The sequence below is a fragment of the Acipenser ruthenus genome, chromosome 6 (assembly GCF_902713425.1).
Source record: "Acipenser ruthenus chromosome 6, fAciRut3.2 maternal haplotype, whole genome shotgun sequence".
In the NCBI taxonomy this organism is placed as follows: Eukaryota; Metazoa; Chordata; class Actinopteri; order Acipenseriformes; family Acipenseridae; genus Acipenser; species Acipenser ruthenus.
The window spans coordinates 3141809-3213897 of NC_081194.1; the positions used below are offsets into that span (position 1 = coordinate 3141809).

The 72089-nt window shown below is 39.9% G+C and overlaps 2 protein-coding genes across 3 annotated transcripts in view; both read left to right on the forward strand.

Moving 5' to 3' along the window:
• The first annotated feature begins 32072 nt into the window (after window positions 1-32072).
• Window positions 32073-56626, forward strand: LOC117411461 (forkhead box protein N2-like). Its single transcript, XM_034019027.3, has 6 exons — window positions 32073-32269; window positions 45187-45737; window positions 48619-48743; window positions 49988-50043; window positions 50999-51067; window positions 52163-56626. The coding sequence occupies exons 2-6, from the start codon at window positions 45201-45203 to the stop codon at window positions 52711-52713; spliced, it is 1338 nt and encodes a 445-aa protein (XP_033874918.2). The 5' UTR covers window positions 32073-32269; window positions 45187-45200; the 3' UTR covers window positions 52714-56626.
• A 12795-nt stretch (window positions 56627-69421) lies between these two features.
• The window catches only part of ppp1r21 (protein phosphatase 1, regulatory subunit 21), a 35994-nt gene continuing 33326 nt past the window's right edge, over window positions 69422-72089 (forward strand). Inside the window, exon 1 of one of the 2 annotated variants that reach the window (XM_034018862.3) lies at window positions 69422-70004. In XM_034018862.3, the coding sequence (XP_033874753.2) occupies window positions 69951-70004 (54 nt within the window). In that variant the 5' untranslated portion in view covers window positions 69422-69950. The remainder of the gene's footprint in view (window positions 70005-72089) is intronic. The other variant, XM_034018861.3, reaches the window with a different exon arrangement.

Below are 72089 nucleotides of genomic sequence, written 5' to 3' on the forward strand. Positions count from 1 at the left end.
AATAAGAGAAGTGTGGGAACGAGAAGAGGCCATTCGGCTCTCAAGGCTCGTTCCTTCATAGCATGCCATTTGCCCCTACAAAGAAGATCTTGTATATTAGGACATCATAAGAATACTTTTCAGCGATTTGCTCCAGAAAACAGTGAGGATAACCCTTTTAAATTAACAAAACATTTTAGAAACCTTTCTTACATTATCATTCGACATATGTATGTGTAAGCCATTCAGATTTGACAGCAGCATTTCTGAAACTTCCGATACAATGTGCAGTGAAAAACTACAGGTTTGTAATATCCTGTCTGAAATCTATATCTCATCACTGCACCAAACTGTTTTCTCTAAGACATTTTAAATGATAAATGAATTATATCGAGTTGTAACATGCTTAAACAAAGATTTTAATAGGTTAGGTTTTGTTTAGGGGGCACAGAAGGGTTTTCAAATTACCTAGTAAGCAAGTCCTTGAACAAACAGTTTTGTGTTCTTGTGTGCCTGTGTACAGCGGCAGACCTTTCTGGGATGCTGCCTGAGACAGTTCTGTGATCATTGTCATAGATTAATTTTATTTGTATGTCACAATGGGCCCTTTTCACTTCACTGAAGTAATTAAAAAAAAGAGTTTGCTATTTTTAACTCCTTCTTGACTGGTTCTAAAGATGTTTTGCTGTTTTGCTCTCTAACCTCAAAGAGTGTGCAAATTAAGTTTTACAGTACAATACAATAGAGATTTATAAAGTGCCTTCTGTAAAAAACCTCAAAGCGCTGTACATATAATAAACAAAATAAATACATAAAATTTCTTGTCAAACTGATAGATTTTTTATCTAGATCTGGAAATTGGCACAGAGGCTGAGCCCGATATGCTTCGGCAGAGAATTCCATAAATAGGGAGCATGGTAGCTGAATGCCCTTGTTGCCTCCCGCAGTTTTGAGCTGAGCCTTTCTGAACAGGGATCAATGTTTCAACCCTCCAGTATTAGCAGTGCCTTAATTGATATATTTCATTAGCATTGTGGGTTCTAAATGTAGTAAAGTTGCCTTTGTAGTGTTACCCACTTCATTGTGCTGTCCACCCTCAAGCACAAAAAATGAAAAGGTCTTTCAAATACTCAAAACAAATGTAACGCGATATTTATTACATTAGCACATTAACAATGCTGTGACAGTTAGAACACCCAATCATCCGGGTGAATGGAACAGATTGTATGTATTAGCTGGCACTCAATGGCTTGCCCAGTAAAAACACCACTGCTTAGACTGCAGGGGGAGTGTGACAGAAAGACAATGATTCTTGGTGGTAAATCTCCCTCCCGACCAGTGAGGGCGTTAAGTAACAGGAACAGAGTACTCTGGACTACTTGGCCTGACATTTAGTTCCTAGGGTTAAAAAGAAGTCGGTCATGTAGAAAAGAGACGGAACTTCAGTACACTAACTCATTGTCCCGGAAGGGAAATGATGTGGCAGCCGCGGATTGGAGGAGCAGCTGCAATTGTTTACCAAGGGGTCATGAGTGACGGTATAAATAGGGGTCAAAGCGATGTTATCTGTTCCTTCGTTTTGGTTATTATAAAGTGACCCGGAAGGACTTGTGTTTGTTGTGGAGATAACCGTGAGTGTTTTGTTTTGTACTGTCTATTTGTTACATGTATCACTAGAGAGCTAACACATTCCGGAGCTGTTGCCAGAGGCCAGCACAAACCCGGAACAGCACTTCACTTGTCTCACAGTAACTTGTATTGTACCACATCACTAATTCATGCACTAAAGGGACTTGTGTATGTGTTTTGTGTTTAATGTGGGGATACAGTAATGGGACTATTATTTTGGGACCAGCTTGGGGATTATAAACGTAAGTAATACACGAGCGGAGGGGGCGAGTGGGGGTATAGGTAGAAATTATAGTCTGGAGATATGAAGGAGCAGAAAGGTCAAGACAGCAATAGGTGAGTACAGGAGTTTTGAATTAGATGTGAGCAGTGATAGGGAGCCAGTACAGAGAGCGGAGCAGCGGTGTAGTGTGGGAAAAACGAGGAAGAGAAAAGATAAGGCGAGCAGCTGAGTTTTGGATGAGCTCAACTGAGAGAGCAGAGGCAGGGAGGCCAGCCAGGAGGGAGTTGTAGTAGTCAAGGCGGGACAGTACCAGGGTCTGAACTAGGAGCTGAGAGGAGTAGTCGGTGAGGAAGGGGAGAATTCCGCAATGTTGCTGAGGAAGAAGTGACAGAAGCGTGCCAGAGTAGAGATGTGCTGAGAGTAGGAGAGGGAGGGATTGAGGGTGACACCAAGGTTCTTGGTGGATGAGGAGGGAGAGGGTGGTGGATTCAAGAGGAATAGAGATAGAAAGATCAACGGTGGATGAAGAGGGGAGAAGAAAAGGAGGTTTGATTTGGAGAGGTTCAGTTTAAGATGATGTGAGTGTATCCAGGAGGAGATGGCCGAGAGGCAGGTAGAGATACGGGAGGAGATGTGGGAGTCAGAGGGGGGAAAGGAGAGGAAGATCTGGGCATCCAAGAAACCAAGAAAGATTTCTGCAAAATCTGGAAGAAGAATCGTTCGAGCAACCTGGTAAAATCCTCAGATTACTGCAAAAGATTTGAGACAAGAATTGAGAGAAGGTGGTCAAGAAATTCACGAGTGAACAATTCAACAATACCTTAACAAGATAAATGTCCATCAGCAAAAACCAAGATGCAAACCTTTGTTAAAAACAATACACAAAAGAAAGAGATTGGAGTTTTCCATTGAATACTTGAAGAAGCCTGATGATTTCTTCAACCAAATTTTATGATCAGACAAATCCAAAATATAACTTTTTTTCACCAAGAAAGCAACAATATGTTTGGAGAAAGAGAGGAGAAGAATTTAAAGAAATGTTCATCATGCCCAGTGTTAAACATGGTGGAGGTTGTATGATGGTATGGGATTGTTTTTCTTCCTCAGGCACTGGCGACCTGAGTATTGTAAAGGATCAATGAATGATCAAATATATCAAGAAATTTTGCACTCATTTGTTACCCAGTGCTAGAAGGCATATTGGTCTACAAAGGAATTTCTGAAAAAAGGAAGATTATAGTTATGGATTGGCCATCTCTGCCCCCAGACTTGAATCCCTTCGAGATGTTGTGGATTGACTTGAAGGCTGCTGTTGCAAAAAGGAAACTAAAGTCGATTGCAGAACAAAGCTGTATGTTATGAAGAATGGGCAAAAATATCTTTCAAAAGATGCCAGGAGCTGGTTTCAAAATACAAGCAAAGGGTGGGCACACAAAATACTAATGTAAGGGTGCCCAAATACATTTGGCAAATTATGAAATTAGTTTTAGCATGTTATTTTTATTTTATGCATGTTATGCAATAATTTGTTGTTTTATTTTAAAGCTGAATCTTTACTTTAATCTATATCTTTCAATAGAACTATTAGAAAATTATAGAAATCACTTTCTTTGTGTTTTTTCTCATTTTTTTAACTGTCCAAATACTTTTGTCTGCGACTGTATATCCTTTATATACCTAACCGCATGAAAACCTCTGGATATATAAACAATAGGCACTTGTGTGTGAAAATATTAGACCACTTTGTGCTTTAATTAGGCATCTTAAACAAAAAAAGTCTCATTCATTTTATTGTTGACTTCCTGGGCTGGAACCTCGCCTGCAGGGTCCAGCAGCTTGGTAAGAGCTCACGCTGGTTCGGTGGCTTGACAGCAGGAGAGGAGGTTTCCTGTTCCTCTTCAGTCCTCCTGAGAGGTCAGTGGGTTGCACTTTGGAACAGGGCATTTTGAATTGAGTGTAAAATATGAAGACAGTTCTGGATTTGACCACGATGTGAAATGATTTGTTTCGGTTGCACCCGAAGAACAAAACGCAGCTGGATAAAGAAGCAGACACATGCTGTCACCTGGCTATCTGCCACCCATCTGTAAAGCGGTGAATGTGCAAAGCCCCACTAAGCCAGCCTGTCTGCACAGCGAGTCACAGTCATGCAGGCTGCCAAGGGGCAGTGCTGGAGATCAGTGGTCTCTGGTTAGAATAACCAGGCCAGGAGCAGCAGGTGAGAGCTGTCAAGAGAAAGCCAGTGAAGGAAGATAAAGATGTACAATTTCACTGCACATGGACGGTCATTGCTTCTAATGTAACTGTGGCTATATATGATTAAAATGACCTGCAGTCAGATCTTTGCTGGGTCTTTCTTATGACAATTATACCTAATCTGGTAAGAAACAACAACAGTATGATACTGGACTCTTAATTAGGGTGCTGTACGTGCTCAACCCATGTAGTTTATACTGGAAGATAAGCCATTTCTCTTGACTGCTGAGTCAGTTTGAATCAACACGTTATCTTTATTTGTCCAAGTAAAAAAAAACAACCCATCTGAAAAAAATGATCAATTAACAAACACAATATGCCTTAAAATGACAGCTTGTAAAATTGTTACATAGCATTTTGTCCCCTTATTCATTCAGTCCAGGTGGGCCAGTTACAGTCAGAATAGAGGTAGTATTGACCACCTGTGGGAATTCTCCATGTTACACAGGAAAGTTCTGATATTAACATGACCTCTATGAGAAATTATTGTCATCGCCTGCTTCCCCTATTACACTGAATCAGCTGCCAACCCTGGAACTGCTGATGGCAAGAATCTGAATTCCGCCCTCCTTTTGTTTTTCCTGCACTCTTATTGGCTGGACTTGGAACCATGGGAATTGTAGTTGAATCAGCTGTCTACTGTGGGTGCGTTAAGTAAGTGAGCCGCTCAGAGCAGCTCAGTGAAAGAACTCACTTAACTGCATGCTCAGTTCCGCTCCGAGTGAGCAGCTCAGAGTGCTACAGAGCCGATTTAATCGGTGATCCGAGTGAGCGGAAAAAATCCCACTCTGAGCCGGAGTTACTTAACGCACCCTCTGCCACTCAGTGATGTCAGAAACAAACTGAGCCTTGCAGTTGTTGAGACTTGAATGACCTTGGATGGCAGCGCACCAACACTATGGAAATTCAACTAAGAGGTAACAGCAGGAATGGTTTAAGTCACTAGCAGGATGGTACCACAGTGGTAACATTTTTATATTTTTATGGAATTAGATTGAACGAATGAACACTGGTAATCCATACCATGGCCCAATACCAGTACCAGAAAATGTGCTAGTCATATCAGGGCCATTGCTTTAAACTGCTGTGGCCTGTTAATTATTCTGCTAAGGTTTGCACAGGGTGATGGTTTCACTCATATTCTTTTACGATACAGACCTGATTCTCCCGGCGTCTGGCAGAAACACTTAATTAGCTTTTCTCTCCTGACGGGGTGGAAACAGACCTGAGAGAATCAAATCAAACGCACATTACAGTCATGATCTTCATAGACACACAGCAGCCAGGGTGGGTGCTCTGTCATTTTATTATTAGAAAATGGAAAACAAAATGATTATTATTTCAGCTTGGTAATGATGTCCAAGGATAAGTACATTATATATCTTTGAACAGTTTTTTTTTTTTTAATTTGCACAGGGCTATATATATTATATATGGTTGGCCAAGTCATATTTGATTTAAAAAGCAACTTGGACCGAGTTTGAAAAAACACAGTTACTTCAGCTAAAGTATTGTTCTTGTTCTTTAGAATCACCTTTTTATTTCAGGAATCACATGGTAACTTTAAATGACTTTCAGTTACTTCAAGTTTCAGTATGTTAACATATGCCGTCAGAAATCATGCTGGAACCTCATGGGACTCCTAGGTCCCAGTCTGAGGTAGTTTATGTATGTAAAAAAAAATATATATATATATATATATATATATATATATATATATATATATATATATATACAGTGCCTTGCAAAAGTATTCAGAACCCTGACCAATTCTCTCATATTACTGAATTACAAATGGTACATTGAAATTTCGTTCTGTTTGATATTTTATTTTAAAACATTGAAACTCAAAATCAATTATTGTAAGGTGACATTGGTTTTATGTTGGGAAATATTTTTAAGAAAAATAAAAAACTGAAATATCTTGCTTGCATAAGTATTCAACCCCGACACATTAATATTTGGTAGAGCCACCTTTCGCTGCAATAACAGCTTTAAGTCTTTTGAGGTAAGTATGTACCAGCTTTGCACACAGTGTCGGAGTGATTTTGGCCCATTCATCTTGGCAGATTTGCTCCAGGTTGATCAGGTTGGTTGGACGACGCTTGTGGACCGCAATTTTCAAATAGTGCCACAGATTCTCAATGGGATTGAGATCAGGACTTTGACTGGGCCACTGTAGGACATTCACCTTTTTGTTCTTGAGCCACTCCAGTGTTGCTTTGGCCTTGTGCTTGGGATCATTGTCCTGCTGAAAGGTGAATTTCCTCCCAAGCTTCAGTTTTTTAGCGGACTGAAGCAGGTTCTCTTGCAGTATTTCCCTGTATTTTGCTCAATCCATTCTTCCTTCAATTTTAACAAGATGCCCAGTCCCTGCTGATGAGAAGCATCCCCACAGCATGATGCTGCCACCACCATACTTCACTGTAGGGATGGTGTGTCTTGAGGCATGGGCAGTGTTAGGTTTGCGCCACACATAGCGCTTTGAGTTTTGGCCAAAAAGCTCTATCTTGGTCTCATCTGACCACAAAACCTTTTCCCAAATCGCAGCTGGGTCACTCTCATGCTTTCTGGCAAACTCCAGACGTGCTTTCAGATGGTACTTTTTGAGTAACAGCTTCTTTCTTGCCACCCTCCCATACAGGCCAGTGTTATGCAGAGCTCTTGATATGGTTGACTGGTGCACCATTACTCCACTCCCAGCCACTGAACTCTGTAGCTCCTTCAAAGTGATTGTTGGCCTCTCTGTGGCTTCTCTCACAAGTCTCCTTCTTGTTTGAGCGCTGAGTTTTGAGGGACAGCCTTTTCTTGGCAGTGCCTGGGTGGTGTGATGCTGCTTCCACTTCCTGATTATTGATCCAACTGTGCTCACTGGGATATCCAAACACTTGGATATTATTTTGTACCCTTTCCCTAATCTATGCATTTGTATTACTTTATCTCTAACTTCTGTAGAATGCTCTTTGGTCTTCAGTTTACTTCAGATTCACAGCCTGACCAATGATCCTTCAACAGTGGGGTTTTTATCCAGAAAATGTGACAGCAACTTTAATGGTTCACAGGTGGAGGCCAATTGTAAGGTAATTGTGTCCTTGTTAGGGCAATTTCTTTCATCGGTGTAAACTGAGAGCTTCCACAGCACAGGGGTTGAATACTTATGCAAGCAAGATATTTCAGTTTTTTATTTTTCTTAAAAATATTTCCCAACATAAAACCAATGTCATCTTACAATAATTGATTTTGAGTTTCAGTGTTTTAAAATAAAATATCAAACAGAACAAAATTTCAATGTACCATTTGTAATTCAGTAATATGAGAGAATTGGTCAGGGGTCTGAATACTTTTGCAAGGCACTGTATATATATATATATATATATATATATATATATATATATATATATATATATATTGTGTCCTCTTCTCGTGTACTCAGTAAAGGAGTTCCTTTTTTAATTATATAACTTCAGCCCGACAAAAAATATTCAGGACTGAACGGGTTTAAACGGTATCATTGGTAGTCACATACCAGGATGCTTCCTTGAAAGCGGAATGCTTCAGTGCATAATGCATTGTGTACATGCAAACTACAAGAACATTCAGGGTACTGATAACCATCCTGCCAGGTGCTTCCACTCTTTGTATACCTACCAGGTGTGAGCAGTTTAGCTAGCTAATTCATCTGGCTGGCTAACATCAGGCAGTGACCTGACCCTCGGGGCTGTGATAGTTTACATAAGCAGTAGCGGGGGGATCATCATTAAACTCCCAGGCTTTTGTTCCCCTCCTGGGTCTGGCAGCGTGGCTTGGCTAAGCTTGACTCTCGCACCGTCCCCAGCAGATGGCTAATTACCATAAACAGGATGAAGTCTGCTAGAGTAGCTGTGCGGAGGCTCTGGCGTAACCAAGGAGAGCGCAACTGTAGCTAGGCAAGAGAAACGCTGCCCTGGGTCTCTTAGCATTGCACTGGTTCAACAAAGTGCCAGAGTCACTGTGAACAGATGGACTACAGCCTTGCTGAGAAACAGCTGGAGCATTGGAGGAGAGTCTGTCCAGGCTCTCTGCAGACCTTTTTGTTATTATTATTATTTTAGCACCTCTCTGATGAAAATAAATAAATAAATAAATACATAAATAAATAAATAAATACTTTTCAAGGGAAATTCAGGAAGCCCAGTCTTTTAATTTCACTTCAATAGAAACTTTGTATGTGTCAAGGCCTTCTGATACATACTTTATATAATACAGTACAGAGTCAATTATCCAATCTTTGATCAACCATACTGTCTAATGAACTGAACTCACCTGTAATCACGTGATGAATTATGTGTGGTGTGTTATGCACACAGCTTCTGCTGCTAAAACGGTTAGGATCATGACATGTGGTTCTTATAAAGAAAAACTCAGTTATTTGAGAACAGTAGGCCTAAACAGCGCAGTTCACTCGTGTCAAACAAATACAGCGAAACAAGTTTGAATCACATTTACCCATCATTAATGTCTCCTTTATTGTAAAATAATAATACAAATAAATTATTACTATCTCTCAGTATTGGAGGAATAAATTATTTGATTCCATAAAGGCGGGGGACTGCATAAAAAAAAAAAAACATTAAGCACCCAATGTTATTATTTTTGTTTACCTTTTCGTTTGGAAGCAATGCACTGTCCGCAACCTTTTCATTTTTGATTGCTGTCTGAGTCTAATGCCGCTGGATCGTAGCTCAACGTATGTGATCCAATAAAACATTGCAGGTTATACAAAATAGTTTGTCACCAGTATAATGTAAAATTACACCGTGTAACAATTTTTTTTTTTTTTTTTTTTGGTTCCTGGGTAGTAAGTGTTATTTCCTAATTGCTTATGCCTCAAAAGTATAGAAAATGGCTATTATTCCCCACAAACTTTGCTTTTGTGACCAGGACAGTGATATTTTGAAATGTACCTATTTTCCAGAACATTCCATATAGATTCAGTGCTGAGTAAACTTGGAGTAACTTCTAGAACTTTCTAGAACTTTCCAGTAATATAAATAGTAGTATAAATACAGTGGCCTTAAGCCCACCAGTTCAGTTTAGTTCCAGCTGCCTAAGTGGATAGATATCTGCATTTTTCTGAGATGGCATCAAGGTCATAGGAGACTTCAAAATGGTGGCATTCCTGATGGGTCTCCAAGGCGGTTTTACCAAGTTTCCCTGCTATCTTTGCCTTTGGGACAGCAGGGACACCAAGGCGCACTACCACAGGCAGGACTGGCCACAGCGGACCGAGTTCTCTGTGGGGAGGAACAACGTCAAGTGGGAGCCACTGGTGGACCCCCGGAAGGTGCTGATGCCACCACTGCACATCAAATTGGGCCTTATGAAACAATTTGTCAGAGCTCTAGATAAGGAGTCGGCAGCCTTCAAGTACCTTCAAGACTTCTTCCCTAAGCTGTCTGAGGCAAAGGTCAAAGCCGGTGTCTTCGTCGGACCACAGATAAAGAAGATCCTGGAGTGCAATGAATTCCCCAAGAAGCTCACTAGTAAGGAGAAAGCGGCTTGGAACAGCTTTGTCGCAGTGGTTCGGGGCTTCCTGGGCAATCACAAAGCCGAAAACTATGTGGAGCTGGTTGAGACTCTGGTGAAGAACTACGGCACAATGGGCTGTAGGATGTCCCTCAAAGTCCATATCCTTGATGCTCATCTTGATAAATTCAAGGAGAACATAGGCACGTACTCGGAGGAGCAAGGCGAGCGCTTCCACCAGGATATACTGGACTTTGAACGCCGCTACCAAGGACAGTATAACGAGAACATGATGGGAGACTACATTTGGGGGCTGATTCGTGAAAGTGATTTACAGTATAATCGTAAATCTCGAAAAACTACTCACTTCTAAATCTTTTGTAGTCATTTTTGTATTACTTTAGTATAAATACATGTTAATTTGGATTCATATGTTGTTTTTTTCTGACTTTATGTGAACGAAAAGACACAAATTCGCCCGTTTTCTCATTGGAAATAGGTACATTTCAAAATATCACTGTCCTGGTCACAAAAGCAAAGTTTGTGGGGAATAATAGCCATTTTCTGTACTTTTGAGGCATAAGCAATTAGGAAATAACACTTACTACCCAGGGACAAAAATTGTGTTACATAGTGTTATTGTACACAATCGGTTGCAGTAATTATTGTAGGTTTTTTAATATTATTATTATTATTGTATTCATTTTGGACACTCGCAAAATGTTCACTCGCTTAACAATATCAGTTGAGATCTCCTAGGATACTAAACCCGCCCCAGATGTCCATATCTACCAATCAGTGAGGAGAGCCCAGAGTGGTTATTGGCTGCTGTTAACCGTCCAGTTTTCTTTTTGAAATTGAAACAAGCTTATAATCAGGAACGTGGACTGATACACATAACTTAATTGGATTTAAGTGCAGGGTGAAAGTATACAAAATAGATAGTTTCCTTTGCAGTAAAGGGTAGACTACCTCTAATGTACTGTTTGGAAAAATGACTACATAGTTGTATTCACTGAAGATAATGCAAATGTAAGTGGCTATGCAAAGTCATGTAAAGTTTTGATTAAAATATGACAGCAAAAAGTGAAATGCATCTCTGCAGCCGTGGCACACTGAAGGGACTGCTGCTTTCGCTGGCAGAAGCTGGGCCACGTAATGCATATAAGTTGTAACCAATAGCAAGTTAAAAAAAATTGAGAGATCGAATTATTATTATATGTGAAAAGGCCATAATGTTAATGTCGTTTTCAAACCTTGTTTTTTTTTCTCCTTTGGACAGTGGGGTTGATTTTGTTTTCTTAATTTACCGTTATATTAACACTGGAAATTTGTCAGATTTTACACAAAACAAGGCAAAGGCTAGTAACGGCAGGAATATGAAAATTGGAGAGTGCTATATTTAAATGCCAATGTATTTATCAAACGTGTCTTAAAACATCGGTATTTGTTTGAATGAGTTTTTTTTTTTATACCAAACTGTTTAAGCATTTTAACTCGATAATCATTATTAATTACAATTTGCACGATAATCGATGTCAACGTCAGGGTTTGATTTACAACACTACTCTTTAGCATATCATTTGTCTACCATTTGTGTAGATTAGCATTAAGTGCAGCTTAGTTCAGTTCACCGCTGGAGCTCCTTATGAAACCAAGGTGCACCAGAGCCACTTGTCAAAAGAGCATCGAGGCGAACTTAATTGTTTCAGGCGGTGCTCTACTCAGGTACTTGGACTTAGTCAAACTGTTGTGCTTGCATTGAGTTTGGCACGCCTCTAGAGCACCCGTCTGAAACTGGCCTTAGCTGCCAAAAAAAAAGGACTAACAGACTGAGGCAAATGAAAATTAAAAAATTATTCAGACAACCAAAACCTTAGCTGGAGCATTATGTGCTTTAAATTGTTGCAGTTAAGCAAATTAAAACAGACACCTCGTTCTTGAGTTTTCTTCTATTTCGTCAGCAAGGGCTGGAGATCCTGACTATGTTATTGAGTAGCTAAGAACTTTTATTTTATTCGTTTCAATTGCACGCTATTACAATGCCTTAACAGCAAGTATTATAGAAACATTTTGCTGCATTTTTGAAGTTTAATGATTTCTGAAGTTTTGTAATGTGTCATAGTTGTTCTGAATTGTATTATTTGATGATTTTCAAAGTTTGGTATATGATATGTTTAATTACAGTATTTCATTACCTTAACTGTAGGTGTTAAAGTTTTACTGAATTGCATTAACATAATGATTTGTAAAGCATTGTAATTTTGTATGCTTAATGTGATAGAATAGGTTACTAGCTATATATCATCAGTAGGTAGTTGTGTATGTTAACTTTATTCTATAGATTATTAAAGGTACAGTAATTGTTATTAATACCTGTTGGATTATTCATACAAATCCATTATGCAAACTACATCTAGTATCGGTCCCAATTAGTTCAGATAACTGGCTCTCTACTGTGTTTGTGTGTGTGTGTGTGTGTGTGTGTCTATATATATATATAACAGACCACTCAGGGATGCTACATATATATTTGACATTATTTTTTTTTTCCAACATAAGACGGCCAAATAAATGAAGTTTAACATAGCACTAGCTTGTACTTTAAAACATGTTATGTCTATTTAAGCAAATTAGAAAAACAGTAAGGATAACAAGCTGCACTGTTTTTTAAAACCGTTAAATCTGTTAACCTGTTCTGAACTCCTACAGTACCTACACCAATTTCGAACACCATTTCCATCACTTCACACTAATTTAAATCAATTATTAACACTGACCTACTATCATACTTATAATCAAGGGGCATTCAACGTATTTCATAAGGTATATTTGCAAAAAAGAATAACTGCACTCTTACCATAAACTTTACAATATCTATATGGGGCTCAGATCGTCGGAAAGAATAGATGTTAAACCAGCCAAGCATTGTCTCCTCGAATGACACTGAAATGCAACTAAATCCTGTATTTTGGACCTTGGTGATACTGCAAAAGGACTGTCATAGCCTTGTTTACCTGTGTATCCGAAAACTGTCTTTGGTAAGCAAAACTGTTCATTTTCATCAGAATATTAAAATATGTTTTCATATTTAGAGTACAGTAAGCAGGCAGATGCGGTTTTCTGCTTTCTTTGCAGGCACTTTTTCAGAAGTTGAAAAGATCCAACTTTCACTGAAAATGGAGTGAAGGAATCTAAAGAAGAAACTTCAGAAACATTCATAATCTGGCACCACAAGCAGTGTTCTGAAAGGAGGCATTTGTTCAAACAGTTCAAGGAAGTAGGTTCTGACTGTAGCATCACAGTTATCAAATTCTCACAAAACAATGGTGCGTGAAAACAGACAGTATGCTACGAAAATATTTTTCAAGTTCTGTAAAATCAGATTCAGATCAAGCTATTTGTATAGATAACAGCAATTCGAATAAATGCAGAAATTGTGAAGATGGGGGGCTCAGATCGGAAGGAAGAATTGAAGTGAAACCAGCCAAGCATACAGAATGTATTCCACAATATTATTATTATAATAGTAGTGGTCAGGGCTCTGGACTCTTGACCGAAGGGTCGTGGGTTCAATCCCAGGTGGGGGACACTGCTGCTGTACCCTTGAGCAAGGTACTTTACCTAGATTGCTCCAGTGAAAACCCAACTGTAATTGTATGTAAAAAAAATAATGTAATTGTATGTAAAAATAACGTGATATCTTGTAACAATTGTAAGTCGCCCTGGATAAGGGCATCTGCTAAATAATAATATTTCATGTATAGCAGGACCCAAAAATACATTCCAGGGATATCTCACGTGTAGGACCATATTCTCAAAATGTTCAGGACTGTTTTAAGGAATGTTGAATACTTTTCTAACCCTCTCTAAAACAGTTTAAAATGATTTCATTAATAAAAAAAGCCCTTAAAAATCCTTAAAGCATCAGTTAAAACAGGACCATATTTGTTTTAACATTATTTGATGAACCAGTAGCCAGTGCATCTCGCGGGCCAAAGGTAACACATTCCAACAGGTCAATGTCATGTTCTCAAATGTTCTCACACACTGCAAATAGCTGCTGACCCACTTCAAGTCAGCATTAATCTCCTCCTCCAGACAGAGAAAGCGAGATGTTCATTTCCCCCTCTATGCCCTTGACTCCTGCTTGCTTCTTAGTGGATCTTTTTTTGCTTGTACAATCTGGTTATTATGCGGGGAATCCATCCAAGGAAGATTCACTACATGCCTGATTACACATGTGCCCCAAGAACAGTCACATTAAACCCCAAGTGCCTCTTCCAACTGCCCTGGGTCCTCAGCTAACAGCATGCAGGGGCAACAATGAAATGCTGCTCCAGAGAGGCCCTTGTGAAAATGTGCACTGGTGTACCATAGCAAAATCTACGAAAGCTTAGCAAGAGCATTTAAAGCATAGGCAAGAATGGGGAAGCACGTTGAAGTATAAAAAATCATGACTCTCTATGGTTAATGGTAAAACACCACTTATCCTGCTGTGGAACTGCTCAGTATTGCAATAGCACGATCATCCATACACTAACTAACCTGCCCTCAGCTTCTGAAATCTCAGGGGATCAGAACACAGGTGCAACTTACAACTGTTAAATTCTGCTCATATCTAAATAACTATAAGACACGTCTTCAGGCTAATTTACAAATGGGAGCTAAAACAGTTCCCATAGGGGCTCAGTATGAATTTCTTGAAAAGAAATAATAATAAAAACCAAATCCTGCACAGCAAGCACTCATTTCATTTGCTCCCGATAAGTCCCCTTCCCTGCCGCTGGAATGCTAACTGTAACCGTGTTGATTATATATCACCTTGTATAGTTCGACATACTGCTGTTCAAGAGCTGACGCTGACTTTTCTGAAGGAAAAAAAAACAATTGAAAAAAGGGGTCAACTGTATTCAACAAATGTTCAGTTAAAAGTTGGCCATGACAAACATATTTCATTGACAAATTTGAGTTTTATTACTAATATTATTGCTCTCTCAATGATCTGGTGGCCAAAGAAAGCTATTTTGTCTGTTAATGTTTATCTGTTAATGTTTATGAATTGAGCGTTTTGATTGTCTGAGAATGAGGTTAGATTTATTTATAATATTTTCAGTGAATTTCCACCTACGGCACAAATCTGCCACTGGTACCGCTGACTTCGCAGCCATATCTGTTGCGCATGTCGAGCCACTAGAAAAAAGAAAAATCTAATCACAATACTGAAAATAGACTCAATTGGATCATGCGCGCAGTCAGTAGACTCATTGATGTTCTGCTAGTTACTATCCGACTAGTCCACATGGAGTGTTTTTACCTCATATACAAATTGAGTCAAGGCAATAAAATGTCATTTTCTTGAATGTGGAAAGGGAATAAAGCTATTATTTTCCCTCCGGGTAAACTCAAATTAAATTTATGCGCAGTTTCCCTCTGAAAAAAACTGATTTGGTATTTCTCCTAGGGTTTCCATCACCGTTTTAAATATATTTCCTTAATATCTTTTCCTGTACAGTACTAAGAAAGGCATGTATTCAAGGACGTTTTCTTTTAATGAAATCACGCTAAATTGAAAGCAATTGAAGGAGATTTCAGTGTCTCTAGGCCTCAGTGCTGAGAGAAGCACAGCCGTTGTACTTTAGTTCAGCAAATGAGAAACAGAAATAGAAACTCACAGTTCATGTCCTTTAAAGTGCATCTAGATAAACAGAGAGTTTGTGATCAAGAACAAAGAGCAGATTCTTCTGTAACCCGTTCGGTGTTCAAATTCAAAAGGACTGCACCTTTTAAGAAGGGCCTAGAAGGACTTTAACCCTCATGAGGTAACCTGGGGTCCATTCAGACTCCACGGTGCTTTAGTATCAGTTATTATGTTGATCTAGTGACTTGATTTTTGTTTCCTTTTAGGTAGTTGTCAGGCACCCATCCTGTTACACTATGCAAAGGATCATTCTAGTCCAGGTAGCCTGGTTGAATTTCCAAATTGTTTTAGGTTTGTGGTCCATATGGACCCCAGGCGGAGTGTATTGGGGGGCCCAACCTTCTCGTGTGAATATCTCACGCACCGTAATAGTTTGTTGCCTAGTACTCGTTCGCTTCAACAGGTAGCATTCCGGTTTCAACGTCATTTAAAAGCGCAGGCTTTGCGCTTTCCATGGATGTCAGGCATCCCTTCATTAGGTACTCCAGTGCCTGTAACTCAAAAAGAGCTAGGAACACAGACCACATATATCAAATGAAAGAGGAGGCTTGGGGCTTTCCAATGATATCTCACGTGCCCGGATGACATGTTCCTAGAATAAACTACTGCGTCCAGAATACAGTGGTGCCTTTACTTGCTGTGCACATTGGACATCTTATCCACTTTGCATAGCATCAACAACATAAGATGGCTAGAAGTAAAGGAAAATCTAAATAAAGTGTTCATATACACATTATCATTCATTCATTTACTCCACTTGTTAGTTATATGTTGTTTTATTACTGGGGGAAAGTCAGTTTTCTGACATGTCCTTATGAGGGTTAAATAGTACAAAACAGTTAAGAAGATCTGATGTGGAGAACTTGGAGATCCACGTATTGGACTCTTGTAAATCAACTGTAAACACATATGCTGTATTTCCTTGTTGAATATGTCTAAAAATAAATAAATAAATAAACAAGGCCCACAGACTGCCTAAACAAAAACAGGCTGGACAAACAACTTCATACAGTCGTTTAACCGGACGGAGGGAGAGGCGACCTACATTGTACATTTCACTTCAATACAGTAAGTGCATTCTGCACCGTACACACAGCCACTGTGTTCTGCTAAACAATACTCAATGCACATGCATGCCACCATAGAAATCAGCAACAAAGGAAAATAAACAATCCTATGTTTGTATGCATGCAATTATATTTGCTACCTCATTCCTTTTAAATGATTGTCCATTCCCCTTAGGGTATGACGAACTGCTGTTTAGGAACAGGGGTCATCAATCACCCATCCTTACAACCTTAATCACTTAATCCGTCATTGAGGTATCAAAGGTAATACCCCTTGCTTTCATGTTTTACAAGGTCAACAACAGGCTTGACTCAGAGTGCACCCGCACACTGGTCAGGCGAGAGTTACCTTTCTGAATGATTCGTTTCTGCGCTTGCTTTGAAATGAACAAACCCTGCCATGCTTCATGTATGACCGTGCTTTCCAAACAGCAGCCCCAGTTTGTATTCTTTGTAAAGCACAATAGGTGGGTTGGTGCCAGACTGCATGGCTGGCTACTACACACTAATTGTCTATTAAACAAAGCTTCATTTATACTCCTAAAGAATGAAAACAGCATTGGAAGTCTGTCCTCACAAAGTACTAACTGTTGGCTGCAGAGTTTTATGCATTACAAATTCATAACGCATTACCATTGCATTTGTGAGAACTGCATACATTATTCCATCCTTTTTTAGTGAAACACTAAATGTAACACTAAAACTATATTTTTTATTCATAACTAGCACAAGATCGGTTTATTGAAGGTTGCACTGAAAGGTACCTAATTTACAGAAAACCGACTTCTTGCATTCAAGGCTTTTCTTTGAAAAGCACAAACAGATTAAATTGAATATGTCATCTGATATTGGCATGTTCATTTTCTAAATGGATACAAGTCTCCATATAGATTGCCAGCTTGTGGTTTGTTCTTTTTTTTTTTTTTTTTTGCTGCTCATTTACTTTGCATGGTCTAGTTTGTTCTTACCTCCTTGTGGGTCATTAAAGATTATTACATTATTCATTTATGTTTTCCAGATAAAGTGTTGGAATTAGAAATAGGTTTATATATGTATGGCCGACCCATAGATGGAAGAGAAACGGGTCTTAGAACAGCCAAATAAAACCATTAAAGGCACCTTTTCAGGATTTTGTGATTGTTTCTGTTTGGCTTGTTGGCGGTAGACAAAGCTATAGTCTGTTTCATTAGTGCTGGTCTCCAGGGAGTGATGGGAGTCTATTCTTCTGTTGGTGCAGACTGAATATGCCCATTGATATATACCCATTGTCACTCAGCTCTGCTGTCTAATGCACTACCACCTCTACAGCTCACGATTTGATGTACTCAAATTATTATGATTTTTTTTTTTAATTTCATTTTATTTACAGGTTACTGACAAAAAGAGAAAATCAAAAACAGAAAATACTACATTTTTACATTTAACATTTATATTCAACGCAGTACTTTTTTTTTTTTTTACAAAAGGTCGGTGACAAAAAAGAGTAGCCCCTGTTTGTAAATCTCCAACAGGCTCATAAAAACACACTGCAGTCGAAGTCAACTCTCGTGTGTTTTTCTGCTCTGCTCTGTTTTTCGGTTCTTTGCCTAAAGAGCACTGCGACCTTGAACTGCATCCCAGTGACACAGTGAGAACAAATCTGCCTCATACCACTGAAACAACAGCATGCAACTGGAGATATTGCAGAGCATTCCTGGTCCTTCAGAGTCTGATACGTATTTAGATTTCACAGCTAATGGCCGGGTCTTGCAATCTTTTCAAAGCTCTCCATTTTGCTCCATAGTCATACTTTCTTAATTATGCCACTTGTGTACCTACCACAACCAACACAAATCAGAAAGGCAACTGCCCATTGACCTGCAGCAAAGTCCAATAGGAATGCTCTTGTCACATGTAACCGCCTGGCTAAGTATGTGTAAGCAATGCTAATGTGGGACAGAAAATAAGTCATTTGTATTAGTTACACTAGGTTGAAAATGTGTGTCTATGCCTTTAAATTGCAGGTTTGAATTAATGCATGCTTGCATTTGAACTATTGGGTTATTGTATGTTGATGGGGGGGGGGGGGGGGACTTTATGTAGGGGTTACAGGAAGTGAGAAGGAGAAAAACATGGACAAAACGTGGAAGACTAAAGACGACGTTATCCCTTTTTGCTCTGTAACCCATTTAATGTGCCTCGACAATTATTCCACAATCTTTATGTTTCAGAAATGCTGTTCAACTGGCCAGTTCTGGTCAACTCATTACAAAAGTACTGCATCGGTGGGTATTTTGCACCTAATTGATGCTGGGAATAGTTTAACAAATCATTTAGACACTGCCCCGGGGCGAATGCTGTGGGAGCAAGGGATGCCTCTGCTTGTTCCCAACATTGCTGATCTTCCCAGAAGAACTGAACAATCAGTTGGCTGTTAAAACCCCTTTGGAAGGTGCTAGTGGGATATTACAGGTGGGTGTTTCTTTGTAGCCCTACTCTGGTTACATTTTATTGGGCTTCAATTTTGTCTTCCTGCTTCACTAATTACCTAGGAAGGTAATTCTGAACCAAATCTTGTGCATAACTATTATCAAATCCAAATTAGGCTCCAAAAAGATTAAACTGAATAGCTCCAAAGAGCAATGAAATAAGGCAGGTCAAAAAGCACTGCTGTGATTTTTTGACTAAATCGCTTTTGGCTTATTTGTAAAAAGGGTTCTTACCTCAAGCACCATGTCATTGATTTGTTTTTACAAATATGGAAAATGTGAAAATATATGAAAATAACAAAGAAATAATACTTAATTTGGTTGAAGTGCATACAATGTAATGCGTACCCTCCTGGGACCCAACCAATTGACTTTGTCCTCTGTATGGGACATGTTTCTAATTAAAAAAAAACGTATGTATATAGACACCCAGAGCTTTCTAATGACATCACGGTTTTGAATTTCCCATGAGCATGAGTGATATACACAAGATGGCCTCTATTGCTGCATGTTATGGCAGAAAAAAGGTAAGCTTTTTGTAATGCATTTTAAGACTATTTAATGTTTAAATTCCAATCGAGTCTAATAAACTACCTCAAGAGTATTTGGGGGAAGATGTACTAAGATGGGCCAGTCGCAATGCAAACATACCGCAGTTTGCATTTTCATTATGAAAATTTGCAAAGTGCACATTTTGTCGTATGTACTAAGAAAAAAAATATGTTAATGAAGACAGCCGCAATATACTAATTTAAATATTATTTGCATCATCTTAGCGAGATCTCTAGCGAGATTTGTGCGACATTTTTTCAAATAGTGGCAGCTGAGTTGTGGTTTGGGTAGGCTACACATTACATTATGTAAAATATAAATCTATACAGTAGGCCTATAAAGTATACAGTATAGTAGTAAAATCAAATGAATACACAGTGCACTTTTTTGTGCTTTAGCCTATTTGTAACACAAAATAAATCATACTGCTGCATTGTACACATTGGCATACAATGCAAATAAAAGATTATTTTAAATTGAAACTAAATGATTTTAGGGTTTTTTTTTTAAATTTAATTTGAATTATTATTATTTTTAACTTGATCTACTTAGTAGCCTAGACAATTAACACACAATAGATCATGGTCCTATACAGATGCTCAGAATCAGCTGGAGGTGTTAGACGCACATGTGTGCAGTCTATTGCTCCAAACACGCTGGGAAAACCAGAAATGTCATAGAAATTTGTTTTCAAGGCTTGTAAGTACACCCTGCCTTTAGTGAAAATGAGGTACTTGTGTGTTCGTCTCAAAAATACATTGATCACAACGGCAACACAGGAGAAAAAGCGGACTGGAAAATGCCAGCAACAATTGCGACTGTTTAAAACATGCTTTCAAAAGTTCTTAACAAATTGATGCAATTGTAAGTGTCGCAATTGCCCGCAGCTTTAGTAAATCTCATTACAATATGTTTGATCCCTCATTTGCATCTCCACCTTGTTTTTGCGAATTTCTGCAGCAACGCCCAGAATTACATATTCATTTAAGGCTAAAGCGCAAATAAGAACTGCGGATGCAAAGCATTCGTTAAAATGATGCGAACAGCGTTGTGTTTGTTTAGTACATTGCACGCTACACTTACGACTGGTTTGCATGTGGTTTACAACGACTGCGACAGACACAACACTTTAGTACATTTACCCCTTAATGTTTTTTCAGTGAAGTTTCAGCTACATTAAAAAATGTTTTCATGCTAACTAATGAAGCTCCTCTGTAGTAAATATGGGGACACAGACGTGTATTTTTTATTTTGTAGATATTTTTTTCACTTTGAGAAATTTTTTTAATATACTGTTAATATTACAACGGATTTCTTCCAGTGCTACCACAGCCACCACACATGGACTACTCACTGCCAAGAGAAGATTGGTTCATGCACAGTGTTTCAAACAGTACATTGATTCCAAAGTATATAAAGATATTACAAGATACTCCAACCAACGTGCAGTCCACATTTCTGGACCGTCTCTGAAAACACACCTGGAGAAATGAAGCTATTCTTTGATATTTCAATGTACACGGCATGGAAAGAAACAAGAGTGCCAGTCATACACAGTGCTCAGATACTTTAAACTGAGAAGCTCAATAAAAGTTGAAAATGATCTTGAAAGTACCTGATGATGTAAAGAAGTCAGATCACTTGTGGAGAGGGTGTGACAGGGATGTCTACAACAGCAAGTTGACACCAAGCTTTCAATTGACGAACAGATGATTTCTTTCACAGGTTGTAACTTCAAATAGTATGTACCAAACAAGCCTAACCCGATGGGTCTAAAAGTAATCGTGCTAGCCTCAACAGTTGGACTTGTCTTGGATTTTGAGGTGCATCAGGAAAATGCACCTTCCTAGGAAATAAATCCAAATTAGGTGTTGGTGCATTAGCAGTATTGCATCTGCTTGAACATGTTCCTAGAGGTGTTTGCCTATTTTTTGTCCGATGCTTTATGTCCATCAAGTTGCTAGATGCTTTACTGGAGAAAGGCATACCAGCAACAGGAACAATCATGGAATCCAGGGTCCCAAGAGAATGTAAAGTGGTCAATGACAAAAGCCGGCAACAATTAGGAAGAGGTGCAGCAGAAATGGCAGTGAGAAGAAATTCTGAAATTGCTGTTACCAAGTGGCATGACAATAAATGTGTACTGATGGCTTCATCTGCGCATGGGATAGTGCCTCAAGGTGTGAGCAGGTCCAAAAAAGAAAAGCAATATATACAAGTGTCCTGCAGCAGTTCAAGAGTACAACTTGAACATGAGTGGGGTGGATATGTGTGATGATTAGCTTCTACAGAATAGCAGCTAGAACCAAGAAATAGACAATAGAGTAATATTCCACTACACTGACCTGTGCGTTACAAACTCGTGGATACAGTACAAAACTGATTCTGGAATTCTGCAGTTCAAGCTCCTGTTTCAACAGCAGCTCATTGAAGAGGCACAAGCACCTTCAGGCAGCACTGAGAACACAGATACGAGTGATGAGGAGTGTGAACCACCACAGCAGAAATGCGTTCCACTGCCACATCCATCTGTAAGAAAGTCTGGGGCACTTCACTTGGCTGACATGTGGACGACACGCATGCATCCAGATGCTGCAGGAAGGGATGTACAAGGAAGACATACATCCGGTGCACAAAATGCAAAATGTTTCTCTGTGTCTCTAAGAAGGGGAATTGTTTCAAGGCGTACCACATGCAGCAAGACAGATTCATCTTCTGTGAATTTGTAATACTGTAAGGAAAGCAATGGAATTCAAATTTTGCCTATAAAGATGTACAAGTTTTATTTGAATTTGTTAAGGAAATTTTATTTTGATCCCAATTATATATATTTTCAGTTATTATTTTTCATAACAAATTATTGATATAGTAGTTAAAAATATGATGGATAGAAGGTATGCTGATTGACTCAATTGTTGAGCACTTTGTTTTCCGCATCTAAATTAATTAAACTTAATAAAAAAGTCTGTCTTTTTATTCTTAAAAATGCTTTTTATACACCACCAAAGTGTCAAATGACACAAGAAATGTGATTTTTTTGTTTTTTTTCAGGCGTCAGGAGGTAACAATCTGTCTGCGCTTGCTGTATCATTTAACCAGGTTCAGAGCTATTGAAAAGAGCTGACTGTCTGTACTGTGTCTTGTGGTTAATCTTTATTTATTTTTATCGTTATCTTTATTTCACTAACAATCATTTCCCATTTTATCGCATTGAATTCATGAGGGTTTTATCATAACTAGATAAGCGTAAGTTAAACTGTGATCTATTGACTCAATTCATAGGGTATATAGGCCTTCTCAAAGATCTTGTAAATAAAGCTATTCGGTATGCAAACAAACTCCAACAGTTGTTCAATATCCACTGGAGACAGTTGACTTCACAAACATCCACTCGGTTTCCTATTGAGGGTTTTCATCTTCCCAGATACACTGTCAGATCCCTCCCCTACTGGCAGTTCCCATTCATCTGCATGCTTCTCTTCACCAAATATGTAAAGAGGCGAGAGCCGGCATTCATTAACGCACCTTCCTGTTTTCTGTACCAACACTTTTTAAAATGTCGGTAAAAAACTGTCTTGAACGTTCCAAAAATATTTAACTTTTTTTTTTTTTGTATTTTAATCCTTCAATCAGTCATAAAAAAACACATTGCACTAAATTACAGTAGGTGTCAACCATTCCCACAACCAACCTGCTCGCCCTCAAATAAAATACAGACCGCAGTCATTGCAAGAGGACCATCAAATCAAAATGTCAATTTGCTGTAGTCTTCAAAGACAATTCAATTTGTCTTCCTCACCAATCAAGGGCTTCACATATTGTGCTGTGCCTCGCTCCATGCACTGCATTGTTTCCTTCCTCAGATTATTTTAAAGCCCTGTGTATCTGAATTCATTAGATCACAAGAGTTGGCTGGCCGTTTGAATCAGGGATGTATTCCACTGACACTTGGCCCAGGAGAGGGTGTCGAAGGGGGGCTGTATAAATTGTAATGTTTAACCAACAGGTGTCAGATTTCTCAAGAGGAATAAAACATGTGAAAAAAACAAACAAAACAACAACAAAGACTGTAAAGAAAAATCAGATTCTTAATAAAATGTGTGAGGCAATATTGTGTGGAATATCACAGCTTCCAATTACTCCAACGACACAGCCAGTGTAGAGCAACAGAAACGCCTTCCACACTTCCACAAAGACAATATAAAGCTGATTGCCCATTGTTCCAGGTAGACCAATGAAGGCTGAATGTTAGACTCCCTGACTGCTTCTAACTGTTGATTCCAGAAAGCCTATCTCTCTCCTTTCTGTCTGACGAGCTCTACCTGCTCATGTGTGTGTCTGACTGCTCCACATCTTGGCACCCTGCCTAGTTAGCCATCACTTGCTCCATTAGAATAATTACAGGGTTGCACACTTAATGCTATGAGCATGCAGTTGTCCTGTCGGAAGCCAGGATGCTTGACACTTTACACTAGTAGGCAGTGAGTGAGATGCCAGAATTGCTGGTGTTGCAAGACACTAGTAATTGATTTAACCTCCTCTGTGAAGGACGCAGTTAGCAAACGGGTGAATGATCATTTTAAGAACTGGCCGTCTTTGGGCTGTACATATTCTTCAACTGAAATCTCCACCTAACCGTCGGATTATTTTAACCAGAAATAGTTTGTGATCGCTTGGACCACAGCAAGGGGAGGTGGCCAAAACCACATTCTTAGCAAATCAGGAATGGGGATGTGCTTTAATAAAGTTTCAGAGCAGGGATAGCCACATCAAGTATCTGCAAACATTGAATCAGAAGGTTGTCTCACAAGTGCACAGGTTGTACCACCATTGTAGAAACCCATTTTTGGGTAGGTTTAAATTCAATGATCTTGCAGTAACAGATAATAGGTAAGAGATGCCTCTGTACATTCAAGACGGCTTGCTCAATCTTTTGCATGCATTTCAAGATGGGACCATTCTGTATACAGGGATCCCAAGATATTTAGTAAGCAAGACAACAAACTATAAAATCACTGAACTCTGATGTGAGCCCAAAATCAATAGGCCATGAGCAAATCTGCTGCGTTAATGCAAGGGTTTGTTGAGAGTCTTTCAATTCTATTTATAAAGATAATGTTATAATCCCCCCCTCCCCCCTTTGTCCTACTGTTTCCATTAATTCTTCTTTTCTCTTTCCCAAAGGGATTCCTTTGGCAGCAGGAGTTAGCTGGGGGGAAAGCCCTGCTTGAAAACAGCAATGATTTTTAATTTGTGCCACTTCCGTAACCCGCTTTAATTATATTGCTCTGTGCAATTAGCAGAGTGCTTGATGACTGGGAATGCGAGTCATTTTTCTATAAATAAAATTACAGTGGGCTCATTGATTAATTCAATCATTTCTGCACAGACGCGCCGGAAAGCATAACCTTCAATAATTCCAGCGAGCGGAGATTATTGTAATGCAACAAGGAGGAAGAGTAAGTAACCTGTGAACCAATAGAGGATGTCATTAATAGAGTACTTTATTAGCTGCTGAGCTCTGAAATGGAGTAGGCTGAATGTGTCATTGCTCTTATCTCACCCCAGGCAGAGCGCGCACACACTCTCACACAAGCTGTAAAAATCACTGGATTCATTTTCTGCCTGAAAAGCTCATTGTAAGACACTGCCATTGAGAGGAGGACAGCATGCTGATTTATTGGCAATTAAAATAGCAGGGCTCCTGGATGCACAACAGTGTTTTGGTGTGGCCATGTTATTCAGCGAGGCTGAAAGGTTTGTGGTGTTCGTTTCTCCTTTACAAGTGGAGATGCCCTCTGCATGTACTGTACAGTAGCTCTAACACTCAACAGTGCAGCTATGAATGGCTTCATTAACACAATACTGATAAACAGTTCAAAAGTTATTGGTAATATAAACTGAGAATAGACAAGACATAACTGTCACAAAAACAAAAAAAGAACTGTCTTACAGTTCTTTCTCTTGCTGTGGACTTAAAGCAGCAATGACTTTTCACAAGTAACAAGAAATTCTCCATTATTGTGCATGAATGTACCTTTTGTACCCTTTGCAAATGTCGAGTATCAATAATACATAACAATAATATAAATCTTCAAACTCAGACAAGGGGTTTTCATAATTGAGTCAATAGTTCAAACATTCAAACAGGTGTCAAGACTGAAACCTTTTGAAACAAAAGACTACACAGCATTGAAAGCATGGCTGACCGGGTCTCTCGGTAGTTTTGTCTTCAAGCACATCATCCAGGACCCAGATGTTCACCCAGGTGTGTGGTGGGTTTTGATAATCACTTAAAATGGGATTACAATAAAGTTATAGGACAATAATACAGAAAGGTCATGCCTGCTGAAAATGGGAACAGTTATAAGAAAGAGTAAGACAACATGGTCTGGAGCTGAGGGAGACTTGAGTTTGGAATGGCTTGCTGAGGTACCCTCGGGGGAACGCCCTCCATTTGCTTGTGCTTCACCTACCCCAACCCATCTGGGCTTCACTGCGATTACATTTGCCCTGTTACTGGGTGAATAAGTACAAAAAAGTTTTGAAAGTTTTTGCACACTAACTGTAGTGAACAGGATCTTTAGGAAAGTGTCTATGGTATGGGTCTATGGAAAAACATAGTAGAAAATCACCCAGGAAAAATATCTTGGTATAAAACTGGACATTATTGTAGGACACAGCAACTTTAAAGAAATGCTAACCAAGTAATTTTCTTACTTCTCATACAATGAGGGGGGGAGAGGGTTTAGGAGGGAGGAGAATGTAGAGAATAGTTTACGTGGGTTGTTAGTGGAGGCTTGGATTACAGATTGGAAATAAGTACATTTAGCAGAGGAGAGAGGAGAAGGAGGAGAGGAGAGTTTAGTAGAGGTCTAGGGCAGCAGGGAGTTTGGTTCTCTTCCATTTCTTTTCAGCAGATCGCAGTGTGATTCTTGCTGAGTGGAGCGCAGAGGAGAGCCAGGGTTGGGGAGGGGCGAGCAGGTCGGGAGGTGAGGGGACAGAGGAAGACGAGGGAGGAGAAGAGGGTGGAGGTAGCGGAGTCTACGGAGAGTTGTGAGAAGGAGTCGATAGGAGGGAGGTGAGAGAGAACAGTGGAGGCGAGGACAGCGGGAGAGAGAGAGCGGAGGTTACGGCGAGAGGTGACAGTGGGGGTAAGAGAAACAGGGAGAGAGGGGAGAGACAGAGAAAAAGAGATGAAATAGTGATCAGAGAGGTCCAGGGGGGTGACAGAGAGGGTGGAGGGGCAGCAGGCCCTGGAGAAGGTGAGGTCCAGTTGACGGCCAGCTTTGTGGGTAGGAGGGGATGGAGAGAGACAGAAGTCGAAGGAGTGAAGGAGAGGAAGGAATCCGGCAGAGTGGCTGGGGTTGGAGAGATGAATATTGAAGTCACCCAACAGGACAGTCGGGGTAGACAGAGAGGGGAGGGAGGAGAGTAGATAGTCGAGTTCATCCAGAAAGTGAGTGAGAGGCCCAGGGGGGCGGTACAGAACAATGAGCAGGAGTTGACAGGGAAAGGTTAGTTGGACTGCATGAAATTCAAAGGTATTAACAGAGAGTGAGGAGAGGTCGGAGGGGACAGAAAAGAGTAAGGAGGGAGAGAGGAGAAGACCAGTCCCACCTCCCCGTCCAGTGAGACGCGGGGTATGGGACAGGACGTAGAGAGAGGACAGGGCGGCAGGAGTTACAGAGTTATCAGGGGACAGCCAGGTTTCAGTGAGAGCAAGGAAATCATACCACATGAAGTGTACCACATGAAGTGATTAATTACCAGTGTACAGTGTGTTTGAATTATCAGCATATCTGAAATGAAAGTGCAATAAATATCTTCAACACAAGAAAGAGGGGGTGGGGGTGTGAGCTACAGGTGGGAAACAATATTTAACATTGCCTATATCTTTCTCAACAGCCTCAAACAATAGCATTGCTGGTTCTTTAAGGGATGACAGTAGAAATACAGTCAGAGGGCTGATGTGTTTTCCTGTGTGCTCTCTTACTGATTGGGCTACATTAAGCAGACATGCAAATGATCGGTTTATATCCTAATCTGTTTTATCTATTAATTCATGCATTTTCTCTCCTGCTCATGTATTTTCATTTACTGTGATTATTGTATTTCCTGCTTGTATTTTCTGTTCTAGCCACGTAAAGCGCTTTGAGGCATTGCTTTTGTGAAAGGCACTATATTAAATAAAGGTTGTTTGATTGATTGATAATGACCACAGTGTTCAGAGACTCACGTCCAATGCTATAAAACTGCATGAGAGCTTTCTACCTCTCTCCGGAATGGGATGACTTTCCTTCAGACAATGTCCTGCCTTTCTTTCAAAGAGAAAAACTACAATTTCAAGAGATTAAATAAGCGTTAAAAAGTAAATCCAGTATCCCTCTTCGTTTGAGATAACGATACGCTGAGAAAGTGTCAAAACGTAACGCTGGGCCAAGAAACCTTGGAAAGTAGGCCAATCTGTATTGATCATTACCAACCAAGCACCCAATGAAATGAACGGCATCCTAAATCAGGTACATAAATCAGGTTATTACTGTCGTCAACAGAGAACTAATCATTCCAACAGGACAGCTACTTCATCTGCCTGCTGTCTCAGCACTACAGCCAGGACTGATAGCAGAAACACTGCCATTCACGCTACATCTATAAATAGCCCTGATTTTATAATACCCAGCTGGCTAAAGTGAATATGACTAAAGGCAATGATGATTGTGAATTCAAGGATTTGCAGGTATTATTTCTTAACAGACGCCCTTATCCAGGGCGACTTACAAGATATCACATTATTTTTACATACAATTACCCATTTATGCAGTTGGGTTTTTACTGGAACAATCTAGGTAAAGTACCTTGCTCAAGGGTACAGCAGCAGTGTCCCCCACTGGGGATTGAACCCATGACCCTCCGGTCAAGAGTCCAGAGCCCTAAACACTACTCCACACTGCTGCCCCTTTATTATTTATAAAGCACTCCTGCTTCCAGCCTTAATTTATTTTCTGTGTAAGTAAGGTATTAAGCATGTTCAATTCAAGTCCAGCGAGTTTTAACCACAGCATGCTTTATTGAGACCACTTAAGCTTGCACAGAAGGCTTTTTTTTTCTGGTCACTGGCAAAGGACATGTTTTAGAAATGCACTATTGCTTAGATTCTGGTGTCAGTGTGTACAGGAATCCTAAGAGTGGGCTTCGGACTCTCGAGACTATAGATTAGAGCTGGATAACCTAACTTAGATTTCACCAGAGCACATTCAACAAGATACTGGGCTGTATTTGAGATTTTAACAAAAACTCATCCAATTTTTGGAAGTATCAAATCTTATCAAAATCATAATTCCATTCACTATGTAGGTCTAGCAAGCGCAGTTTTCAAATGATGAAACATGGATTTTAGTTAAAAGAAAATGATACCTCGGTTGGTACCATACTAGACTTTACTTTCAGGTATTCATGTCAATGGCAAGAAGGGGTGAGACCTACAGCACCCAGCAAATGGAGCTGCCACATGTATAATTTATGAGATTAAAGTGTAGCTAATGATACCAGTTTTCAAGGGTTCATTTGTAAACAGAAAGGTACCAGATCTTGTCATTAAGGAGAGGGATAGCATTTTTGTTTCTAGACCTAATGCACTGGCCTTTATTTACAGTAGCTTCCACATACACTACTCATTCGCTTGTGGATACAGTGCCTTATTGTTGGTGTCAGTAGCCACACAGCTATGTTTTAACTGTGCGGCTATTGCAGTAATACTGTACCCTGATTTATCTAACTTATGCTCAATGTATGGTACTGGCATTTAGTGGGAAGGCATATTGAATTCCCGGAACACCTCCCTCAAAACCGGGACGATCAAGGGAAAATGGGGACAGATGGCAGCCCTACCCACAGCCCCCACAAAGCATGTGATCAGCTGTCTAGACTCACAGCCCCCAGAAAGAATGTGATCAGCTGTCTAGACTCACAGCCCACACAAAGCATGTGATCAGCTGTCTAGACTCACAGCCCACACAAAGAATGTGATCAGCTGTCTAGACTCACAGCCCCCAGAAAGAATGTGATCAGCTGTCTAGACTCACAGCCCACACAAAGAATGTAATCATCTGTCTAGACTCACAGCCCCCAGAAAGAATGTGATCAGCTGTCTAGACTCACAGCCCACACAAAGCATGTGATCAGCTGTCTAGACTCACAACCCCCAGAAAGAATGTGATCAGCTGTCTAGACTCACAGCCCCCAGAAAGAATGTGATCAGCTGTCTAGACTCACAGCCCACACAAAGCATGTGATCAGCTGTCTAGACTCACAGCCCACACAAAGCATGTGATCAGCTGTCTAGACTCACAGCCCACACAAAGAATGTGATCAGCTGTCTAGACTCACAGCCCACACAAAGAATGTGATCAGCTGTCTAGACTCACAGCCCACACAAAGAATGTGATCAGCTGTCTAGACTCACAGCCCACACAAAGCATGTGATCAGCTGTCTAGACTCACAGCCCACACAAAGCATGTGATCAGCTGTCTAGACTCACAGCCCCCAGAAAGAATGTGATCAGCTGTCTAGACTCACAGCCCACACAAAGCATGTGATCAGCTGTCTAGACTCACAGCCCCCACAAAGCATGTGATCAGCTGTCTAGACTCACAGCCCCCAGAAAGAATGTGATCAGCTGTCTAGACTCACAGCCCACACAAAGCATGTGATCAGCTGTCTAGACTCACAGCCCACACTAAGAATGTGATCAGCTGTCTAGACTCACAGCCCCCAGAAAGAATGTGATCAGCTGTCTAGACTCACAGCCCACACAAAGCATGTGATCATCTGTCTAGACTCACAGCCCACACAAAGCATGTGATCAGCTGTCTAGACTCACAGCCCCCAGAAAGAATGTGATCAGCTGTCTAGACTCACAGCCCACACAAAGCATGCGATCAGCTGTCTAGACTCACAGCCCACACAAAGAATGTTTAGAAGGATGCAGTGAAATGATCAGAATATCTAGCTAGTTATCGCTGCCAGGATCCTTACCAGATGTAAAAAACGTGATCACATCACCCCCTGTCTTGCCAAGCTGCACTGGCTACCTGTAAAGTTCAGGATTATTTTCAAAACTCTCCTGCTCACCTACAATGCCCTTCATCACACAGGTCCTGAGTACCTCCTCAACCTGCTGACCCACTATGTCCCTGCCCGCAAGCTGAGGTCCTCCGACTCTGGCCTGCTTGTTATCCCCAAGCACAAGTGCACCACGCTTGGAGAACGCTCGTTTAGCTTCATGGCTCCGACTCTTTGGAACTCTCTCCCAGCTTTGGTGCGTGATGCTCCCACCGTCGCTCACTTCCAATCAACTCTCAAGACCCACCTGTTCTCTCTTGCTTTTTATGCTCTTTAAGCCTGATATCTGCTATTAGCTGCTGTGTTGCTGCTACTATTTCATGTATTATGCTACTATCATGTATTATGCATTGTTTTTTTTGTTTTTTTTTACAGTATATCATGTATTGGGCATTTCTTTGTATTTAAAGTATTATAGATTTTCTTGTTGTTTACTGCACCTTGTTAAGCGCTTTGTGATGGTGGTCCACTATGAAAGGCGCTATATAAAATAAAGATTGATTGATTGACTGCTTTGTATTGAGGCATTGTTAATTGATACAGTACAGAGATCTCAAGAAAAATAAAAATGCCTAGAAGGGGAAAAAGGGGGAATTATCCATGTCAAACAAGGGCAGGTCAGGTGACACTACCAAAGAAATCAATGGATGGCATGTAAAATCCCCTCATTGGCCTTCTTGAATGAGCGCAAACCTACCTGACTGTCTGTCCAGAGAAAATGTGTATCTTGAAATTAAACAATGCTACTGTGGATTTGAGACTTGCCTTTCCCCTATACTTTAGTTTGTTACATTAATTAATACATATATTAATTGTATGCCTAATTAATACGATATTTAATTATTTTAAACGTTTATGTGGCTTGTGCACAATATGTAATTATTTTGGTGTGTTTGTGTTTAGGAGGTATGGATCTGTCAGCGTTTGGAGATTGTAAAATAAATGTGTCAGTGTTATTTATATGGTTTAATTGACTGGTTTGGCTCGGGTCTAAAGCATGCGATTCTTTTTATATAGCTGGCGTTATGCACTGAATAAAGCACAGTGTCGGTGAAGACTGATTATGTATTACATGCTGTATCATTCTCACAAAACAAAACTCCGTGACCGCAGGAGTAACTTCCCCGCCAAAATGACGCAAAAGCATTGTAAGCCGGGCTTTTCCATTGGCTGCAGCTTTGCCACGCGCCGCAATTCCCACTGTGGATTTACTCCCGCCGCTAGATGGAAAACGCACATGATTAAATAATAACAAGAATGTGTTTTTAAAAAATGCCTGCATCGAAATGTCTCAGTGTTACGTTTCGAATGCAAAACTCAAACGGCAGATAGATGACAGATGGAGGTTTAAATTGTTATGAAATGTAATGTTGCACACAGTCTTAACTCGCTTACGTCAATGTAGAGTGACACTGACGGCATTCTGGCTCCAACTTAGAGTCCGTGTCATGTAATGTACGGTACAGAGTGCGGAGCCAGTATGGCGTACACAGGGACGCAGTTGCATATACTCCTCGTCAAGGTTGAAGCGCTGCGGCATTTATCAGGGGATGGCAGAGGGGAGGGTGTGTGATTGGCTGGACTCGCCTTGTTGCCGTGGCGACGGCAGGGGGTTTGGTAGCGTTGCTGTGCGGTGTGATTTCTGCGCTGCGTGGATAGAGGAAGCTTGCAGCTGCTGATCTCTGACACACACAGCGACAGGCATCTATATGAACATATAGTGAACCTCTGCCATATTGCAAAACAGGCACGACGTGCATGAATGTAAGTACTTATTTTATTTTGCATTTTAATCAAATAGCCAATGCGATAAGCCAGTTCACCATGTTTCGGGGTGGAAAAAACTACAGTACTAATTACCAACGTGACACGGGCAGCAAGATTTGTTACACTGTGTTTTTTTAAGGACGTGCTACAATTTGGAAGGTTGCTGCCTACCACGTTTCTGTTTTCTGTGTGACTCTCGGTCTTGAAAAACAAGTATTGTTCGATTTACAGCTTCTAGTTTAAACGCTGCTGTGATCAAAATCAAGTTTCTTACACCTTAGGTGTTTATTATATAAAGTTGTATTAATTTTGGCATTGTTTAACAATATCCTATCGTGTTTTTTGGTGTTACTGTACTTTATTAACTGAAAATGCATTGTTTTGACGTAGTATTTAACTATTGTTGGGTCAATTCGTCTAGGTTTTTTTTTTTTCGTTTAATAACCAAACTGAAAAAAAGAACCAGGGAAAGCTTTTAAACCGGACATGTATTTTTCCGCCTACGACTGATTCGTGATACTTACTGGAGTAAATAGGCAGTAGATTTGAATTCTGTTTTCTGGTGTTCAAAATAATATCCCCCCCCCCCCCCCCCAAACGGTAGTTTAAGTCTTTTAACTGCTGTTATTCAAACACATTAAACATTTTTATATAAAATAGAATGGGGATGTGTAGTAGTCCAAATGGTTTTGTTCGTTGTGTTATTATTTAGTGTTTCCAATTGTATATATATATATATTTTTTTCTTCTTCTTCTTCTCAGTAGTAGTGTTGTCGTTATATAAAAATGTGGTTTATTTTTTAAGTATTTGTGTGTACTGTTTCCGGTGGTTGGAATGGCAGATGATTGCAGTGAGTGACAGAGACACGTGGTCATGAGTGCAGCGAGCGCCGAGCCTGCACTGGGTAAGACAGGCAAGCTGTACCAACCAACTTATCAGCGCCGAGCCTGGTCACGTGAGACTTATTTCTGGTTTGTTGTGCGCTGTTATCAGGCTCTGCATTCATGTCCTGCTTTAGAGCGCACAGTCATTTTAATAAAACCTGGCTGTACTCTGGTGTAGAGACATCAAATACGTCTGCCATTTGTTTAGGGCGTCTTTCATTTATCATTAATCTCTGACTCCAAATAGAGCAGTCTGGTCCGGTGCCTTTCATCCCCTTCAACAATAGATTTTTAATAGACTCTGGAGTCTGACTTTCATAAAAGCTGGTCTTTTGGTACTGGAGTGGAAGTTTTATGTCATACATACTGGTGATAAAATAAAAAAAAAACCCTTGTCTTTTGATTATACCCTACATACTCTTACACTGCATTTCATTATTTAAATGTAGTCTGACACAAGGAGAAGTGTATAGTAATAGATAATTGCTGCTCATTATCTGTATACCCTTATAAACCTTGGTTTATATTTTTTTATTTTGTATTTGTAGCATTGATTCCCAACTACGTGCCACGCTGGCTGGGTCATAGCCATTTCTGAACATGTACTGCATCTGCTTTTCCCCCCTAGTCTGTCGTGGTGTTGCCAGCAAACTGCAAAATTGTATCTTTTTCTCCCACAGTGTTTGCTGTGATTGTGTAAATATGATGTTACCTGAATACCTTTGAACAGTGCTGACTTAATGCCAGCTTTTGCTTTGCTGAAGTTTCAAATATCGTTTGGGCCAGACTAATCCAATCAAGGTAACAGATGTTGTTTGCCAACACTTACAAGAGATCAAACAACAAATTGCCTGTTAATTAAGTTTGGCTCTGAAAAACCTCTTTGGGCTTCTTTTTGGCATTCATTGGGGGGATCTTTTACTACTGGGCCACTGATACAGAAAGCCATTGCACAACAATCAGGATTGTTACAAGTCTCTATATCGTCACCACTAACTTAAGAGTATTACAGTAAGGATGCACCACTCAAAACCTCAAACTAAACGGCTCACTTTCTGTGTATTCCTTGCAATTCCCGACTCATCCAAAACCTGGCATGTGCTTCAATATGCTTTATCTCAGCTGGTAATACAAAGCTTGAAAACCACATTAACCCTGCAGAGTCCAGGGTTTCATAACGTCTCATGTTTAGGTCACACCTGAGTCTGTTGGTTTACTAATAGGAGTTGATCATGTGGCTGTAAGTGAGGAACAAGTTATTTAAGATCAAACTCTTGGTTCCTGGTTGTTACAGTAATATACTTCATTGACTGTAGGACTGAGTGCAGAGTTAGTGTGAGTTTCAAGCCTTGGTAAAGCTGTAGAATGTTAACAGCTGTGTTTCACTGCATGCTGCTTAACCTGAAGGGGGGTTTTGAAAGTAGCGAAATAGATTTCACAAAAAAGGATGCCTGATTTCATTTAACCTGTAGCTAAATTGCTATAGTGCATTTTAATTTAATCACTTCAGTAATTCTTGGCTCCTGCCTTCCTGTTTTTGACACTGCCACTCCAAGTCTTGAAAGGTACTGAAAATGCTGTGCAGACGTGTGCACAAATGTGTTTACTGTCCACTCACTCCCAAAGTGTGAATTGTGCAAACTGTCTTCCTTTTCCTGAGTGTCAGTATTTCAGAGGCTGTGAATGTGATTTAGCAGTATAATCTGTCTTGAAGCGGGTTAGGGTTTGTTGTCTTATTCGTATTGGGAGAGTTTCAAACCAGGAGATCTGTCTGTGCCAAATTAAAAAAAAAAATGCATTTCCTTCCTTTTCACCTGGAGTTCAGACTCTCCTAAATGCAGTGAAAAGAGTGTGTTGCATTATCACAATCAAACCAAGTTTCCCCTTGGTATGTGGTACATAAATCAAATCAGGTTATCACTGCTTGTCTCCCCCTCCCCCCATATATACTGTATAGTGTCTGCTGCATATTAAGTTCAAATGAACTGATTCACATAGTCAATCGTGACAGTTAATTTTTTCAGATCTGTTCCCAGTGGATTCATTTTAAAAAGCTTGATGTGTAGTGGCCTGGCTTGGATTTGTGTGAGGAGACCAGCCTCCTGCAGTGAATGTCACAATATTACATGGAACATTGCATGGGGAAAAGGGCCTTATGTGTGCGCATGCAAATTATTATTAATTTATTTTTAATTTTTTTTAGTAAAACTGTGTTAAGACTTTTGCTTGATATTCTTAATAAAATAGTAGTTGTCCTGTCCTTTTTTTTTTTTTTTTTTACATGCCTGCTTTAAAAAAAAAGTCCTTTGTTTTCTGACAGTGCTTTGGCCATAATGACTCCAGCTGCACACATTTTTCATCTGGAGACAACAGATCTCGTGCCTCCTTTTTTCTTTCTTTCTCTTTTGCCTAAAGCTGCAACTGGGAGTCAGTTGAATCCCCGGGAGACCAGAAAGCTTGCGTTGTCCTGGATACAGGACATCACAGAGCGTGGTAATCAAATATAGTCGGCTGCACCGTATTTGGGATGCAAATTTGACCTCCTGTCTGGGCTGCAGGCAGCAAGCCTCCCCCCGCCTCTCTTAGGATGGAGAAAGCTGTGCTGTGGACTGTAACGGCTGAATTCCTGGTGGAGGAGTGACAGTGGGGATGATATAAACTCACCTCTGCCCCCTCCTGGCTAGAAACAAGCTCCATCATTTGCCTCTCGGTGGAGTAGTGGTTAGGTCTATGGACTCTTGACTGGAGGGTCGTGGGTTCACTCCCAGGTGGGGGGACACTGCTGCTGTACCCTTGAGCAAGGTACTTTACCTAGATTGCTCCAGTAAAAACCCAACTGTATAAATGGATAATTGTATGTAAAAATAATGTGATATCTTGTAACAATTGTAAGTCGCCCTGGATAAGGGCGTCGGCTAAGAAATAAATAATAATAATAATTGGTCGCCCTTTAAGGCCCTTTTAAGGGATTAAAGACCCTGTTGGCTAACAGTGTATTGCTAAAGCCTACTTGGTATTGAAAAGCATGCTAATGGTCCCCCTCTCCCGTAATTAAGAAGAGCATGGCCAACGCCTTGTGTCACAGAAACAATGGGGCTTTGTGAAAGACACTGGCTGGCTGAATATAAATGGTTTGTTTAATTCTGATCCCTCGTGCCTCAGTGTAAAACGGGACGGTCGTGGGCAGACACAAGGGAGAGAAGAGAAGGACCATTCATGAAATGGCACAGGGTAGTCCTTTCTTGCATTGTTCAACATGCAGGGCTGCAGCGAATCAGAAAATGGGTTTATTGTAGTCCACAGATCAGTACATTATCGATCTAACAATATTCAGTATATCAAAAACGGTGGGTCTTTATTTAAAATGGGAACAATCTAATTTAAGATTAATTAATTAAATTAATTAATAAATAGTGTTTAATTGATCTTTGCCTGAAGAGTACATATTTGTAAATCATTTCTAAAGGACTGATAAATCTTGCCCTTGTACATTCATCGATTGAGTTCATAGCATGCACCATAATTGATAAGGGACTGTACTAGCCTACTGGCTTCATCGCTGCCCCCTTATTTTAATAGCTATTTCCCAAAGAGAACAATCCACATCTCCTTCTGTTGTTATTTGTTATTCTCGGCTCTGGTGTGTTTTTTGCAGACAGAGAAACCTTTGCCATAGGCTGGCGTCTAGTTGTCATTCTGTTCTGCCTGTGAATGGATTGAAAGTTTAGCAGAAACCAGAGTGCCGGTGCAGAAAGCAGGTGTTCGGTGTCACGTGGTTGAACATGAAAGGCTCTTTTAGGCTGTACAGAGCCTTACTTTTGCAGGTGTGTTTTAACGTTCTCAGTGCACAAGCAGAGGAGTCGGGTTAACAAATGCAATGTACCACCGACTTGAAATAAGTTTTGCATTTTGTGTGTGCATGTGGGAGGATGGGACTTTTATTCAATTATTCACACTTTTTTTTTTTTTACTAGATCAGATAAGTTGATCAGAGTCTGCATTTAAGATGAATGTTTAAAAGAAAAGAAAAAAATCGGGGGGGGGGGGGGGGGAGTTAAAGTCCTCCCTGTAAAAACATGTGGCTGGAGCCGTGAACTGAATAAGTGATTAAATAAATAAGCCACGGGTCTATGAATAGGGTGTTCAAGTGGTTAGGGTTGGAATTAATGTTGGTGTTAGGAGTGTTGTGTCGTGTGCTGTGCTGTGCTGTGTGCTCATTGTATGTCTGCAAGTTTTGTGTAGACCTTTTGTTTGGCCCTTGTGCCATTTTATTTGCTAATGTGTTTTTGTCTGTCTTGTTTCGTGTTTATTTTGTAAATAAAAGTGCGCAATAGCGCTTAAACCTGCAGCTTGCTTGTCAGAGTCTCGCTTTCTGCTTGAAACAGCTTGGGCCGTGATGTCACCCTGTCACAGCATGTTCTACCAAACAAAAAAAAAGTATAACATACTAGATGAGGCAATCAGAGTTATCATTTAAGCGTAAAAAAAATCTTAAACTTAAAAGTGACGAATCTCCTGCTGTTTTAAGCATTGTAAGGCATATTCTACAAAAATAGGACTAATGAATGTTGCCTCTGTAGATAATTGCAACTACTTTTCACAATCAAGAACTACTAGTCCTGTAATTTGACAAGCTCTGTGCCATTACTGCATTACTTGGTGGTTTGTTGCAGCACAAGAGACAACATCTTGAGTTCTACCATTTTAACATTGCTAACATTCCTGTAAGTGCTGGTCCTGCTGTGTGCTGTACCTGGTGTCTTCAGGATCTCTCAGCACTGTGGGGGGATGGGAGCAACAGCTTTAGTACCAGCACTGTCTTCAATGGTTCCTCATTAGGGCAAGTCATTGTGGCCGCATACTGTAGCAGGACAAGCAGATAAGGCTTTGAGACATGCAGGGAGTGAGTTAATGGTGATGTGCACATGGATTAGCATGGAATAGGAGATTTAATGGAGCATAATCTTGACAAGAAGAGTTACAATGCTGCAGTATAGGGTTACTGTTTCCATGTTCTTAACTTCCCCTTCAGTGATCTGCTGGGACTGGCATTGTGTGTGTGTGCGTGCGTGTGTGTGCGTGTACATGCACGCATGCTGAGGAGCGTTACTTTTGTCAATGAATTCATTCATTTATGAAGATGCACAATCTGTTTATCAGCATTGCAGTGCGACGTCTCTGTGCTTATCAAGGTGTCGCAAACAGAAAACAATGGCACTCAAAAATGAAACGTTTTTTACCGGAGACCAACATTTTAAGTTATGATTGATTTATGGACAGAAAAAGAATGCATGCGATGGTGCTAAGCTAGCTGTAAGAATTGCCGATACTAACAGCCCAGGGTTACAGTAAGTGACCTGTTGTTACAGTACAGTAAGGGATGTATTCAGCATGACACTTTTACAGTGGTAGAATTTTCCACCAGTTTATCTGCACTGCACATGTGGGCCCCCTGAGGCTAACAGTCATTAATGTGTAAAACAACATGCTTTTTAAAATAACGGGCTGTAGTTACTGTAATGTATATGTTATGATCACACACCCACCCCACCCCAAATGACTGTATGCAGTAATAACAAAACTTTCTTTTGAAAAGTCATGCACCATGAGCATCAGCCACCTGCTCCAGCTGTGCAGTGATCAGAATGACCCCAAGGCATCAGTCTGAGATGGAGCTCCTGTGAGGGAGTGCTGTTTGACTGTACAGTAGCTGTCACATTGAACTTGTTGGTTTTGTGGTCTCGGAGGTACTGTACCGCAAGAAACACTCCATTTCAGTGCAGGGATACAAATAGGTGTATTGCAGCAATTCAGGTGTTGGGCAATTTGTGTGTCTTAAAATATTTTTTTGTAATGCTGCAAAAAATAACAGGGGTCCCCTTGCTTTACAGAGATTGGGTGTGTTCCATTCATTTATAAAAAAAAAAAGTTACTAGAAATATTTGTATTACATTTTTAAATAACATTCAAGCTATATTATAATACAAACATGTTCTCAAATATATGATTTTAAATGTAAACCCACCAGTCATACCCAAACATGAGAACATGATGCGTGCATTTTGGGTTTGTGTTAAATTGAATGCAATACGGCAACAATTTAAAATCCCTTCATGCATGACAAGGCTGCACAGGTGGGTTTAGAAGCTTGGGAACATTCTATAATGATGTAATAAACCTGACTTCACTCTGGATTGAAACCCTTGCATGCTTTCTGATCATGCATTTACTGACTGCAGCTGGTTAGGATTCTCCTTGTAGATTCCTGAACTCTGACCATGCCAGCAAACCCACAGTGCCCCATATCAGTTACAAATAGATATTTAATTACATCCTAAAATACAGTACACCGGTCGCTGTTCTTGTCTCATCTATTTAATAATTTGTAATGTTCATTTCAAACCTAGGTGACCAACGTCTCGTTTATAAATAGAAAATGACTTTTTATTTTTATTATTATTATTTTTTTAAAACACTTATTTTTTGATAAATGGGGACCCATTTCAGCAGTGCCCAGTTAAAAGCTACGACTTTGATTGTTGCAATTATAAAACCTATAACATCTTAGGTAGTTAAAATGCTTCTCTGGTGAAACCGGGTTCCTGCCTTTCCATAGATATTTACTGTGTGCTTTGCTGGGGATTAAGGTGCTTCCTCTTGTGTGTGCGCTCATTGTAATTCCCCCAGGCAATGGGCTTCCCAGCTGTAAAGCACTCGCTCATGAAGTGGCTAATGCAGGTGCGCTTTGTGCTGTTAACAGGCGTTAATTAAGCTCCTTGCCTGGGCCATTCTCAAAGCTGTCTGCAGAGGGGAATGGCCTGGTAACGTGAGCCTCACAGCCGAGATGCACCTTTCTGCTAAGAGGAGAATCTCTGCAAATGGACAGTAACAGGGCTGCTGGCAGCAACCGTACAGTTTAGCTCCGATTACTCAACCTGAAGCCAGATCTGGCTGTGCACCGTACAGATGTGGCCAAATGTTTTCTATCCCCAAATTAACAATTTAAAAAAAAAAAAAAAATGATATGAACGTAATTGAGATCTTTTATACATCATGTACTAAAAAAAATACTAAACAATATCGTAAAAGTGTGCCGGAAGCCATAATAGTAGTATGGAAAACTACAAAGAGGTGTATAATTCAATATATAACATAACATTATTCATCAGGTTTCAGGGTGGTGCAAAACCTTTGGCCATAGCTGTACAGTGATGCTGTGCCGGTAAACCGCATTGCCTGTGTCTCTTGGGTTACGTCATGGTGTGGGGAGTACGTCCACGTTGTACTGCACTGAGAGTCTGGTCATGTCTTCCTGGTGTCTTGTTACAGGATGGGATATGACATGTCTGGCCCTGTAGAGAAAACCCTGAAGCTAACACACTTGTGATTTGGATAGTAAAGCGCCTCTCAATCCGCACTTCCATTGTGGTTCCAGCGCAGTTTTCAGGATGACTACTTCATGACGTTTATGTATATCTAAGCACGCTTTGTCATGGATTTTATTAAAATTGGTGTGTGTTGTAGCACTGCAATAAGATTTAGTGCCTTATAAATAGCTTAACGCCTTCAACACTAAACTTACTATATTGCAGATTTTACTGCCAGTAATTTGACTGTGTGGCAGTGCATGATTCATAATCCACACAAAAAAAAAAAAACCTGTTCAAACAATTGTATCTGGACTTTTCAGGACTTTCCTGGTGCGTTGTTAACATGTTGAGAGAGAGAGGGGTTGGTTTTAGAAGCATTGTTTTAGTAGATTACAGTACATCCTTTCTTGCACCAGTTGGAACTCATGAATCATTGCTGGTGAGAGATTTTTCTTTTGTTTTAGTCCAATTATCACAGGGGGAATTGGGTGGGAATACAGTTTGAAGGTTGTGGACTTTCACACATGATCTCTTCCTTCCTGAGGCTCAAAAAGAAAGCATTTTTTAAGTTCTTTCTTGGAACATTCTGTTCCTTCAGAAAGTTCCAACCTGAGCATTCTAGCAGACAGGGTGCTGTCTCCTGGGGGCTATGTGGCTGCTCCTAAGTGGCACAAAGAAAGTGATGTCTGTGAAGTACCAGCTTCAAAGATTGAAGTGGGTGGGGTGCGGAGAGCCCATGCACTGAGCATGCAAAGCACTGTATGTGAGTAAACAAGAAAAGCATTGTATGCGTTTTCCATACAGATGCTATCAGCTTGCATATCATTTCATTGTGATGGCAGGGCTCGGTCAATTAGGACAAAGCAGGACTAGGATTAGTGAGAGTCTACTATACTGTTTATATAACTAATCGGTTATTTTGTGTATCAAAGACAAGACAAATATCTAACAGTGCGTGTCTGAGTCTATTAGCACAGCACTTCTGTATTAACTGTAACTCCATCACCATGAAGATCAGATGAGTAGATGTAGTAATAATTTAAAAAATACACTTTTATATACTGTAGTGTACGGACTGGAAACATTTTATTAAAGCTGCCCTGTTTTATTTATTTATTTATTTATTTATTTATATTTTTTAAATCCTCCTCCTGGCTGTGCCATTCCTTCTGGCTCTGTTCCTCTGATTATTGAAGCTGCCCTGTCTTTTATTTATTATCTAAATCCTCCTCCTGGCTGTGCCATTCCTTCTGGCTCTGTTCCTCTGATTATTGAAGCTGCCCTGTCTTTTATTTATTATCTAAATCCTCTTCCTGGCTGTGCCATTCCTATCTGGCTCTGTTCCTCTGAACCCTGGTTTATCTGTTCAGCTGCCTCCCTCAGTGTGGTTCGAGTGCTGTGCATGATCTGCACTGTGCCGAGCAGTATCACGCAGCCCTGCTGTCTTGCTGTGGTGCTGTGCAGGGCGTGTTGATATTGTAGGGCTCTTATCTCTCTGTGTCCAGACTGCAGGGGAGTCACGGGTGTGCATTGCAGTACAGTTCAACCCCAGCCCCCTCCCTCTTTACTCCCCTCGCAGAGGAGCATCCAAGTCAGATAGACAAGCCATTTTCTGATCCTGGGTTGTGAATTTGATTTCCTTTTTAAAGTGACTCCCAGTTTCCATAGTAATAATAATAATAGGCATTATTGTCTGTGCCCCATGGGGATTGCACAGCGCTCGCAGTGCACGGCTATCTGAACTCCTTGAGCTGGGTCACATGTCTGAAATTCAGACGGATAAATATCAGGTTGCTTTATTTAATGTTGCTAATCCATGCCGCCTGATTACATATTTACACACAGGCGCTGTGGATGTTATTAATAAATCCATTACCCATCATTTTAAAAATGTAAATTGCTATTGGTTATGTATTTTGCTTGGCTTTATTATACAGCTCAGCTTTACCGAATCAATATGTGTTATTAGATGATGTATGTAACTATTTAGCCCTGTCCAGGCTTTATTGGTAGTGTTGCCACTTTGTAAATTGATTACATTCCTCCCCTAGTCTTTACAGAGTAGGACATTTTCAGTTTTTGATGTATTTTGCAGTAAACATTTTTCTGTAATTGGAGTATCTGAGTCCCTCTTTGCTAGATGGAGGGAGACTGGTTTGTATACTGTCTCTTTTAAACAGAGACCCTCCAGTACAGAGCAGAGGGAGGCTGGTTTGTATACTGTCTCTTTTAAACAGAGACCCTCCAGTACAGAGCAGAGGGAGGCTGGTTTGTATACTGTCTCTTTTAAACAGAGACCCTCCAGTACAGAGCAGAGGGAGGCTGGTTTGTATACTGTCTCTTTTAAACAGAGACCCTCCAGTACAGAGCAGAGGGAGGCTGGTTTGTATACTGTCTCTTTTAAACAGATACCCTCCAGTACAGAGCAGAGGTTCTCAGTGGGCCTGACTACAATCTGTAGGGCTGCAATGAAGGGTACATTTTGGTACATTTTTGGTACTCATTTGCATCATTTATTGGTGACGTCACCATAGCTGCTTGTTTCTATTTGATTGAAAATCCTATTATTTTACAGGTAATCCATATAAATGAAATAAAACATTCACATGTAGTTTAAAAATACGATATATAGAACAGTAATCATGTTTTTATAATTTCAATAAAAATACACGTTGTTTATTTACACTTAATTGAGCCTGCTTGCGATCTATACAGGAAGCTTGCATTGCAGCAGCACCAACTCCAGCGGACAAAGCTTTATTTAACAGTCACCGTTCCAAGCTGGTTATCAGTCACATTTTACTACTACTAAAAATATGAATAATACTAATAATAATATGAACTTACACTTTGTCAAGTGACCCCAGAGATTGGTTATGCCTCCATGATACGAGTCGCTTGCACAGTTTGCATTCAATTTTGTTTTTGGTTGTCTGGGAATTTAACAAAAAAATTCCAAACAGCAGAGGGGTTTCTAGACATTTCTTTAAATACAGCTTACGCTATACAACGCTTTGCGGTCGAGATGGCGAATGAAGAAATTAAAGGTTTGCCTCTAGATAACACGAGCTGGAGCGGGGAGGGGAGGGGAGGACGGTGCTCAGTTTTCGAAATTAAAATGATTTGTGTTATCGTATATTTTGAATGTTTCAAACATATTCTGCCATAGCACTTCTCTTACACTGTCTTGTACACTAGGTATTCAGTACATATTTTACTGAAACACTACAACCACTAGAGGTACAAGCCCACTGCTTTGGATACTATACCCTGCTCCAGACACTGCAGCAGCACCATGTAGAGTTGCTACTTATACGATTTGGTAGCGGATTTTAATAACAACTTTTGTTTACGTAATATGCATTATACAAATCAAAAGATGGAATTTTACATGTGATTGACATGTAATGTGTGATTTTATAACATTCACACATTGTCAAACAGTTTCTGTTAATCGGAAGAAAAAAAACACACAGTGCGTGAACCCGTCTGATGAACCTTCTAAGGTTTAAAACAATCTTCGAATCCTTGGCTAGCGAATTAACCTTCGAACCTTTGGACACAGCCCTAACAATCTGACATGTTGAAAGCTCTTAATCTGCAGCACAAATACACTTAACTTCATCTCAACAGAAGGAGGGGGAGTGGGTGGGGTAGGAACATGCCTTCAGAAATGCTCCACATTCATCGCAGTCAAATCTATCACTTGCATTGGCCCTTTTGGATTATTTTACCTTTTTGCTCTGCCAGGTTTATTATTAGCAGCCTATATTACTGTAGCGGCCTCTGTTAATAAAGTGTTACTCTTGGATCTGGGTCACGCACACTATTTCAAGAAGGAACTATGCAGTTCTGTTGGTACGATGCGGCTGGAAGGATACTTCATTCTGACACAAGATTTAAAAAATAAAAAAAACCACACAATTTGCAAAATCGTATGTTTTGCATAATATCCCTACCATATTGGAGCTGTTCCTGGACTCCATATAATTCTTGAGTTTGAGTCATAATTTAGCTTTGGCACACAGCTTACTGTAGCACTCACTGGCACCATGCATCTTTAATTGTATTATGTTGCTGTTCATAATTCTTTATCCTATTTATTTTTTTGCCACACTGGTGGGTAATCCTGTTCTGGTTTAAAGCTGAATGTAAACAGTGGAGTTCTGTAATTGTTTCCCTGTTCGGAATAAAGTCTGTTTTTGAGGTCTTCTGAATATGCGTCTTGCCAGATTCCTTAAGTGTTCCTTTGATTACCCTCACTTGAACTCTTGAATGCAACACTTGAATGCAGCTTCCCCAACTGAAGCGTCTGTTTGATCCTGCAACATAACTGCAGCTCTAACAGCAGCCTGAGTGACCGGCACAAATGCTAATGAATTTACAAAAAGAATAAAGGAGCTGGCTGGAAACGATTCTCTCTTCACAGTCCCTGCTGAACCCGGGGCTCTGAACTTTCTTATTGCCACCTACTGCTAGGGCACTTAATAACTATTAACCTCTCCCAGTGTCCCTCTGTGTTTAGTAGTATTAGATTCAGGAAATGCCTCTTTGTCTCTTATTTAATTAAAGGGGTCCTGGGGCCACGGAGATTTCAAGTCTAAGGTTCTCTGGGTTAAATCTTCTCTTTTTTTTTTTTTTTTTTTTTTAATTCAACAGAACACCAGGGTTTAATGGGTCCTGTAATTGGAATGTCGCCAGATAAGAAAGCGGAAACCCCTGGGATGCAAGAGCTGGTGGGATCGCGGGCCACCGCGTGCGGAATGGGCACCCTGCCAGAAGCGGAGAGTGCGGCCAGCCCCAAAGCGACCAGCGTGGACAAGGGGCTGGGCGATGACGAGGAGCTCACCAACCTCAACTGGCTGCACGAGAACCTGCTGCAGAACTTTACACTGGGCACAGAGGCCCAGCCCAGCGTCAGCCCCCTGTACGACATCGAGGGGGGTGGCGCCGTGACAGCCTCCTCCTCCTGCGCCGAGGGCCGTGAGAAGGACTCGCTCAAGTCCAAGCCCCCCTACTCCTTCAGCCTCCTGATATACATGGCCATCGAGCAGTCCCGCAACAAGTGCCTGCCCGTCAAGGAGATCTACAGCTGGATCCTCGACCACTTCCCTTATTTTGCCAACGCCCCCACAGGCTGGAAGAATTCCGTGAGGCACAACCTGTCCCTGAACAAATGTTTTCGGAAAGTGGAGAGGAATCTGGGCAAGGTAAGTTTTCTTTTTTTTACATTTATAATTAAATGCTTTGATGTATTTTGATTTTAAAAAGCATTCAATCATTCAGGCCTGTGATGTCACTTCCTGCTGTGACGCAAACAGCCCACGCAGGGGAGGAGAATGGCTTTTTTTTTTTTTTTCAAAACCTCCAGATTTAAAAAAAAAACCTAGTTTATTATTTGTTGGTATTTAAGGAGGGAGAAAAAGTTAAAAAACGGTTTCTTCAGATGTATTACGTTGCTATCTAAGTATCTATTGTGCAGCAGTACCAAGAACACAGTTGCTGTACTTAGCAAATAAGATCTCAAGATGTTTTTGCAGGGCAGGGGAGGGTGAAAATGAAGCTTTCTGTTAACACCAGACTCCCCAGCACACCTGGGTCTATTGTCTTGGTGGTAGTACACATCCTGTTTAGGGAAGGCATTGCAGTTCAGTATATTCAGGTTCCTTCATGATGTTTTAAATCTTTTTGACCTGACCTGACGTTCCCATTTTCTCTGCGACATTTTATGATTTCTTCTTGGTTTGATGAACATAAACACAGAAACATACATGAGATTTCCGAGTTGATGTGAAAACATTGACAACATTAAAGGAGGGTTAACAGGAGTCTGTAATGGGGAATTACTTTGTCAATTGTAAATCCAGATGCCTTGTGGGGCCGCCTTTAAGCTGGTTCACCTTCAAGAGGTGGTCCAAAATGCAGTTTGTGATAACCACGGGATGGTAGCCACCTTTCTGACAGAGCTGTGGTAGTCAGTTGTCTGTGGGTTTTCAGTTAGTCAGCTGTATGACTGATTTGCATCCTGTATAGCGATGTTGAGAGCTGGCACTGGGGATTTCCCCGAGCGCAGCCGTTCTAGAAGCATGCTGTTGTGTTTCAGACTCGCCTTTCACAGACACTAAACATTTCCAGGCATGCACTTGGAAAGTACATCAAGAGCTGAATCTTTTGAATACAGTGATGGCTTTACAGTCGAAGTCGGTATTAATTGTAATTTTTTTCAGGCTTGAGTTAATAAGCTCCCGAGCAGTCAGTTTGTGTCTGAGAAATCGGTCTCGAATGACAGCCTGGTTTTCGTTGCCATGGTAACGTTTCCTCTGTCTTCCTGTTTGAGCTGCTGGTAGTATGAGTCAAGGTTATGTTCTTTTTGATCTGAAAGGCTGTGTTTAGGATCGCTTAAAAAAACAAAAACAAAAAAACTATCTTCCTGTTTATTTTGTGTGTTTTTGTTTTCCTTTCAGTTGCACATATTTCAGTCCAAATTACAGTTCGAGTATAATATACAAAATCTTTAATAGCAGCAGTGTATTTATGTTTTTGGTCTTTTTTTTTATATATCTATCTATCTCTATCTATCTATCTCTATCTATCTATCTATCAATCTATATATGTATCTATGTATCTATATATCTATATATCTATATATCTATATATATATATCTATATATCTATATATCTATATATATATATATATATATATATATATATATATATATATATATATGTTTTTTGTAGACCTTGAAAATGTTGTATTGTATCAACCCAGAGACCCAGGTCAGGCCTCTTAGTCTGGCATCTTATATTGAAGTTGACTGTTTCAACCTGGGGGACGATGGTATCCCGTTTATCTGAATGCCCACAGATGTAACTACCACAGCAGTTCATGTTATTAAAATAGGACACTCCGTGTACCAAGGTTATGAAAACGAGCAAATTTGCATGCAAGTCGCAGTATATTTTATATATTGGTGGCTTGATTTTGTGGTTTATTATACTGTAATGTGGAAGGGGGGGCGGGGGGGTGTCACAGTTCTTGTTTGTGTTGCAGTGTTTGTTGGACAAGCTTTCCAGTCTTGCAGTACCACAATAATGGTGCTGTTGTACAAGATCTTTAAGGTTGGGTTGGAAACGTCTCTGGGTTGTTTTGCTGTGCCTGGCTGATTACATTTTTGGTTTGTTGCATATTTATAGTTTCATTTCTACTTCATTGGGGAACGTATTCAACACTTGGGTTTGTTTGTTTTTTGTTTTGGTTTATTTTAACTTTTTTTGAGATGCTGCCATTAATGTAAAGAATTACATTTTAATATTTAAATGCACTTTGCATTTATTCTACTAAATAATCTGCAAAAAAGCATTTTTAAATTGGTTATTTTCCAACCCCGATCTCGCTAAAAAATAACCACAAAGTGGAATTAACCAACTGAAAAAGGCACTTCTCTGTTTGTTGCAAAATACTTTCTAGCAGCTAGAATGATGACACACACACCCGACCAGTTCAGCTGGTTTACAGTAAACTCTGCTGTGCGTGTGCATGTGTGTGTGTGTGTGACAATATAGTCTAATGGTTACAGCTGACGACTAACAGTGCAAGACAACGTTTAGGAGTATTCCTATTATCCCTGGTCAAACATTAACGGGCATATTTTTTTGTACCTTGATAAGAAAATGTACAGCCTTAAGTACTTTATTAGACATTAAAGACTGTTAGTATGTTGCTTCACAAACTACCTGTCAGTTTTAAGGGGGCGACCTGACTGGCTGATACCAAGTCAGGATAAGCCACAGAGCATTGTACAGCACTCCCACTTCATTGCATCAAACACGTATCTTTGGTTATCCTGGGCTTACACCTAAAAAAGAAGTGGATTCAGTTAGATTCCTTAGTACTGTAAAATGCTCTAAAAATCCATCTTATCCGAGCTGGAACAGATCAACCCCCAAGTGTCTGTTGTCTATGGATACCCTCCTGCTCATTCCTTAACACTTGCTTATTTATCTCTTCTTCTTCTTCTTATTCTTTCTTCTTCTTCCTCTTCCTCTTCCTCTTCCTCTTCTTCTTCTTCTTCTTCTTCTTCTTCTTCGAAGGCGAACGGGAAGGGATCCCTGTGGTGTGTGGACCCAGAGTACAGACCCAACCTGATACAAGCACTGAAGAAGCAGCACTTCCCAGCAGCACATGCTTTCTGCACACCACCTGCCTCTCCTCCAAGGTAAGCACCATCCATCAGTCTGGAGCAGTGAGTCTAACCAGCACCATAAACACCAAGTGAGTCTCAGTGAGTCTAACCAGCACTCATAAACACCAAGTGAGTCTTAAACAAGGGCTTTGTTGATGTACAAGGTGGAGGCAACAAAAATGTCATAGGAAAAACCCAACAACTTTTATGGACAAGTGGATTAGGTCACATGGAATGGCCACTGCTTCTTACAATTCAGGGATGGAAATAAGACTTGCCCATTCCAAGTTTTACTACAAGATTGACTAGTCATCGTGTATAGGCAAGAAGCTCAGGCGTGTCTTATTAAACGCATGGTAAAAGCAGGAGTGGATCATCTTGTGCACATGGACCAACCAAGGACTCAAATAAAGACCAATTACATTGAAAAAAAACTTGCTCTAGATTTCACCATCACTTGCAAAGAATGTTTTTTTCTTTTTTTTTTTTTAAAGAGAAAAAAATATTGCTTTCCTGCTTGGTGACCCAGTGATCATTAAAGGGTAGTCTTCCGCGGTGGTGCTTACCATAAATATTTTATATTAATCTGTGAAACAATCCACATAGGCTTCCTGCTGCGTGACTTTCCCAGCAACCCCTGGGGAGAAACTAAAAAGGATCACGGAGAGCAGTTGTTCTTAGCCAGGTTGGTGTGTGTTACACTGAGATGTATCCAGTCAGCCTCTTTATTCTGATACAGCACAGCATGCTGTGCAATTAATTACTACTCTCTCGGTACAATCTATAATGAAGCAAACATTTAAACAACTGGAGACCTGCAGGTAAATGACTAAAGGGAATAGGCTGAACATAAAAAAATAAAATAATGGTTCGGTTAAAATTGCGCTGCAGATGTGATTCAACGCACATCTGTAGAAAAGCTGGTTTCTGTTTGTATCTTCAATGCAAAATGTGGTTCTGTAGAGCTGCACAACCACAGTGTGAGGATTGGCTGCAGTTTGTACTGAGCAGAGCCCCAGTGCCTCAATCTCTGAACTGTTTTGCAAACTTGTGCTGGGTGGAATTTCCGTGTCAGCCATTCTGTTTAATTTATTCATGCAGAAAAAATACAGGGACATGGGGCTGTGAGCAATTTTTCACACAGACTTGTATTGGTCGTGCTGCATGTGAAACCCAACACAAACTGCACTTCTTGATCCCTGCTTTTTATTTTTATTTTTTTCAATGTAATTTTTCCCAGATCTGAACACCTCTTTACTGTGTGTTTTTCCTTGCAGTGGTTCCTCACCCCCTCGACATTTGATTCTTCAAGATCAAGGATGTTCTCTAAAAGGTGAGATGCAAACATGGGTCTTTCTCTTCGTAAAACTGTAGTACGGACTGCAGTAAGATAGCTTTGGTGACAGATATCTCTCAGAACCAATTTAACAAGTCCTGTCAGTGCAGCGTTTAAACAGTGTCTACAGGTAGGATGAGGGTCACAGTAGTGTTGTAGGTAAACAGACCTACTGAAGGAGGTGACCTGAGTTCAGTTTGTACAGCACTGGGTGTGTGCTTGGTCCACATGGCTAGCGTTTGACACTGAAGCAGAGAGAAACATGGGAAGGAGCAGTTACAGGCGTATCCGAATGTCTAACCACCCAAACTCCATCGTAATCAGCACCAACTTGCAGCTGGGGCCTGCATGTGGAAAATACCTGAAAATAGCTGACCTCGAGGTCTGGGTTTAGATACAGGTCAAGTCACAAGTGAAATTCGTTTTCCGACGGTTGCAACCCTTTCCCTACTGGATGTGTGTCCACATCACATCAGTCTCTGCTCGAGACAGGCTCAGGACTGACCGTTGGAGTGTTCACCATTGTGCCTAACCCTTTCATGAGCACTAAACCAACCGCAAATCAACACACAGGCTCGTTATTTTATCATTATTACCTTTTTGTATTACATTTTTTAATCTACTCTCCTGTAGTCACTGCAGAGAAATTTGGTGTAGAATTAAGCTCTCTCACTGTCTCTCTCTCTCTCTCTGTCTCTGCTTCTGTAACCTTGGCTACAAAAACCCCGTCAGCCAATTGGCTTGCCATTCGTGGAAATAGTCCTGCTTTTTAGCACAGGATTAATAATTTATACCTTGGCCTCTGGGGGCTCTGTAGCTCTCAATGCTGATGGGGAATTATGGTAGAACAATGCATCTCCTGAGTTTGTGTTTTAAAACCAAAAGGGAAATACTCTGTGCGTGACTTTGAGAATAATAAATCAGTATTGTTTTCTGCTTTCTTTCTTTTCAGAGTCTGATATTGATGCTGCCACTGCCATGATGCTTTTAAATTCTTCCCCAGAGCAACACAGGATGCAATGTAAGATATTTGATGTTTTTGCTTTTACCTACTTGCTGGACATTTTAATAGCGCAACTTAACTCCTTGTAAAAATCCACATAATAATAATAATGATTATGCTGATGATAACCCATTTTCCTCCCAGTGAGAATACACTTCATTCCACAGAATAATGCAGAAATAATAGGTATTCTGATTGCTGTGTGACTATGAGTCTTGAGCTTGTGATCTGATTTTGAGAGCCACTAGAAGTAACTTACAGGTTAATGGCAGTAATGACTTGCTCCAAGTAGCAGCGTTTGTTCAAATAGAGAAAAAGAGCAAAAGAGACAGATGCCATTAGGTAGCTCTGCAGCTCCCTCCCACTTGAGTTTTTGATCAGTTAATCATGTTTTAGTCTGGTCTTACCTTAAGATTTCACTGTGTCATATAATCTCTCTGTCGCTCAACAGTACATGTTTGTCTGCCAAGTACAACAGTAGTAAATGTTACATCATGGTGGCCAAAGTCACAAAGACTGTATTATAGATTGCTAGTTCATCGATTTTTTTAAATCCAAAGGTTGTGTAGCACCCAGTGTACTAAACATTAAATTGGATGGTCTGCATGGTGTACTTTTGAATCTCTTGTTGTTTTTTCTACTACAGCTGAGGCCAAATATTTCGCATCGCCCATACGATTAGCTAATTTTACTTCATGAAGTCGAATGTAACCTGCTGAAAAATGTTAACATATTGAATTACATACTGCTTTGTAGTTTTCCATATATTTCTTGAAAAAACTATCAAAAAATGAAAAATGTAACATTTTGAAATTGAACATGAAATACTGTAATATTGTACTACTATTAAGGCTTCTGCTAGACTTTTGCAATATAATTGTGTAGTTTCTTTGATTACATGATTTTAAATAAAATATCTAAATTTTGTTCATATAGTTATGACTCAATCCTAAAATTCTAGGTGATACAAAACTTTTGGCCAGGGCTGTATACTGCTAATATTACAGCTGCTACTTCTACGACCACTACTAAAAACACTCAAGTGAAGGTAAAGGGGAACGACCAGCAGTGGAATGGACTCATTGACCGGTTTTCATTTCTTTCTTGTTGCAGGTGGCAAGCCTCAGCAGTCCAGAGCGCTGCCTCGAAAGAGGAGCTACAACCACCACCACCACCATCACAGCAGCACCAGCACCAACAGCAGCAGGGTGCCAGGGGTGCAGGATAACCCTATCGATCTCTCCCAGCCAGAAACAGCCGTCGTCAGCAACGACCCCAAGGAGGATCACAACTACAGTGCCACGTTCCAGCGCTGCGCTTCGCACTCCAGCGTGTCGTCCCTGTCATCCGTCGATGAGGCCTACGAGTACACCTCCCAGGCGCGGCGGGCGGGCAGCGAGGGTTTCCATAGCGACGAGGACTCGGACCTGGCGGAGGAGCTGGAGCAGGCCAAGGATCGGCTGGGAGATAGTGGCTACGGGTCCCAGCAGCGTGCAGCCAAGGGCCCAGCCAGCAAGAAGCCGCGCAAGGAAGTGAGGCAGGAGATCGACGAGGAGCTGAAGGAGGCAGCCGGGTCCTTGCTGCACCTCGCAGGCATTCGCACGTGCTTGGATGCCTCGAGGCGCAAGGCCAAGAGCAAGAGCAAGAGCAAGAGCAAAAAATAAGGAAGCCTACAATTGTGTGTGTGTTTTTTTTTTTTCTTAATGTTTTTTTTAAATACAAAAGATGTTAAAATACATTAAAAGAATCCCACATGGCAATATTATCGTTCACAAAGGAGATCAAAGCCATATTGAGACTTTTACTAAGAAAAATGACAAACACCAAGAACTGCCGTGAACATTTTCATCCATTTTTTCTTTTTATATATATATATATATCTAAAAACAAACAAAGCAAAAAAAAAAAAAAAAAAACACGTTTCATAACTAGTACAATTGCATGCTTCCTTCCCATACAGTTTCTCGGTATACAATGAAACTATTTAAACAAGGATGAATGCATGGATATAAAATACAAATCCAAACACCTGCCCATCATCTTAGTAGTTGTAGTTTTGATTTCTCCTTTAAAAAAAACAAAAGAGGAATAAAAATGTTGCCATTTTTTTCTGTTAGAAGACGTTGTTAGAGAATTAAGATACAAAGCAAAATGCAATAATAATTGTTCCAAAACAACCCTTTTAGTTTTATTTTTGAATTATTTGTTTAGTTTTTTTTTTTGTAAAGATACTACAGTGTGGATTGGAGACACAGTTTCATGAAGAGACGTGGATGAAGTGTGTTTTGGACTTTGGCTTCCTTAGAAAACAGATTGCAGCAGTTCCATATCTTGCTTGCCTTGTTTTTGGACTGAAAAGGAGAGAAATTGAAAAGATTTGTCGGAAGATTTGTCTGGGGGGGTGGGGACGGGGCTGCAAATGGTGGAGTCAATGCAGCAGAAATGGAATTTCTAACCACAGCAAATTTGCTCCTTTTAAATAAGTCAGAATTGTGTAGGAAAGGAACACGGAGAAACCTGTATTTAACTGTCAAATTTATGACCAGGGTAAACCAATGCAGACATGTTTTATATTAAAATGTGCAGTAAAACGGGACATCAGCCCCATGTGGAAAGAAAACATTATACTCTAGATATTACAATTACAAGGTGGCATATGCATTTACATAGGTGTTCCATATATTTTAAAATATAATTTGAATAAGCCATATATTTAAAATATGTGAAACTTATACAACATAAAATGAAACGGGAGCTTTCTTTGAGGAAACGTCTTTACTTTTGATAGAGTAGACCTGCAATTCTGAAATGGTGGTACCCTGTCAATTGTGTCAGATTGGGGACTCTCGCGGTCATCCCTGTGTCGTCTGCATGACAGTCAAAGCAGCTGCCCTCTCAATATTTCTCCTTGTTTCTTGTTCTGTTTTGGCTTACTGATGTTCTATTATTATTAATATTGCTCATTATTCTTATTATTTTGATGATGTTGTTGGTTTATTGTTTCAGTGAAAGATGTTTAGACATGCTGGGTGAGTTTTGAGTGCTGGTGTATTGCTTTGTCCAGTCCTCACCAAGGTGCCCTGCTTCTCGTTTCTTCCACCACTGTCACTGCCACACAGTGTGCAATGTTACAAAATGGGCGTTTGGGAGGGCTCTGACTCTTTATTACAGGGCCTTCTGTAAAGGGATAATTACCCTAGCTTGTTATTTTCGCTTTTTACTTTTATCTGCATTTCTTTTTTTCCTTGAGCTCGTTCAGAGTCCAAGGCCACTCTTTACTGTCTGTTCGACTCCTGTGCTTAATGTTTGAATGCTGGCAGATAACAACAGATTGTAATGCTGAGTAAAAGCCGGGATAATTACCCATTTCAGTACTTTTCTATAGATTTACTCCCAGGTACAGCTGACTTCCCCATGGATTCTTACACGCACACTCCCATGGCGAAGGTCCAACTGGGCGTTTGCGAATCATGGTAATAAGAATTAAACATTCAACTGTATTTAATTATTTTGTAGTAAATTATTAAATTATCTGACTTTGTGGAAAGCTGTAGTATGTGTTGCCTTTTACTAATATATATATTATTATATTATGAGACGGCCTATCTGCCTGAACAGCTTTTTCCAATTGTAATGAAACTTGGTAAGGACATTCCTTAGTTAATGGTATTACCAGAGTTTGGGGATGAATGGAAAAGGCTGTCCATCCGCCTGTACATTTACATTTTTACATGTACATATTGGTCGATATAGGTCAGTACTTATTACTGTAATTTTGATTTACAATCATTAAAATAATAGTAGGTTTACATTTAAAATATTTCAAATCACCACTTTAGAAAAATAAATTGAATAGTCATTTAGTGCACTGCACTAAGCAAAATATGCCCAGAATCTTTAAATTGTGACATATTGTACGTTGTGTGGTAGCAGCTCTGCCTTCTAAGAATCATGACTGTGTCAAGAATGACGACATTTCAGTTGCTTTACCCTGCCTAATGTGATCTAATGGACAGTAAAGATGTGGTTTAGACCTGCTGTTTGTCCTGTATGTAGCTGAAATTGGTTTAACTGCCACGTACTGGGGAAAGAAAGGGGTTGAACTTGCGATTAGTGCACTGAAAGCTAGAAAATTAAATTAGGAAATGCTGCCTAAAGCTGCTGTGCTTGTCTGTGTGAAAAATCTTGGTTTTGTAACTGGACATTCTTATAAATCAACAATGTCACCTTGTGCTTTGCATTTCCTGCTGGAATCTTGGGAAAATCTCAAAAAAACAAGGAGTCATAGGAGAAGCAGGGATTGCCTGTCTCAGGGCTGCTGGGAGATTAAGTTCTTGAGAATTCTGACTTGCTGGGTTTCCTTTGAGTCACGTGATCATGATGAAAACCGTTTCCATTTCTGAAACTGTGAAGAATGCAATGTTAGAAAAAAAAAATGTATAGATTCTATTTTCATGAAATTTGTTTCATTACCAAGAGGCAAGCATGGCAAGTAGAAGTGGATTTAAGGTAAAGACTGGATAAATATAACCGAGGGAGTAGGAGAGGAGGGTGGAAAAATGTTTGACCTAGCCTGGTGACCTTTAAATCCCAGTGACTCCCTCCAAGTATTTGGGAAGCTCTGAAACATACCTGTAGAAACTAGGGCAGCACAGAACTTCTTTTTAAAAATGCGACTGACCTGATTTTCTTAGTTTCCCAGGTTGTGGTAAATTAGCAAAACTGACTGGTTCGGCACTTAAAACTGTGAAACATTTGCCATGTTACTAAAAACAAGTTCAACCCATTTTAGCCAGTTGCATAGTATTCCCCAATTTGAAAGTTACTTTGATGTTTGGTGTAGTTCGGAGTTTGTGTGTGTGTGTGTGTGTGTGTGTGTGTGTTTTTTTTTTTCTTGTTTATTTTAGTTAGCTAGTTAAAACCATTCGAAATTATTTAAAAAAAGGAACAAAAAAATAAACAAAAAAACAACTGCCTTGTAAAATGTAAGTGTCAGATGTCTTTGTGTTATTGTTCCTGAGGAATAATTCGGCAGCCAACGTGTAACAGTGCCATTACCAGATCCCGACACAGTTTCTCAAGGGTGTTGTATTTTTAGATTTTATTTTGTACTTCTTGTAAAGAAGATCAGTGAAGTCTATCACATACAAGGGGGTATATAGAACGGATGTAGATGCAGGGGTTCAAGGTACAGCAATGTCACCTACAAGTATTTCTTTTCTTAAGCCAATTTGCCAGAATGACCAGGTTGTGTATTGTTATATATTTGCCATATAATATTAACATTACCTGATTAAGTGATATAGGGTTGGTGAAGTAAATCTTGCAGATAATCAAAGTTTGATTACGGGACTTTTTTTTTTTTTTTTTTAAGGTTATACTAACTTAAAGCTGCCAATACAGTATCTGTTTGTGTAACTATGAGTTAAGCTGTCTGCAGTGTCTGTCAGACAGACAAACTTTTTTTTTTGTATGCTAACCTCTGTTAATAAAATGTTTATAAAGTTTATTTTCACCAAAGATATGCAATTGCATTATATATGGTATTGCTGAATAAAATGTTCTTGTTTTAACAATGCTGTGTGTTGTTCTGGGTGCATGTGATACAAAAGGTCCTACAGTACTACTGGCACCAATGCAATAGACTATGTTTCACTTCCATTGGAGGAAAGCTGATCAGGTGACCAGCGTGGATCTGGTGGTTTACCAGTCATATGGCTGGTTTCCTCACTGCCATCCTGTTAGCTTGTATTCCTTCCTCTAGTGCTGAAACACTGTCTTCATTTACTACAGGGTGTTGCTGTTCCCACTTGTGTTGCTCAGACTGTACACACAGTACCAATGTGGCCCCTGAGCATTGCTTTCTTTAGACATGGCTGTGTTGCTTTACCCAGACTCCCTCTTGTATATGAAAGGGATTTGGCGGTCCAGAGGATTAGTTCACGTGCGGGTTGCTGCCAACCACTTGTACCTCATTTTGCTCTTTTGCAAAGGATGTGAAATTGCTTCAAGCCTACTCAAATTTAACCTAACAAGACAGGCCAGAATTAACTATGAGCTTTGTTTTTTTTTTGTTGAGGTGGGGTGGTTATAAAACACTCAGAACCTTGCTGGTTCCAATTATATCACGTTATCATGCAAGTAAATGTTTTACATTAATCATTATCAAAATGTACTTAAGCAAAACTCCTTTCTTCACGTTGGGTGCTGTTATTATTAAACTGAACAGTTTCCACTTTTACATGGTGTGTTAACAAGCACTACACAATTATAACACCACCTAATGCTCAGTGGAAAATGTGCCTCGTTAAGTGATCGTTTTGTGGTATATGTTTTTTATTCACCGCAGGAGGATGTCCCAGTAAACCACGAGCCCTGACAGGGGTGAGTGCTTTATGTAAGGACACCCTCCTAAGGTATACAGAAGTATATTTTAAAAATAAATAGCAATAAAATGTGTCTAAAAAAAAAAAGTTCATTCAGGGATTATTTTACCTGGCGGATCATTAGGAAAGACAGCTTTAACTGAAACACCAGCTTACAGGTGCTTGATCAGGAAGCATAGCACAGGTGCATTTGAGAAAGCAACATATTTGAATTATATGGAAATAAACAGCAGTGAAATTAGCAACAGGAGAGGCATCGAAGCATAGTTTACCATTCTTCAATGACGAGGCCCTGAGACACAGGCCCTTCTTAGGCTGCTCGTTTAAGAGCAGCACACTTTAAATCAGCACTCGACCACCAGTTAGTCAGCATAGTCCTGCTCTGTGTAACAGAATGAGACACAAGTCTTTAAACAACTTGTTCAAACTGATCTGACTCCTCAATACAGTAGTTAAGGAGCCGAGGTTTTCAGAGGTGAGAGAGAAAAAGAAAACTGCTGACCCCTGCTGGAAAGATGAGCTAATAGGATCTACTATTAAAAGACTGAATAAGAATAATACTCAGAGTATGCAGCTTTATAAATGTACAGTGCTCTGAAAGAACGAGGTTGCATGTTAATATGGGGAATACCTTTAAAATGCATACATTCAGGGCAAGTGCACGACACACTAGTGGATGTGTTGCAGAACTGGTTATAAGATGGTGGTCAAGGCTCCCATAATGACATCCATTCTCATAAGGAACCCAGCTGGCAAGGTCTCTTAACACTGGCTTTTGAGTACAGCTCTATAAAAGGGGAGCACAGCAATTAAAGTAATCTAGAACAATATATTATGTTGTCCTTCAGAGTAATCGTGGTCCTGTGACTTGATCATCGCTACTGTCTGTCTTGGCATTCCTTGAGCAGCATTGGTCTTGACATACAAGCTGATTAACTTTGAGCTGACCTTTCCACTGAAAGAATTTGTTTAGACAAGGGGCATCATTGTGAGTACTTTCATATGGGGCCTTTAAGCCCCAGTCTGTTATGAATTAACGCATCTTTTAAAATGGTTTCCTGCAAGCTGCTGTATTTCTCTGAGTCTCTACCAAGCAGTTTTCAATAGAGACACAACAAGGTGTATAGTATGTAATATTTGCTGGTATTTATAGACTGGGTGGGAGGGTGTAGGTTTGAACTTGTTTAAGACTAGATTGAATGTCCGACTAATTGTAGTAAGCTTGTTACGGAAAGGAACATGTTATTATAAACTATATATATATATATATATATGTAATTATACCTCCTTTCAAACCCTCTCTGTCTCTGTATATCTCAATAGTATTTGTGTGTCTGTGTGGTGATGCAACAGGTGGAGTGAAAGTTCAAAAACAAATGCATCAGGATTGCTATTGGTTACAAATGTGATGTCATAAAAACAGAAAAAAACATTTCCCCTCCTGAAATAGAATGTCTGTCATTGACTGCATTTTGTATGATCTTAACATTTCTATTTAATTTTTTGGTGTAAAAAAACTGCAGAATGTTGACGTATTTTTTAAATTCTGAAATACAGATTTAGGATGGTTGCTTGCGGCTTCCTGCTAGGTTGTGAATTAATTTATTTGGAAAAAAACAATAAACAGGTTTTCCAAGAATCTGAAGCAGAAGGTGAACAGAATGTGCTTATTGTATTTAGTAACAGGCATGCCCATTGAAATACACATAGCTGTTACTGGGGAAATGTAAAAAGGAAAGTATCACAAATTGTCACTTTAAATTTCGATAAAAAAAATATGCCAGTCCTAAGGAGATGCATATCCGATTACTGAGTGAGTTTGTGATTGGCTAATCTAACCTGCCTGCATACCTCACTGCCACACCCCTCCCTGCTGTCAGTGCAGCTGCACAGTATGCTGGCAGGGTCTATTGTCTTTGCCTTACAGATCATGTCTTGGGGGGGGGGGGGGGGGGGTTGTTATGGCAACTCAAGGTCAAAAATATTTGGATTGCAAAATATGCAAATGATCTTCAATGAAGGAATGAATGATTGTATTTTAGCAATAGCCTTTTACCTCTAATACAAAATATCGTAAAACATCCATAATGCAAGTATTTTATTTATTTTTTTGTTGCTAAGCAAATAATTATTGAAAAATATTTACCAACATGATTGCAAATACAGCAGTCAGATCTGGAGGACTACGTTGAGAGGATCAGAGTGTTTTCTCACAAACAGGACAAAAGACACCTACTCCAACAACTAGCTCTGGAAGACTTTTAACTTCAAGGGGTATTAGCTTTGAATGCACAGCAACACATAGTGTGTATAAGAGCCTCACGTAAAAATAAGCAGCCGTGTAATTGTCCATTGAACTGCTGCGATGAGCAAACAAAGGATGGCTGTCAGCTCTCAGCCTGCAGTTAAATGAATATAGATTTGCAAAGAATCAAGGAATCCCTTTCATGAGTAAATAAATACAAACAGTCTTTCTACAAAGGTCAATTTTTTTAATTCACTGATGCCCTCATTTGCGCAATACATTATTAACATGGTTGAATATGCACTTTAGATCGCTACAGCCTTCCTTTAATTAGCTGGATGTGCATCAGGTGAAAGTGGGTTATATATTATTCAGAAGCTTCTTTCCCTACAAATTGCTAACTAGCACAAGCAAATAACTAATTGGGACTGCTTTAACTGATGCAGCATACATCAGGGCAAGTTCCAAGCAGATGTTCTCTGGTTAAATAATAGAGGTTTCCTCTGGTAACTTGTTTTAATAAGAAGTGTCCATGAACAATGGCTGTGAACCTCATGATCATTTGTTTAGGCTTGTTGTGATGAATAGCATATTAACGGTGTATTGCTAGGATTGGATATGCAGGTGCTGAGGGCTCAGGGTGTATAATAATACCACATACTGGTGGAGCCGACCAGTCGAATCTGACACTATCAATTCACTTTTCAACTGGAGGGAAATCATGTAAATTCATTAAACACTAGGTGTCGCTTTAAATCAGAAAACAATACATTTCTAGATGCATGTGTTAGACCAGAGGCAGCCCAAGTTGGCCCTTCCACTCCTGGTCTTTGTTCCAGACGTGTTCTGAAGTGTTTAATTGACCCATTTAATCCTCTATCCAGACCCTGATGTTGTAACACGAACATGATTGCCTATTGGTAACCCTTGCTCTGTGTTAGACCAACAGTTAGTCATGTTCGTGTTACACCCCACAAGCTGTTCTTAATCCGTGGCTGCATTGCAAACCCTGAAAACATCTCCGCCCACATGGCATGCTTCACTTGCCTTTAGTTAGACTCTTCATCTACAGTAAAAAAAAAACCATTATTATTATTGCTAGCAAATGGAAATGAGTTTGGAACTGCTTATATGCCCACTCTAACACCTCACTCTCAACTTGACCATAGAAACCAATGACCCTGTAGGAGATTTAAAAACTCATAGGCCATTATTTTCACTGAAATGAGAAGCATGTGTGGAAGACAAGCCCTACTTCTTTTCACAGCTTAGAAACACACAGGCCCCATATTCAAAAGAATGGTGCTTCTAGAGAGGTCTTGTGCGCATTTAAGTGCCTGAATTAAGCACACAGCTTTCCAATTGCTATATTCAACCAAGACCAATTAACCACATAATAGGACTTATGATCCTTCTTTTCCTAATTACCGAAGCGCACAATTTGGTGAACGTGTCTAGAGTCACGTGTCCCAAATGCCATATTCAAACCGAAAATGGAGGAGTTTCCATGTGTGTTCTGATTTTACGCTAGACATTGTGCTCAAGCCAAATGAAAAATGGCCCTATAGATTTCCGGTTTATTTTCGGCCACAAGCCTGATCCTCTCGAGCTCTTCTCCTGAACATGCACGCGCATCGCCACTTCACATTCAAATAACCACACATGGAAACTCCCCCATTGTCTATATTTTAGAGTCTCTATTGCCAGTTTCAGTACTATTAAAAAATAATTTGTTAAATATTGTGTTATCATACATTTAAAAATCACTGTTGGATAGGAGTCTCGCCATCAACATGTGATGTGCTTGATCAAGAAGAGTACAATAGCACAAGTATGCTAGCACTTCTAAATAGAATAGAGATGTTCTTGTAATATAGCCATTGTAACTCCCATTGTGGGATCCAATGGTAAAATGAAGTAACCCTGACTGAAAAGTACCACAGGGGATACCATTACTCTAATAGCAGCATTGCCCTGATGAAATGTGCATACCACAGCATAACCAGCAATGGAAACACATGGATATGCACTGAGAAACATGGCACAGTGGTCCTTACACAGTAGCACAGCTGGGACTTATATGTTAAAGGTAGAACAGAACGAGTTTAAAAAAACGTATTGTTATCTTATCGTTGTAGCTGCCATTATCCATTACATGAATGAATGATTGTATTTTATCAATAGCCTTATACTTCCAATACAAAATATTGTAATACATTTCATAATACCAACAAATTATTATTATTATTATAATTATTATATACATCATGATTGCAAACACAGCAGTCATATCTGGAGGACTAAGTTGAGAAGATCAGAGTGTTTTCTCACAAGCAGTATAATGGACACCTACTGCACCAGTGAGCTCTGGAAGATGTTTTACTTGAGGGGATATCAGTCTTGAACGCACAGCAACACACATACCGTTTGACACCACTATGGTATCCCGCTCTGTGGAGTTCTCGGTGGACCGTTTTTGATGAAACTGGCTGCTCGCACCCCAGGTTGAAATTTGCAGTCAATTGATCTGCAGTTGCTCCCCTGTTTTGCCTTGCACTTCGAATGAATGCACGGATATCACGATCCTGGAGTATGCGCTTCTGCCCACTGTTGCCCTTTGCTGATGATGTCTTTCCCTTGGAGTTCCATGCCGACATCACCTTAGACACCGTTGCTCGTGAAACATCAGCAAGTTGAGCCGTCTTGGTCACTGAAGCTCCTGCCAAACGCACCCCAAAAATCACCCCTCTTTCAAAGTCACTAAGGTCTCCTCTTTCAGCCATGCTAACCATAATTATAGGCAACCAGGCCTGTCCAGCATTTTTATACATGACCCTAAGCATGCTGGGATGTTATTTGCTTAATTAACGCATGAGCCACACCTGTGTGTAAGCCCTTGCTTTCAATATACTTGGTGTCCCTCATTTACCCAGGTGTTGTCCACTACCTGTATAATGTGAGAAAGTGTAGTCCTGGAGAGTACAGGCTGAAAAGTCTTAATTTGATTATTATGTGTTAATTTGTTTAATTGTTTTGGCAGTTGGAAGATTACTGTAAATTTAGGGCCAGCTGCCTATACTTGTTTCTGTGGGGAATAAAAACCCCACAGATCATTCATTTGGGACTGCTGAGGAGAAGGACGCAGGAAGGTGTGCCCCCTGTTTCTGAGCAGTCGCTAGTGTGAGTACCGTGTGTAGAACTGTGTGTGTTTTCGTTGCACAGGTAAACAGTTTAGCTGTCCTATTTCTTTACTTAGGCTCCAGATGTGTGATTTTGTTTATTTTTGTTTTGTATTATTAAAAGTGCGCGTTAGCGCTAAACTCCCAAGTGTTGTGTGCTTGGTCTCATTTTAAAGGGCAAACAAACCCCTGTGAGTGTGCACCAGAGCACACATCTTCCTGTTTGGTGTCCATTGCTCTGTTACACGGCTGAGAGATGTTTACACAAAGCGGCATTGAAATGTGAAATGGCCAGCCGTGCCCCAAATTCAATAATGTAACCTTAATTCTGCTCGTTAGCATAATTGTTCTCAGAAATCCAGAACTGTCACTAAACCGACATGAAGGTTCATGCATATGCATATGAGAACTCCCTCCAAACCAGATGGGCCCCACGCACACAGTCACCAGGCAACGAGACTGACTCCCAGCAGGCCAGGCTTGGTTTTATGTGTAAGGACAGTGTTACTGCGGGAACGCTTTACATTCGATAGCCAGAAGCACAGTATTTTCATCTGGGGTTCATAACAAAGCTAAGATGGCCTACCCACCCCCAATGTTCTACCCACCCAAGTTCAGCTCAGTAATGTGTATTACGTAAGTTATATATAGGGTGCTTATGTCTTTCTATTTAGGACAGCTTTAGTATTTCTGGCAATACCATGATACTATTTTCTTTGCTTCAGTGACTACATTAGGCTTCTAATACAGTGTATTGTGTACTAATGCATTGCTTTATCATGAATTTGTTTATTCTTACAATATAGTATTTCCCCAGGGTTTATAACATGTGAATCACAGGATTTTTAAGTAACAGAATGTACATATATATATATATACAGACGTGCTCAAATTTGTTGGTACGCCTCCACAAAAAACGAAGAATGCACAATTTTCTCTGAAATAACTTGAAACTGACAAAAGTAATTGGCATCCACCATTGTTTATTCCATATTTAACAGAAATCAGACTTTGCTTTTGATTTTTTATTCAACATAATATTGTAAATAATAAAACAAATGAAAATGGCATGGACAAAAATGATGGGACCGCCAACCTAATATTTTGTTGCACAACCTTTAGAGGCAATCACTGCAATCAAACATTTTCTGTAGCTCTCAATGAGACTTCTGCACCTGTTAACAGGTAGTTTGGCCCACTCTTCCTGAGCAAACTGCTCCAGCTGTCTCAGGTTTGATGGGTGCCTTCTCCAGACTGCAAGTTTCAGCTCTTTCCATAGATGTTCGATAGGATTCAGATCAGGACTCATAGAAGGCCACTTCAGAATAGTCCAATGTTTTGTTCTTATCCATTCTTGGGTGCTTTTAGCTGTGTGTTGGACCTGTTGGAGGACCCATGACCTGCGACTGAGACAAAGCTTTCTGACACTGGACAGTACGTTTCGCTCCAGAATGCCTTGATAGTCTTGAGATTTCATTGTGCCCTGCACAGATTCAAGGCACCCTGTGCCAGGCGCAGCAAAGCAGCCCCAAAACATAACCGAGCCTCCTCCATGTTTCACTGTAGGTATGGTGTTCTTTTCTTTGAAAGCTTCATTTTTTTGTCTGTGAACATAGAGCTGATGTGACTTGCCAAAAGGCTCCAGTTTTTACTCATCTGTCCAAAGGACATTCTCCCAGAAGGATTGTGGCTTGTCAATATGCATTTTAGCAAATTCCAGTCTGGCTTTTTTATGTTTTTCTGTCAAAAGTGGAGTCCTCCTGGGTCTTCTTCCATGGAGCCCACTTTCGCTCAAAAAGCGACGGATGGTGCGATCAGAAACTGACGTACCTTCACCTTGGAGTTCAGCTTGTATCTCTTTGGCAGTTATCCTTGGTTCTTTTTCTACCATTCGCACTATCCTTCTGTTCAATCTGGGGTCGTTTTTCCTTTTGCGGCCGTGCCCAGGGAGGTTGCCTACAGTTCCATGGACCTTAAACGTCTTAATAATATTTGCAACTGTTGTCACAGGAACATCAAGCTGCTTGGAGATGGTCTTGTAGCCTTTGCCTTTACCATGCTTGTCTATTATTTTCTTTCTGATCTCCTCAGACAACTCTCTCCTTTGCTTTCTCTGGTCCATGTTCAGTGTGGTGCACACAATAATACCAAACAGCACAGTGACTACTTTTCTCCATTTAAATAGGCTGAATGACTGATTACAAGATTGGAGACATGTGTGATACTAATTAAAGAAACTAATTAGTTTGAAATATCACTATAATCCAATTATTTATTATCTTTTCTAAGGGGTACCAACAAATGTGTCCAGGCCATTTTAGAATATCTTTGTAGAATAAGCAATAACTCATCTCTTTTCACAGCTTCTTTGCTTTATTCTATGACATACCAAAGGCATGCAAGTATACATGATAAAATAGCTTTTAATTTCATCACTTTTCAGGAGGAATGAGGCATTATTTCAATGAGCTGTAAGGGTACCAACAAATTTGAGCACGTCTGTGTATATATATATATATATATATATATATATATATATATATATATATATATACAGTACTGTGCAAAAATTTTAGGCAGGTGTGAAAAAATGCTGTAAAGTAAGAATGCTTTCAAAAATAGACATGTTAATAGATTCTATTTATCAATTAACTAAATGCAAAGTGAGTGAACAGAAGAAAAATCTAAATCAAATCCATATTTGGTGTGACCACCCTTTGCCTTCAAAACAGCATCAATTCTTCTAGGTACACTTGCACAAAGTCAGGGATTTTGTAGGCATATAGTCAGGTGTATGATTAAACAATTATACCAAACAGGTGCTAATGATCATCAATTCAATATGTAGGTTGAAACACAATCATTAACTGAAACAGAAACAGCTGTGTAGGAAGAATAAAACTGGGTGAGGAACAGCCAAACTCAGCTAACAAGGTGAGGTTGCTGAAGACAGTTTACTGTCAAAGGTCATACACCATGGCAAGACTGAGCACAGCAACAAGACACAAGGTAGTTATACTGCATCAGCAAGGTCTCTCCCAGGCAGAAATTTCAAGGCAATCAGGGGTTTCCAGATGTGCTGTCCAAGCTCTTTTGAAGAAGCACAAAGAAACAGGCAATGTTGAGGACCATAGACGCAGTGGTCGGCCAAGGAAACTTTCTGCAGCAGATGAAAGACACATCATGCTTACTTCCCTTCGCAATCGGAAGATGTCCAGCAGTGCCATCAGCTCAGAATTGGCAGAAAACAGTGGGACCCTGGTACACCCATCTACTGTCCGGAGAAGTCTGGTCAGAAGTGGCCTTCATGGAAGACTTGCGGCCAAAAAGCCATACCTCCGACGTGGAAACAAGGCCAAGCGACTCAACTATGCACGAAAACACAGGAACTGGGGTGCAGAAAAATGGCAGCAGGTGCTCTGGACTGATGAGTCAAAATTTGAAATATTTGGCTGTAGCAGAAGGCAGTTTGTTCGCCGAAGGGCTGGAGAGCGGTACACGAATGAATGTCTGCAAGCAACAGTGAAGCACGGTGGAGGTTCCTTGCAAGTTTGGGGCTGCATTTCTGCAAATGGAGTTGGGGATTTGGTCAGAATTAATGGTCTCCTCAATGCTGAGAAGTACAGGCAGATACGTATCCATCATGCAATACCATCAGGGAGGCATCTGATTGGCCCCAAATTTATTCTGCAGCATGACAATGACCCCAAACATACAACGAATGTCATTAAGAACTATCTTCAGCGTAAAGAAGAACAAGGAGTCCTGGAAGTGATGGTATGGCCCCCACAGAGCCCTGATCTCAACATCATCGAGTCTGTCTGGGATTACATGAAGAGAGAGAAGCAACTGAGGTTGCCTAAATCCACAGAAGAACTGTGGTTAGTTCTCCAAGATGTTTGGGCCAACCTACCTGCCGAGTTCCTTCAAAAACTGTGTGCAAGTGTACCTAGAAGAATTGATGCTATTTTGAAGGCAAAGGGTGGTCACACCAAATATTTATTTGATGTAGATTTTTCTTCTGTTCACTCACTTTGCATTTTGTTAATTGATAAATATAAACTATTAACATGTCTATTTTTGAAAGCATTCTTACTTTACAGCATTTTTTTCACACCTGCCTAAAACTTTTGCACAGTACTGTATATCGTTTGAGAAAAAGGAAAACTGCTGTGTACCAAAATGCTCAATAAGAAAAAGTATTTTTCAGGTACTTAAAAAGGTAGAATAATTGATTACAAATCAATTATCAGGACGTTTCGGACTACAAGTCCTTCATCGGCTGAATACAAAAAAACAGTGCTTTAAGAAGTTGATAAAAAAAACAAACAAGTAGTCTTTTAAACAAAATTCCAGCATGTTGATGATGATGATGATGATGATGACCTCAGAATAGAATGTTCATTCCAAATGGCTCCAAAGTGCCTAGTTTGAAAATAAGTTCACATTCCTTTTGTTTCCTGACAGCATTAGTATATATATATCTTCAAGCTAGTGGTGGAGTATATATATAAGAACATAAGATAGTTTACAAACGAGAGGAGGCCATTCTGCCCATCTTGCTCGTTTAGTTGTTCGTAGCTTATTGATCCCAGAATCAAGCAGCTTCTTGAAGGATCCCAGGGTGTCAACTTCAACGGCATTACTGGGGAGTTGGTTCCAGACTCTCACAATTCTCTGTTCTGAATGCCCCCTTTATCTAATCTCCATTTGTGACCCCTGGTCCTTGTTTCTTTTTTCAGGTCAAAAAAGTCCCCTGGGTCGACATTGTCAATACCTTTTAGGATTTTGAATGTTTGAATCAGATCACCGCGTAGTCTTTATTCAAGACTGAATAGATAAAATTATTTTAGCCTGTCTGCATACGACATGCCTTTCAAACCCGGAATAATTCTGGTCGCTCTTCTTTGCACTCTTTCTAGAGCAGCAATAACCTTTTTGTAACGAGGTGACCAGAACTGAACACAATATTCTAGGTGAGGTCTTACTAATGCATTGTAAAGTTTTAACATTACTTCCCTTGATTTAAATTCAACACGTTTCACAATATATCTGAGAATCTTGTTGGCCTTTTTTATAGCTTCCCCACATTGTCTATATGAAGACATTTCTGAGTCAACATAAACTCCTAGGTGTTTTTCATAGATTCCTTCTTCAATTTCAGTGTCTCCCATATGATATTTATAATGCACATTTTTATTGCCTGCGTGCAGTACCTTACACTTTTCTCTATTAAATGTAATTTGCCATGTGTCTGCCCAGTTCTGAATGCTGTCTAGATCATTTTGAATGACCTTTGCTGCTGCAACAGTGTTTGCCACTCCTCCTATTTTTGTGTCGTGTGCAAATTTAACAAGTTTGCTTACTATACCAGAATCTAAATCATTAATGTAGATTAGGAATAGTAGAGGACCTAATATTGATCCCTGTGTTACACCACTGGTTACCTCGCTCTATTTTGAGGTTTCTCCTCTAATCAGTACTTTCTGTTTTCTACATGTTAACCACTCCCTAATCCATGTGCATGCATTTCCTTGAATCCCTACTGCGTTCAGTTTGAGGATTCATCTTTTATACGGGACTTTGTCAAAAGCTTTCTGGAAATCTAAATAAACCATGTCATATGCTTTGCAATTATCCATTGTTGATGTTGCATCCTCAAAAAAATCAAGCAAGTTAGTTAGACACAACATAAAAACATGCATGTATTTCAGTGCTGATCAAGTTCACACATGACTTCCCCTTACAACACCTGATCACAGGGTGGAATGTGATTAATGCAAACATGCCTTCATATTACTTATGTCTGGACACTGAGGGTCGTTTTGTGGCAACTGAAAACAGTATTATAAGAAACTAAGAGGTTGATTTGATCATCCTTTACCCTGCCTGCAAAAGCCATCGCTGGATTTAGAGATGATCATGGTGGTTAGCCCAGGGGGACCTCTAAAAATAGGCGGTTCCCTGTTTCTATAAAATGATTGAAAATATCCAGCTGCAGTTTAGCTAGCTAATGCCTTCATTACTATAATTCAGGATCATTTTGTGTGATTTTGGTGTTCATCAAGGGAATTGAAAACTACAAGCCACACCAATGCGCTCACAAATGCTCAATGATATATCAATAGCCAGTGGGTGGGATTTGAAGGCGTTTTGGGGTAACCTCTTTTTTTTTTTTATAAATAACTTTGCCTGTAGTCCTCTGTCATTAAATAGCTGTATTGCATGCATACATATACTGTACTGTGCATACACCCTACAAAATGAAGCTTTGTCAACTGAAACTATCAATCCTTTATAAATGTTAGAAATGCATGATTGAGATTAATAGGATGGCAAGAGTTTAGTGTTTTATGGAAGCTTATGGAACTTGTTGAATAGAAAATACTAAAATACAGTAATAACAATAATACAAAAAATCTATACATCTATTATATTTCTAAATCGTAATGTGCACCTCCTCCCACAAGAGGGAAACAATCTACTACTTGCTGTTTTTGATTTGCTCGAGACCCCAGTGTGTCGCGTTGCCACCAGACTCCCCTTAGTGTGTTTTGTTGAACTTTCACCCCAATAACAGGAAACCCGGCCCTCTCACAAAAGAGTCAGGTGATTTGCATCGTACCGTGAATGTTGGTGCAGTATTTCTGTGCAACCAGGAGGAAAACTCTACATTTTAGAAAGGAAAATAGTTTTTTTTTGTGTTTATGTCTTACGGTTCCGCCCACGAGCGAGTTGCAATAACAAATGAAGAGTTACTGATACATTGCTCAGTACTGCAGTGCAGAGAATACATAGTCTCCTATCCGGAGGGAGGCAGACCAAAACAAAAAATCGCAAGTCCGCACTGCAACTAGTGTGACATTAAACGGTTTTCTGTTTTCTGTGTTGAACGTTGGTGATAGTGATCGCCTTCTAAACCTGCACGTAATGGCTTTCTTAAGCTAATATTTGCTTTGTTTCATGATACAACGTAATGATGTCAGCACGAAGCTGTGAGTGACCGACAGGGTTGATGTCAAACCCGTCCTGTTTATTCTCGTTTTGTATTTCTTAGTGAATCATATAGGGTGTTGTGTAAGAAACACGGAATGGCTGCCGATTTACAAGCGAAGTATCAGAAACTTGCTCAGGAGTATTCGAAGGTGGGTTTCTCTTTCCTTTTTTAAATCATTAAATGTGTGTTTTTTTATTATTGTTTTTTGCTCAGAATTGTGTACATGCACTGTGTGTAGTTTGCTACAAATGAAAGGGACGTACTTCAATGCAATGTCTACGTGTAAAACATTAAGATGCAGATTTGTTTGCCCCTACACTTCTGTGGGCGTTGTGTTGCTATAGTATTGTCACAATCAAAATATTGAAATTCTATATGCACAAGATTCTGATCCTGCTAATACACGATCAGTAAATTCGGTAACATACAGACAATTAAACAATACTGAGTAAACGTATTGTGTTGCAAACGTACTCCATTATCCTAAACAGTATGGCGATAGAGCAGCCTGTTGTAACAAGTCTAAACGCTGGTAAATTGAAGGTTTTCGTGTTTAATCATTGGCTAGCTGCGCTGTCATGTGACAATATTAAATATTCCTGGCTTTGCGCCTTTTCATAATCGCACAACACACACACATTATTTCCAGGAGCATTCGCGAGATAAGGGAGATGGTCTCTGGAGCCTTGGCAGTGGGTTCTTAGTCAAATCAAAATAACGGTCATTTTATTTATTTATTTATTTATTTATTGCATTTATATAGTGCTTTTTATACAATAGTATCGCAAAGCACTGTACAGTGCATAACAGAAAAAAAGAACAAACCACAATACATTTGTATAGCATGTCACACATACACCTGCCACAATCAGAACATTTAAATAACAGTATACACAATACAAAAGCAGCAATTTTAAAGTTACATTAAAACCCACTAAGATAAGAAAGCCATTTTATAAAGTGTGTTTTTAGTCTTGACTTGAAAACTGTAACGGTCCCAGCTTCCCTGACAAATGAAGGCAGAGCATTCCATAATTTAGGAGCTCTACAAGAAAAAGCCCTGCCTCCCGTGTTGCTTTTGTTGACCCTAGGAATAACCAGCAGCCCTGAATCTTGTGATCTCAGAGTGCGGTTTGGAAGATATGGGGTTAGGAACTCCTGCAAATAACTAGGTGCTAAACCATTCAGGGCCTTGAAAGTTAACAAAAATATTTGAAAATCAATTCTATACTGCACAGGGAGCCAGTGTAAAGAGGCCAAAACAAGGGTAATATGTTCACTTTTCCTGGTTTTAGTCAGAATTCTAGCAGTGATATTCTGAACAAGCTGCAAGCAGGATACCACACATTTTGGGACACCAGAAAAAGTGCATTACAATAATCAATTCTAGATGAAGCAAAGACATGCATTAGTCTCTCTGCATCAGCTACAGAAATAATTGGTCTAAGTTTGGCTATTTCTCAAATGGTAAAAAGATACAGTCAACCCTCTTTTATATGTATTATTTATTTCTTAGCAGATGCCCTTATCCAGGGTGACTTACAATTATTACAAGATACCACATTATTTTTACATACAATTACCCATTTATACAGTTTTTTTTTTTTTTTACTGGAGCAATCGAGGTAAAGTACCTTGCTCAAGGGTACAGCAGCAGTGTCCCCCACCTGGGATTGAACCCACAACTCTCCGGTCCAGAGCCATAACCACTACTCCACACTGCTGCCCTATGTGGCAGCTCCAGAGCTTGGCTGCAAATGGCAGATGCTGTGATGGTCACAGAAAGTGTTCACAGGATGGCTTGTCAGCTCTGTGTTTTTGATATGCAGTTCATTGTAAGCAGTCAGTGAATTTTTGTCTTGTGCTTGAAACATGAACCGAGCCTGTACAACCCCCATGTTCTGTTCCTGGGGTTGAAGTTCATAAAATACTTCAGGATTCTGGTGCATGTGAGTCAGTGATGGCATTGCAATTTTCTAGTTTTCTCCTTGTAAAGAATGTTAAAGAGTGACTAATTGTGGTTAGTGTTTGAATGATTGCAAGTTAGTCAGTGAACAGACAATGCTAACTTGTGTGTTTTCTTTAATCATCTACAAATATGACTAGGCTTTACGAATTAGTTGGCCTTTGAACAGCTTGCTAATATCTACTTTGATATATCACAAAAAAACATTATCTGACAGGATTTCTGCAATCACATGTTCAGTTTTGAATGTAATTAAATCTGCAGATC

Coding starts and splice junctions, on each gene's coding strand:
- LOC117411461 (XM_034019027.3), top strand. CDS start 45,201: ATGGGTCCTGTAATTGGAATGTCGCCAGATAAGAAAGCGGAAACCCCT. Junction 45,738..48,618: donor TGGAGAGGAATCTGGGCAAG/GTAAGTTTTCTT, acceptor TCTTCTTCGAAG/GCGAACGGGAAGGGATCCCT. Junction 50,044..50,998: donor TCAAGGATGTTCTCTAAAAG/GTGAGATGCAAA, acceptor CTTTCTTTTCAG/AGTCTGATATTGATGCTGCC.